This window comes from Phascolarctos cinereus, unplaced genomic scaffold (assembly GCF_003287225.1).
Source record: "Phascolarctos cinereus isolate Bilbo 61053 unplaced genomic scaffold, phaCin_HiC Scaffold_726;HRSCAF=1367, whole genome shotgun sequence".
Classification (NCBI taxonomy): Eukaryota; Metazoa; Chordata; class Mammalia; order Diprotodontia; family Phascolarctidae; genus Phascolarctos; species Phascolarctos cinereus.
In genome coordinates, this window is record NW_027556098.1 from 376623513 (window position 1) to 376695601 (window position 72089).

The 72089-nt window shown below is 44.0% G+C and overlaps 1 protein-coding gene and 1 long non-coding RNA gene across 2 annotated transcripts in view; one reads left to right on the top strand and one right to left on the bottom strand.

The window, feature by feature from the left end:
* Nucleotides 1–17438: 17438 nt before the first annotated feature.
* Nucleotides 17439–48684, bottom strand: LOC144454200 (uncharacterized). The gene is made up of 4 exons (XR_013482519.1): nt 48356–48684; nt 45057–45167; nt 18136–18209; nt 17439–17573 (listed from the first exon to the last, which is right to left on the bottom strand). It is a non-coding gene; the product is annotated as an uncharacterized LOC144454200 (long non-coding RNA).
* Nucleotides 48685–70241: 21557 nt separating this feature from the next.
* ID3 (inhibitor of DNA binding 3) overlaps nt 70242–72089 on the top strand; it is a 2003-nt gene continuing 155 nt past the window's right edge. Inside the window, exons 1-3 of the mRNA XM_020983067.2 lie at nt 70242–70646; nt 71212–71284; nt 71659–72089. The exon at nt 71659–72089 is cut by the window's right edge and continues 155 nt beyond it. Of these exons, the coding sequence (XP_020838726.1) occupies nt 70347–70646; nt 71212–71268 (357 nt within the window). The 5' untranslated portion in view covers nt 70242–70346 and the 3' untranslated portion in view covers nt 71269–71284; nt 71659–72089. The remainder of the gene's footprint in view (nt 70647–71211; nt 71285–71658) is intronic.

The following is a 72089-nucleotide window of genomic DNA, read 5'->3' on the forward strand; positions in this document are numbered from 1 at the left end:
AGAACACAGGAGGTCAGAGCTGGGAGGGCCCTTAGGACACAAAAGGTCAGAGCTGGGAGGGCCCTTAGGATACAAAAGGTCAGATCTGGGAGGGCCCTTAGAACAGAGAATGTCAGAGCTGGGAGGGCCCTTAGGACACAGAAGGTCAGAGCTGGGAGGGCCCTTAGGACACAGAAGGTCAGAGCTGGGAGGGCCCTTAGAACAGAGAAGGTCAGAGCTGGGAGGGCCCTTAGGACACAGAAGGTCAGAGCTGGGAGGGCCCTTAGGACACAGAAGGTCAGAGCTGGGAGGGCCCTTAGGACACAGAAGGTCAGAGCTGGGAGGGCCCTTAGGACATGGAATGTTAGAAAGCAGAATGTTATAGCTGAAAGGAACCTTAGAGAACAGTGAAGAAAGATGAGGCTAATTAGGAGCAAAGGCGGCACTTTTTGCTCCCATTTCAATGTTCTTTTCAAATATCCCCTTTGCTCCAGTTCTCCTACTTGTCAATAGAAGCAGTCACAGTTGTAGCCCTTGAGGCAGCAGATGTCCCTCTTGGATAGAGCACTAGACCTGGAATGAGCAGCCCTGAGCTCCAATCCGGCATCAGACACTAACTAGCTGTGTGACTCTGGGCAAGTTTCCTTATCTGTAAAATGGGCACGATCATCACACCTTCCCCTCCATCTTGTGAGGATAAACGGAGATGAAATTTGTGAAACCCTTTGCAAATGTTAAAGTTCTATAGAAATGCTACCTATTATTATTGTCTACTTCACAGAAATGTGAGCTGTTAGATACCAGCAGTACTGCCTCTTTTAGCCCTGAGCAAGGACCACAGAGTCAGAGTAAAGACAAATTTCTCTAACAAAGTCCCACCCGAGGACATCTTGTGCTAAAATTAGACACAGTGGTTCAGCAGTCTCCCAAGAATCAGTATATGCTGGTCCTCAAACAATTTCTACCAGTTAGGGAAAGACCTGAGTAACAGTAGACCACAAGTCAAATATCTTTAATACCAGCTGGTGTGCTATGCCTAAGATTCTGAAGACCCATAAGCCTTGAGAGACATCTAAGATGCTAGAACTGAGTTATTCTAGAAGGAAGCAAGCATTTATTAAGTACCTACAGTAGGCATCTAGGTGGCCTGGTGGGTAGAACACTGAGCCGGTCGCCTGCAAGTCTAGCCTCAGATACTTATTAGCTGTGTGACCTTGGGAAAGTCACTTAACCTTGTTTGCCTCCGTTTCCTCATCTGTAAAATGAGCTAGAGAAGGAAATGGCAAACCATTCTAAAATCTGTGCCAAGAAAACCCCAAATGGGGTCATGAAGAGTTGGACACAACTGAAAAATGACTCAACAACAAACAGGTTACTATATTCTAAGGCAAATGTCATCAATGCAATAGGGGGAGTGTAAAAAAAAAAACAAAAACAAGGAGCAGCTAGGTGGTGCAGTGGATAGATCACCAGCCCTGGATTCAGGAGGACCTGAGTTCAAATCCAGCCTCAGCCTCAGACACATAGCACTTACTAGCTTGTGTGACCCTGGGCAAGTCACTTAACCCCATTGCCTAGCCAAAACAAACAAACAAACAAACAAAAACAATAAAATAACACCATGGGTATAGAGAGGAGAGAAAGGCCGGTGCTGGCCAGAGTAATTAGAGACTGCAACCTGGAGTTGACATCTGAGCTGAGCCTTGATGTGTGGGTAGGATTTCAATGGGCCAAAGTGGATAGAAGGGCATAAGGCTCTTGAGGACATTTCAGAGGGAGAAGATTCTGAGCAAATGTGGTAATGTAGGGGGTAGAACCTCATCTCTCCTCCTTGACACCTAGCCTCACGAAGGCAGCTGTAAAACAGGGATCACCATAGTTCCTAGCTCCCAGAATCGTCATTAGGATAAGATGAGATAATGCATGTATGTCGAGGGCTGACAGCAGTGCCTGGCACATCTTGACCTCGGTTTCCTCAACGGGGATCGTAATCATTCATCTCTTCACCCATCGGCCCCCTCCACCTGAGGAAGGGCTCTTCATAAACTAAGTCAAACAAATGAAAATTTTCCTTTACTTTAGGAGCAAAAGCTAGGAGATCTGAGTTCTACCATTAAATTATCGAATAGCTTTGGGCAATTGGATTGTCTTAAACTCTTTGAGACTTGGTTTTCTTATCTGCAGAACAAAAACACCTGTTGGACCGACCTTACCAGACTGGTGGGAGGATCTGATGACATGAGTGATTAAAAAAAAAAAAGCTATGGTAACAAAGATAAGCTTTAAATGGATACATCATTTAGACCTAAAAATGCTAGCTATTACTGTTATAAAAGGTCACATTATCTTCAAATTAGGGGAAGGAGAAAGAAATTACCTTTCTGATTTGTGGATAAAGTAAGAGTTCATGACCCCACAAGGGTTAGAGAGGATTCCAGAAGATAAAACAGACAATTTTGATCATGTAAAATTAAAAAGTGTTTGCAGGAACAAAACCAATGTAGTCAAACTTAGAAGAGAAACAGGTAACTGGAGGTGGGGCGGGGAGGGCAGATCAGACAGCAAATTTCTGTGATATAAGTCTTATTTCCAAGATGTGTAAGGAACTGATTCAATTTTACAAGAGCAAGAGCCATTCCTCAATAGATAAATGGTCAAAGGATTTGAAAACAAGCAGGTTTTCTTTCTTTTTCATTTAATAGTACTTTATTTTTTTTCCAATCATGTAAAGATAGTTTTCAACATTCACTTTTATAAGATTTTGAGGTCCAAATTTTTTATCCCTCCCTCCCTCCCCTCCCCCTCCGTAAGATGAGAAACAGGCAGTCTTTGATGGAAGAAGTCCAAGCAACCATATGATAAAAAATTATCCAAATCACTAATATTAAGAGGAATGCAAATTAAAATGACTCTGACATTCCATCTCATACCCTCAGGTTGGCAAAGATGGCAAAAGAGGAAAATGATTATTGGAGGGGCAGCAGGAAAGCAGGCATATTGATGTACTCTTGGTCCAGCCATTTGGGAAAGCAGTTTGGCACTGGGCCCCAAAGTCATGAAACTGCCCATCTAGCCTTTGACCCAGCAGTCCTGTACTAGGCCTATCCCCCAAAGAGATCAAAGAAAGAAGACAAGGACCCATGGGTACAAGGCTATTTACAGTAGCTCTTATCGTAGTGGCAAAGAACTGGAACTGAATGGAATGGAGTGCCTATGCATGGTGCAATGTCCAAATGGAATGGAATCTGATTGTACTGTAAGCAATGATGAAATAGATGGTTTCCTAGAAAACTGGGAAGCCCTGTATAAATAGCTGCAGAGTAAAGAGAACAAAGCCAGAACCAATTATGCAATAATCACAATGCGGTAAAAACAAACAACTTGGAAACACTTCGAGAACTCTGACCAATACAATGGCCAACCCTGAGTCCATAAGACTGAAGATAAAGTAGGATGCCCACCGCCCATCATAGAGGGGTTGGGCTCAAGGAGCAGAAAGGGACACTGTTTATGGATGCCAATGCAAGAATTTACTTTACTTGATTAAGCATGTTTCTCATAAGAGTTTTCTTTTTCTGTTTCAATTGGAGGTTTATTTTTTTTAATTGGGGTTTAATACATATATGTGTGTATATATATATATATATATATATATATGTGTGTGTGTGTGTGTGTGTGTATTTACATATATGCATATATATAATATATATTTTAAGAGCTATTATCCTGGGAACATGTAAAAGCATTAAACTGGGAGGCAAGAGCTAGTAAGCAGCAGAGCTAAAACTCAAACCTGCATCTTCTGACTCTAAGTCCAGCAATCAGTCCATTGCACCAATCAGCCTTTCCCTCCCTCTATGTTTCTTTCTTTCTTTCTTTTGTGAGGCAATTGAGGTTAAGTGACTTGCCCAGGGTCACACAGCTAGTAAGTGTTATGTGTCTAAGGCTGGATTCGAACTCAGGTTCTCCTGACTTCAGGGCCGGTGCTCTACTACTGTGCCACCTAGCTGTCCCCCCTCTATGTTTCAAGGTCCCTCCCAGCTCTGACACTATGTGCTCTAAGGTTAATCAATCAATCAACATTTATTAAGTACCTATTATGTGCCAGTCCCTGTACTAAGCTCTGGAGATACAAAAAGAGGCAAAAGATGGTCCCTGCCCTCAGAGAGCTTACAGTCTAATGAGGGAGACAACATGCAAACAAATATATACAAAGCAAGCTATATACAGGATAAATTGGGAATCATTCACAGAGGCAAGGCTCTAGAATTAAGAGGACTTAGGAAAAGTTTCCTGTAGAGAGTGGGATTTTGGGGCAGCTAGGTGGCACAGTGGGTAGAGCACCGGCCCTGGAGTCAGGAGGACCTGAGTTCAAATCCGGCCTCAGACACATAACACTTACTAACTGTGTGACCCTGGCCAAGTCACTTAACCCCATTGCCGACAAAAAAATAAATAAATAAAAATCTAGCCTCAGACACTTACTAGCTGTGTGACCTTGGGCAAGTAATTTAATTCTAATTGCCTAAAAAAAAAAGTGGGGTTTTAGCTGGGACTTGAAGAAAGTCAGGGAAGTCAGTAGGTGGAGTTAAGGAGGGAGAAGTTATAGGTATGAAGAACAGAAAAAATGCCTAGAACTGAGAGACAGAGTGTCTAGTTCACCAAACAGCCAGGAGGCAAGTATCACTGGACTGAAGATTAAGTAGCAAAGAGTAAGGTCTAAGAAACCCAGAAAGGTAGAAGGGAGCTAGGTTACAAAGGGCTTTGAATGCCGACCAGAGCATTATTTTGGTGAGCAATCAGGGTCAAATGACTTGCCCAAGATCACACAGCTAGTGAATATCATGTGTCTGAGGCCAGATTTGAACTCAGGTCCTCCTGACTCCAGGGCTGGTGCTCTACCTGCTGTGCCACCTAGCTGCCTTTTGTATTTGATCCTGGAGGCAATAGGGAGCCATTGAAGTTTACCGAGTAGAGGGATGATACAGCCAGACCCTCTCATCTCTGCCCTTCTACATCCTAAGGTCCATTTCAGCCTTGCCATTTTTAATTCTACAGAGATAAATGAATTGTCAGGTTTTAATTCATGATTATAATGAGCACCTCTTGAATGCAAAATATATGCAAACACCATGCAAAGCAGGGTCTCTAGGATGACGCTGACAAAACTAGTGATTTGTCTGCCTGATATTTAAGGCTCCCCCTAATCTGATGCCACTTTGCTCTTCCTGCTTTGTCCCCAGTTACTCCCCACATACTTTCAACTTCAGATAAACTAGTCTACTCTCTGCCCTCTGATTCATCTTTCTGTTGCAAAGTATCTGGATTTGGAATCAGAAGACCTGAGTTCGAATTCAAAGCTTGGGGAAGCATTTACCCATTCTGGACCTTTGCTTCCCTGTCTGTAAAATAAAGGTCCAGCACTCAGTGATGTTTTAGATTCCTACCAGCTCTCATTCTAAAGTCAAACTGCTCCTGGACCCACAGGACGAGGAGTACTGAATTTACCCCCTATTTTGGATTAGTCCTAGGGAATCTGGCTTCCAATGAGAGGGTAGCTAGGCTCTCTTTTCTTATATTATTTGGTTCATTAACTTCCTTTCAGGTACAACAGAGACAAATTTAATTATAGCTTCAATTTTGGCTCATACCTAGGGTTTGCCAAAAAGTAAAAAAAGGTATATGACACATGACATGAAACAGATAAGGGATGGGTAACTTATTCTCATGGGGCAGCTAGGTAACAGAGTGGATAGAGCACAGGGCCTAGAGTCCGGAAGACTCATCTTCCTGAGTTCAAATCCAGCCTCAGACACTAGCTGTGTGACCCTGGGCAAGTAATTTAATCCCAATTGCCTAAAAAAAAGGCCAGACTTCCCACAAGAATTAGGGACCTGGGATGGACCGGAACCTCTCGTCCTTAAGTGAGAAATCAAACTTTCCCAGGGGAACATTCTTCCAAAATCATTCTGTGTGAGATGTCACTTGTTAAACTATGATTTTTCTCTGTGCTTTGGCTCAAGGTATAAGTTACTTCTGGATTATTTTTCATTTCTTGCTTTACTTGTTAAATTTTTGTTCTTCAGTCATGTCTGATTCTTCTTGACCCCTACGGGGGTTTTCTTGGCAGAGATACTGGATAGGTTTGCCATTTCCTTCTCCAGCTCATTTTATAGAGGAGGAAACTGAAGCAAACAGGGTGAAGTGACTTGCCCAGGATCACACAGCTAGTAAGTGTCTAAGGCCAGATTTGAACTCAGGTCTTCCTGACTCCAGGCCCAGCACTTACTCCACTACACTACCTACCTGTCCGATAACAACAGCATCAGTAGCAGCAACAACAAAATAGATACAGGTGATTTTGGTAGCGAGGAACTAGCAGCTGGGGGAAATCAAGAAAGCCTTCATGTAGCTTGAGCTGCATGAGCTTCCTCGAAGGAAACTAGGATTCTGAGATGGAGGAGAGGAGGGAATGCGTTTCAGTCGCAGGAAACAGATGGTGCAAAGTCAGTCAGTCAGTCAATATACACTTATTAAGCCCCTACTATGTGCCAGACACTGTGTGAACTAGGGATGCAAAAAAGAAGCAAAATACAGTGCCTGCCCTCCAGGAGCTTATGACATTATGGGGAAGACAACAAACAAATATGTACAAACTAGCTATGACAGGGGACAAATAGGAAAAGAGGGGTTGGGAAAGACTTCCCGCAGAATGTGGGATTTTAGTTGGGACTAAAGGAAGTTAGGGAGGTCCGTAGGTGGAGAATAAGAAGTTGCACATTCCAGGTATGGGGGACAACCAGAGAGAAAGCTGGAGCCAAGAGATGGAGTATCTTGTTCGAGGACAGCCAGGAGGCCAGCGTCACCAGAGTCACTGGCTCAAAGGGCGTCCAGGGGGAAGTAAGGGGCAAGAAGACTGGAAAAGCATAGAACATTGTAGCATGGAGAGTCCTTAGAACACAGAATGTCTGAGCCGGGAGGGGCCTCAGAACGTAAGTATTGGGAAATACCATTTCATGGGATCTTTGGTTATCCCTCGTTGCAATGCTCATGATAAGTATATGCTAAAAGAAAATTGATTCCAGCCTATGCCTCCATTGCAAAGGATGAAGAGAGGGAAAAATTCTATAGACAACTGGTAAGACCTTCCAAATAAAATCACTATATGAGTACTCAGTGACTTCAGTACAAAGGTGGAAACAGGTGAGGGTGGCAAGAAATATTTTGGAAAATGCAGATCAAGAATAAAGAACAAGATGGGCCAAAGACCTGGAAACTCGACAGAAACCTCATACCTATATGTCATGAGTACTTTCTTAGAGGAAAAAATCAGCAGGCTCTGGGCACACTTGGCATCAAAGAGCAATACAAAAGTGAAAACAGAGTGTATTTTAACAGACAGGAAATGACTTGTTAACTGAGGTGGGAGTCATTCCTAGATCAACTACTGTGTACAGTCAAACCATCAACTTATTAAAGTTTAAAATTAGTATGAAACTAGATAAAAATGAGAAAAAGATTTGGAATAATTAAGACAGCTCAATTAAAGAAGTTATTGATGGTAAAATTGGGATATGCATAGAAGAAGGGACATAGACACAGACTACAATAACTTCATGTGCAAGTTTAACCTATGTATATCAGTTGTCATAACAAGGAGACCAAAAGAGCTAAAAAGCAAGTACTTGGCTTCCGTTCCAAGCAGAGATTTGGCAGTCAAAGCAACACCACTTTAAAATATAAGCTTATTTGCAAAATCTTACAGAGAAGAATGATGGAAGGTTATGATCAGTATCACTTCATAAAAAACAAAGAAAGAAGTAGAGAGTAAAACCAATGTAAAGGAAGTTTGGCTAGAGACCCGACTAAACAGTCACCCCAAGGACATTTAAGTATGAAAAAGAAAAGACAACAAAGAGAAGAAAAATGGAAAAGATTCGCAAAGGCTTTTACTATGCATTTTATTTACCATCAAGGACATTAGCAGCACTCTGGGCGCTAACATCCCAGTCCCTGATGTACTTAGAGAAGAGGTAGAAATGGCGCTAGGAAGAACAAAGATGATGGGGCAGCTAGGTGGCACAGTGGATACAGCACTGGACCTGGAGTCAGGAGGACCTGAGTTCAAATCTGTCCTCAGACCAAACACTTGACCAAACTGTGTGACCCTGGGCAAGTCACTTAACCCCAATTGTCTAAAAAAAAAAAAGAAGAAGAAGAACAAAGATGGGAAAAGCAGAGGGATAAAGCCAAGCGCCCATAGAGTTCTATGCTGCAGGTGATGCAGTTGTCAGGGCACTAAAGGATCACTTCACAAGGAACCTTTGAGGAGAGGAAGATACCAAAGGTGTGGAAAAAAGACTTTTTTAATACTAAAAAAGTGACTGAGTGAAGAGCAATAACTGATAACCTACAATTCTACCTTCTCATCTATATATAACTCTTATGAGACCCACCTGCATAGGCACCAAGGATGTTGGATGAGCATCTTTGTAGGAAAATGGCAGGTTTTTCTAAATGATTATCTACAGTAAAATGCATCTTTGACATTGTACAATTGACAAAAAGATGTAGAAATACTAAATCCCACTGGCCTTATTATTCATCGATCATAAAAAAGCATTTGATTCAACGGCAGAAAATGCCACCTCTGAGTCTCTCTTCCAACAAAGTGGTTGTTACCCATATATCAAAATGAATCAAGAGTCCTTGAAAGCTACAATAACAGAGATGACCTTTTCAAAGTCCCTCTGATCATCAGTATCTGGTTTGGCATAAGACGTGCTCACCAAAGGCGCTTGCCACAGTAAAGGTAGAGATTCAGTACAGAGCCCAAATTGGAAAGGGATAACCTAGGGATGGTAAGGTCCTTCAGATGTTTCTGTTTCCAGCTGACACTGAGCTGGCTGCATCTACCAGCACATTGCAGAATTTCCTGGAACAGATCCACCACCGTTCAAAATCAAATGGATAAAGAACATCTATTGTCCACACGCTAACGTGAGGTTGAATGGACAATCTCATCCATCCATATATCTTTGACAAAAAGACAGATGGACAATAAGATAGACCCACAATGAAACAGGAGGACAGGCTGGAGTGACTGCAGGAAACACGACTTTCTCATGACTTCATATCTCCCCAACCTTCTACTTGGGTTGTACAGTTGCAAGGCATGGAATATTACCATTTGCAAAGAAGTTAAAGTGACATAAGTATAACACAGAGGGTAATGGAGAGAGACATATGGTGGGGAGGAAGGAACAAGGCTGCAGCATGAAACTAACAAGAGGCTTAGAATAGGAACCAGAGAAATGGATGTATGGAAATGGATGGGCAAAAAATGTGATGGGTCGTCATGTGGCAAAGGGCAGGGATGAGCAGCAGGGAGCTTTGATGTTTCTGTGATGTTGAGAGAAAGCAATAAAGGCCCTACGCACGTGGGACAACCTCCCTGGGGCAAACTGAAGTGGAGACATGGACAAGAGTTGCACAACATAGGCCGGTGTAGATAGGCTGCAATTTGACCCCAAGGCTAGCCCTCTCTCCTCTTTGCCACACCATCTCTCTGTGGTTGTCATCATCAAAATAAATGATAACGGTCATTATAAAAATAATAGAACTGGATAAATTGTAGAATCTCCATTCCTAAAGATGTCTTTTGGGAATCACCGACCAGAAAACTGAGGACCAGACACATTAATAATGCAATAACAAATAACAGATAGCATTTATATATTATAGTGCTTTGAGGTTTGCAAAGCGTTATCTTATTTGAGCTCAACAGCTCTGGGAGGTAGGTGCTACTATTATTCTCCTCATTTGACAGAGGAGGAAATAGAGTCAAGCAGAGGTAAAGTGACTTGCCCAGGGTCACACAGCCTGTATGTGTTAAAGTCAGGACTTGAATCTAGGTTTTCCTGACTGTAAAGCCAATCACTCTGACTATTCTGCCATATTTCCTCTCCAAAGCACTGTTTTTGTAGGGAGAAAATGAAGGCCCAGAACAGTTAAAGGACTAACCATTCATGCCGTCATGTCCAACTCTCCGTAACCCTACTCTTGGCAAAGATACCAGAGGGGTTCGCCATTTCCTTCTCCAGCTCATTTTACAGATGAGGAAACTGAGACAAACAAGGTGAAGTGCCTTGCCCAGGGTCACACAGCTAATGTCTTGAAGCCAGATTTAAACTCAGGACCTCCTGACTCCAGGCCTGATGCTCGACCTATATGTGATCTCATTGATGTGGGTACGTCCTCCAGTTATGGGTTTTAGTCTCTTCATCTGTACAATGAGGAGGTTGGACAAAATGATGTCTAAGGGCCCTTCTAATTCTAAGCCAATGAGCCTATGATCAAAATAGCAATGCTTGGTGAGTTCAAAGACCCCTTGCACTCACTCCTAGGTCCATGTGTTGGCCTGGGTGCTCTCTGAGGCCAATCACTCTATCTAGTCCGCCATATTGCCTCTCCAGGGCAACCTTAAGCTCTGACATTCTGTGATTCAAGATCTTCAAGCTCTGATAGGCTATTATCGGATGCGATAATATTTGTAGCGTTCAGCATAGTGCCTAGCACACAGTAGGTGCTTAATAAATGCTTGTTCCCTTCCCTTGTTTTTAAGGCCCTTTCTACCTTTAACATTCCAGGATTCTGTAAGTGACTTGCCCCAACTCATAAAGGGAGTAATTAATACAGTTATTGGTGTGAAATAAACCCAGGTGTTACAAGAGTCGGAGCTAGTAGGGAGACTTTGGGGAGATCTAGTCCACCCCTCTCATCTGTGAGAGCCAAAAGACCAAGTGGAGTGACTTACCCAGAGTCATACCATTAGTGAGTAGCAGAGCTGGTATTTTAACCTGGGGCTTCCCAACTCTGTTCCTTCTACCATCTTGTTTTCCTCAGTGCTTAGTTCCAGATTCCCTCTGCAGCAGGAGCCAAGGGGTGAATAGGTCAGCCCCCAGGTGAGGTTTTTTTGTTGTTGTTTTTGTTTTTCTAAAGGTCCTTCTCTAACCCCCAGAATAACACTGTAGGTTGGTTTGGGGCCTGTGAAACCACCACAGGAAACCAAAAACTTAGACACAGATGGGAGCGGAAAACAGTGTCAGAGATGGTAGAATATTGGCTGCCACCTTAGCTAAAAATACAGCAGCTTATTAGAGGCTGATGAGTGCCCAGATAGGCCAGAAGGTATCCACTGGGGTGGGTAAGGGGTCATGACCAACTTTTAACTTCAACAGAAATAGAGGCAGGGGAATGTCACAGGGGACTCCCTGAGTGGGTTGGACCCAATAGAAGACCTAAAAATAATCACACTCCCCCTTTTAGAGTTTTAGTCCCTCTCTCAAATTCAGATGCTGTCTCCTTCATAAAGCCTTCTCTAATTCCCCTTCTAGTTAATAGCTAGGCAAGTTGTTCATACCCTCAGGGTCTCAGTTTCCCCATCTGTAAAAATATAATATGAGACTAAATCAGGGATCCTTAACCTTTTTTGTATCCTGTTTCTATCACCCCCTACCCTTGACCTTGACAGGCTGGTGAAGCTTATCGGCCCCTTCTCAGAATAATATTTTAATACATAAAATATAATACAAAGGATTGCAAAGGAAACCAATTGTAATGGAATACAAATTTATGGACCACACATTAAGAACCCTTGGATTAAACGATCCCTATCTGGCAGGTAGGTGGTTCAGTGGACAGAGCGTGGAGCCTGGAGTCTGGAAGACTGGAATTCAAATCCAGCCTCAGAAACGTACTAGTCGTGTGACCCTAGGCAAGTCACTTAAACTCTGCCTCAGTTTCTTCAACTGTAAAATGGGGATGATAATAGCATCTCCCTCCCAGGATTGTTGTGAAGATCAAACGAGATGTTGATTGTAAAATTCTTGGTATATAGTAGGCACTAAATAAATGCTTATTCTCTTCCCCCTCCTCCCTAACATATCCTTCATCTCTAAACCCTAGGATCCTGTGCTGTCCCTTGGTGAAAGAGGTCTCTTCAAATTTGCCCTAAATCATGCCTCAGCCTCTTCTTTGTACATGTTTCAATCTCCCTTGTATCAATTCCTTGGGTACATGCCATTAACCCTCCTTCCCCCATTAGATTGTAAATTATTTGAAAAAGTCACATGGCATATCTAGCTTTGTATCCATAGTATGGAACACAAGGCCTGGAATACAGTAGGTGCTTAATAAGTGTTTGTAGAAGAAAGGAAAGAAGGCAAGAAGGAAGGAAAGAAGAAAGGGAAGGGAGGAAAGAAGGAAGAAAGGGTGCCTTAGGGTTTATAAGCCACTTTTCTCTCAACGTTCCTAAAGGATGGGCAAAGCAAGCTTTGTCCCCATTTTGCAGATGCTAAAGCTGAGGCTCAGAGAAGTTCATTTCCCAGGTTCGGTGGCCTGATGCAGCACAAAGAAAGTGCTTTGGAGTCACAAGGTCTGAATCTTTACCCTGTCTCCCACGGCAACCTCATCTTCTGACAGGGCTTTACCTGCCGCTTCTGTACCGATGATTCTCAGGCTTCTATTTCCAGCCCTGACCTCTCTCCAGAATTTCAGACTAGCATTTCCAGCTGCTTATGAGGCAGCTCTCCACCTCGATTTACTCCAACAACTCAAACTCCTCTTGCAACAATGTACTCACATTATTTCATCACCTGAAAAGCTGCTTTACCGTCTGACTTCACTGTTTCCGGCAGTCGTACCTCATCTCCTCACCCTCATCTCCTCTGTTCAAATTCTCCCCTTCGCTCTCCTATCCAAGCGGTGACCAAGGCCTACTTGTTCTATTCCTGCCACATCTTCCTCTTCTGGCCCCTCCTCTCTATTCCCACTCCCACCACCCTAACACAGGTACTCAGCACCACTGCCAAGCCATAGGGTTAGCGGGAAAAGGACTAGATTTGGAATCCGGGTGCTGGGTTGGAATATGGCTCCGCTACTCTTCCCAAGGTACCTGGGTGACCTTTAGGAAGTCTATTTCTCTGAGCCTCTGTAAAACAAGAAGGGAAATGGTTAGATTATCTCTATTCAGGGCTTTCTGCTCTAAAACTTGTGATTTTCCTTGAGAGGGATAGGGATTGGACTGGATTTCATTGGCATGGGGAAACTTCCAGATGAGGGTGTTCTCTCCATCAGTGAAGGTTAGCACCTTCTCTGTATCTTAGTCTGACAGAAGTGTGCAAAGCGCTAATTATATATAAATATCATATATAAATATAAAGCATTAAATAATTTGCCCAGGATCACGCCGCAACATGTGTCAGAGGAAAGCCTGGAAGTCGGGTCTTCCTCACTTTGAGGCCAGTTCTCAGTTTACTACACCATTCCCCCTCTCAACATCACCTCATGTTAAGGCTCCTAGAATGTACATGGGACAAGGATTTTTGCCCTCCCTTCCTCCCATCCCCTCCTCCCTCTCTTAGAAGTATAGAGAACAAGGAGAATTTCCTAGTGGCCTTTTAAGACTGCATTATGTTTGTGTTTCTGCTGGTGCCAAGTCATGGTTTTACATGAAGAAAGTGCAGGATGGTCTGGTCCCATGAAAGAGAGAGAAATGTCATTTCTCCATTCTCCAGGTTATCAGGGAAAATTAAACCTTCCTGGAAAGAATGAAAGTATTTCAAGGTAAAAAAAAAAGGAGAAAAGCATCTGAAGACGGAAATCCTGGCCTGTGTCAGGAGATTGGAGAGTAGAAGAATGTGACCCAGAGGAAGGGGTGGAGAATCACCAATGCTAGCAGCTGAGGTCTGGGGATAGCATTTCTTCCTATAGAGAAGGGAGCTGGGCCTTCTCAGGAGGAAGCAGCTGTTTGTTCTCGGATGTGGATCCAAAGGTGGCCTTAGGAAAGGTCATCTAGCGAGGATCAGAGAAAGAAGAGACAAAAAGGGATTCCCTGGGGAAGAGGGGGCCCATTCAGCCATGTGTCAAGGTGTGCCTCTGTCAGAGGCCAGCAAATGTTCAGGTCACAGGAGATGAGAAGGAAGGGTGTGTCCCACCCTGACGGTGCTTGCCCTTTGCGGTGGGTGGGCACCTCTCCAGAAGTAAGTGGATCATTCTGTGTCCCCCTCAGCCTGCATCTGCACCCAGTACAGGGTGAGAGCCTTTCAAATGTGAGTGGCTCGTGCTACATTGAATAAAAGAGGTGACGCTTTGAGGAGCACTTTTGTACAGGAAAACGCCAGCAGAAACACAATGAACTTGCCCCAGGGCTTAGGTTTTCTCTCTGTATACCTCTTCTCCAAAGACTATTTGTATAAACCAGTGGTTCTCAAGCTGTGACGTGGGGACAAAGTCTCTTTTGGGATTTCGGAAAAGCCCAAACTATTTTCATCATACTAATATGTTTTAATTTCTAAAATGGTGAATATTGATAGGTATAACCCACATTAGCAAAAGCTCTTTGGGAGATCCTCAATAATTTTTTTGGGGGGGCTAGACAATGGGGTTAAATGACTTGCCCAGGGTCACACAGGAATTTAGAAAGCATTGACAGAGCTCTAGGAGTACCATCAGTTAGGGAAGGACAAGCAAGTTATGGTATATGAATTTGTTGGAATACTATTTTGCTGTATGAAATGATGAAAGGGATGGGGAAAACCTAAGAAGACTTGCATGAACTGATGCAGAGTGAAGTGAATAGAACCAGGAGAATAATTTATATAATAACAACAATTTTGTGATGACAACCAACTTTGAAAGGCTTAGGAACTCTTTTCAACAATTACCCACCGAGATCCCAGAGGACTCATGATGAAACATGCTACTCACATACTGTCATAGTAGTGATGGACACAGAGTGCCAATTAAGACTTTTTTCTTTTTGGTCATGGCCAATGCAAGAATATGTTTTGTTTGACTATAAGCACATGTTTGTAAAGGGGGTTTTGTTTTTCTTTCTTTATCAATGGAGATGAGAGGAGGTGAGAGAAAGAGAAGGTTGATTTTTGTCAATTAAAATTTAATTTAATCACAAAAAAAAGGGGTAGGGAATAAATGTCTACATGGTATCTACTCTGTGCCAGGTACTGTGCTAAGCACTTTACAAATATTATCTCATTTGATCCTCACCACAAGGTGCTGTTATTATCCCCATGTTAAAATTGAGGAAATTGAGGCTTACATGAAACAAAGGTTAAGTACTTGCCGAGGGTCACACAGCTAGTAGGTGTCAGAGGCCAGATTCAAAAGCAGGTTTTCATGAATCCAGGCTCAGCACTCTGTCCATTTTGCTACCTAATTGCCTTAGGAAAGTCATTGCCAGGTATTATAAAGTCTGAGCAAGAAAGAAGACTTTTAGGACACAGATAGTATTATCATCACTACTATCAGTTAAAAGTAGGAGCTTCAAAAGAGAAGGGTATATTTGAGGAGTTAAGAGCAGAATAAGAAGATAGTATCTGAAAAGAGAATTTAGACTTCCATCCCATGGTTTAAAATATAGGAATAATAGGCTTTTGGTCAGAGATAGAGTGTATCTAATGAGGACTGGTAAAAAAAAATGTTTGCCTGGAGACTTGCAATTTCGGTCAACAAGGCTTTAAACTGAAAAGGGAGGAGGACAATGAGGGGAGAAAGCTGACCACATATATCTGCCAAGCTAGATATCATAAAGAATACAAAACACAAAAAGAATATCAGTAGAGATTAATTCATAGAGAAAAATATCCAAGAAGGAAACTAACTCTCCCCCCAAAATCACCTGGCCTCAGATATCTATAGAAATGTAACCTGATCCTCAGGACCCATTGGTATGGCACCCTCTGTTCATTGGTGGGGACCGATTGCACAGCGCTCTGCATTCACATGAAGTTGCTTCATTCAACCGGTGAAGGCTTAAGAGAAGAGAGATCTTGATCTGGTTTCCAGCTCTGAAGAAGAAAATGTGCTAGTCTATCCTCTCTTCAAGTTCCTAGAAGGGGAGAAAGACTCTGGGAAGAAACCAATATGTAGAGGAGACAATCCTTCAATCATGTCCTTCCTTATTCCAAGCTTACTGCACTAGATACTTTGGGGAATTGCCCCTTGGGCAAGTTCTTGGACTCCATCTCTCAGTTGAGCTGAATTATCTCACTCCCAATGGGAAAGTTCATTCTTTTTTGTGTATTATCTGGTATATATTCTCAAATGTATTCTTTTTCTGATTAATGTTTGCTATCTGTTTGGATAAATAGGTTTATTTGATATTTGTATGTGTGTTCACTGTGGAAACGACATCTGTGGGAAGGTAGTCAAGCCTTAGATATGTAGTTTGGGACACTTCTTCCCCATCAAGGGATAGTGATCTGGACTACAGCTTGAACAAGAATATTGCTTCCTTTAGACTAAGAACATTTAAAGGAGCAGAGAGATATAATTCTAGCCCAATATCTCCTCTCTATGAGGAGAGCCAAGTGGCTAGCCTCTGGTCTCAACCTTCTCCTCCCCTTCCTGGCAGAAATCAAAGTCTCTCTTGGAGAAGGGTGGAGGAAAAGAGATATCTTTCTTTCTTTCTTCCCTATGAGCCACATCCATACAGACCCTTATGGACATACATAACTTAGATGAAAAAACCAACACAGCACAATGCACACACCCCTACATTTTAAAAAATGCACAAAATATGGGAAATAAATAGGATAATCCTAATACAATGAAGTAAATTTGACTTCAAAGCTCCCAGGAAGGCTTGGTGGGATGACATGAATAAGGATTTGCTTCATTCAACAGAGAACAGAATATGTAGATAAAAGCAGAGGTCCAGTGACCTTATATATCAAAAAGATAAATCCTTGAGAGGAAATCCAAAAATTAGAGAGGGGAAGCATGGTGGAAAGCATTTGAGTGAGGGTCAACAGAGGGAAAAACAGAAGCAACGCTGTTGCAGTAGTATGCCATAGACCACCTGGACAGAGAAGGAAATAGGCGAGTAGTTCAGGAAACACATCTCCAAACTGGCATGCAGAAGACATAATGTAGTAGTGATAGGGGTGTGGGGAGAGGACTTCATTATTTGGACATCTGTTGGAGTGCTTTCTCTGCCAAAAGCGGAGCAGCTGATAAATTCCTAATGAAAATGGCGTTCTTCAAAACGTGAAGGAAGCAACAAGGGGACCTGATGTTCTGGACCTCATTCTGACCAACAAGGGGGAACGGGCTGTTGAAATAAGAAACAATGCCAAGTTTTAGCTCTATCTTAGAACCTGTGACAGAGAAGAAAAGTAAAGTCAGCCTCAGCTGGACATGCATCCCAATTTTTGGAAGAGTGGGTTACAAAAGATTTGGGAAAAGGATAGGTAGGATCCCCATAAACTAAAATTCTGTGATGCCCCCAGATTCCCCCTTTGACCCAGCTGTACCTCAAATACGCCTATTCCCAAAAGAAATTGAAGAAAGAAGAAAAGGACCCATATGTACAAAAATATTTATAGTAGTTCTTATCGTAGTGTCGAAGAACTGGAAACTAAGGAGATACCCATCCATTGAGAAAACAGCTGAGCAAATCATGATATATGAATGTGATGGAATACATCATACCATAAGAAGTGGTAAAAGAGAAGGTTCCTGAAAAACCTGGGAAGACTTGTGATAACTGATGCAGAATGAAGTGAGCAGACCTGGAAAAAGACAAACAGCTTTAAAAGACTTCAAAATTGTGATCAATGCAAATGGTTAAACACGATTCCAGAGAACTGGTACACTACCCATCTCCTGACCGAGAAGTGATCTATTCTGGGGGAAGGAGCCATATTTTTTGGACGTGGTCAATGTTGGAATTTGTTCTGTTTGACTATGTAAACTATTTATTACAAGAATTTGCTTTTGCTTTTTTCTTTCGATGAGTGAGAGAGTGGAAGGGATACAAAATAAATATTTGTCCAATGAAAAAAATTAAATTAAAATTTTAAAAATTCCATAAAAGAAATCAGTCCAAGAAGGATAAGAAGCTCTCACCAATGAAACTCATCAAATGTTAATTATCTGCCACATGCAAAGTGTGTGAGGATTATCATCACGTAAAAAGATCAAAAAACAGTATAAGGAAAAATGAGTTTAGAACAAGCGTGGTAAGGGACCCAACTAAGGAAATCATCCCAGGCATTTGTGGATGAAACTTAGGAAGGAGAATAACAAACAAATGAAAAGTTCAATAAAGATTTTATAACAAACTCTTCTTACCATCAAGACTAGTGAAGCCACCACATTTGGACTCTGCTGTCGCAGACTCACACGTGCAGCAGGAGGAAGTGCCCCTGAAGAACATAAAAATGGGAAAAGCTGCTAAGGAAGACCAAGTAGAAACAGAAGTCTGTGCTGGAGATTAGCGAGTCAGTCAGTCAGCCAGGCATGTATTAAGCACTGATTATGTCCCAAGCACTGTTCCAAGAAAGGCAAAAAACAGTCCCTGTATTTGTTTCTTCTTTCTCTTGGTTTTCCCTCTTTGGTTCTAATTCTTCTTTACAACATGACTAATGTGGAAATATGTTTAATATGGCTATACATGGATAGCTCAAGGAGCTCACAGTCTAAGGAGGGAGATGACATGTACATACCTATGTACAAGCAAGCTATACATAGAATAAATAGGAAATAATGAACAGAAGGAAAGTCACCAAGATTAAGGAGGTCTGGGGAAGGCTTCTAGCAGAAAATAGGACTTTAGCGGAAACTTGAAGGGAACCAGAGAGTGCAGGACACAGAGATGAGAAGGGAGAGCTTTTCAGGCACGGGGCAAGTGAAAATTTATGGAGCTGTGAAATGAAAGTCTTGTGAGAGGAACAGTGAAGAGGCCAGTATAGAGACAGAGTATGTAGTGGCGGAATAAGGTGTAAAAAAAAAAAACTGGAAGGGTCTGAGGGGGCCAAGTTATAAAGCACTTTGTATACCAAACAGAAGATTTTGTATTTGGTCATGGAGGTGATAGGGAGCCATTGAAGTCTGAATGGGGAGGGAGGGTGATATCTGCAGACCTATGCTTTAGGAAGATTAATATAGGGGCAGCTAGGTGGTGCAGTGAATAGAGCACTGGCCCTGAAGTCAGGAGGACCTGAGTTCAAATCCAGCCTCGGACCAAACACTTGTCACTTAATAGCTGTGTGACCCTGGGCAAGCCACTTAACCCCAATTGCCTAAAAAAAAAAAAAAGGAAGATTAATATGAGCAGTGAGTGGAGGATAGACTGGAATGGGGAGAGCTTTGAGGCAGGAAGACCAACCCACAGGCTGTTGTAATAGTCCAGGCAGGAGGTGATGAGGGCCTGGACTCCAGTGGTAGCATTATCAGAGGGCGATGGTGGGGTATACACAAGATGTTTTGAAGGAAAAAACAGCAGGACTTGGCAACTGATTGGATGTGGGGAGTGGAAGAAAGTGAGTTGTCAAGGATGACCCCAAGGGCTGGGAGTTGGTCGCAATCTTGAGAATGCTGATTCTCAAGGTGGCTAAAGAAAGGAGAGGATTCCAAAGGCATAGAGAAAAAAGTGTTGGACCTTATGATTATGGAAAACAAGTGGCTGAGAGAGCATCCCTATCTATCAATGCATAAGCCCATTTTCCAATATCTGCAAAATTTTTATGAAAACAATCTTCAAGGGTCCCTTTGAAGAAGCAATCAGACAGGTTCGCACAAATGATCTTTTACCGCAAACCCTATCTTCGTAAGAATACAATTGCCTGGAAAATGTAGAGAATACAAGATATCATTGTGTTTATTGACTATCCAAAAAATGATTCCATTAGAGCCAAATGCTGCCTTTAATGCTCTTCTCTGACAAAGCGCTGCACGCGCCAAGATCATACAAGACTCCTTGAGAGCCGTAACCAAGATGTCACCAAAGAGGACCTTCCTTGTATCAATCAAGCAAGACAGCACAGCAGGGCAATACATGGTCCTCAGAGGCGTTTACCATTGTCAGGGAGGAGACACAGGGCCCCAGGAGCAGGGATCACAAACGTGCATCACCAAATATGATATTGGGACCTAGAGGCAGACCAAAGAAGGCATGAGACCGCCATTCGGGGTAGACAGAATGATGACAATGGACGATGGGAGAGAAGACAAGACTGTTTGATTCTTGCTTCTCTTTTCTCAATCAAGGGGAATAGACTGGGAGGGATGAATGGCTAACTGATGAGTGAGGAAGGAAACAAGCTCCTACTATGTGCCAGGCACTGTGCTAAGCAGTTTGCGATTACGATCTCAACTGATCCTCACAACAACCCTCTGAGGTGAGTGCTGTTGTTATCGTTGTTCAGTCATATTCAGTCATGTCAGACTCTTCCTAAGCCCATCCGGGATTTTCTTGGCCAAGACACTGGAGTGGCTTGCCATTCCCTTCTCCAGCTCATTTTACTGATAAGCAAACTGGGGTGGACAGGGTTAAGTGACTTGCCCAGGGTCACACAGCCAGTAAATGTTTGAAATTGAATTCAAACTCAGGTCTCGCTGACCCCAGACCCCCTGCTCTATCCATTGCACCACCTAGCTACCTCAGGTGTGGTAAATGGTAAGGTAGCACTTAGTGGTTCCTAATGGGTTCGGGTCACTCGACCCAGAATAGCTACATCCCAAGGTATCGAAAGACCTGGATTGCCAAGCTGCTGTCAGTGGCTCATCTTTAAAAGATGGCGGAATTTGGGAGAGGTGCCACAAGTCTAAAGAAGGGAACATACTGTCCAATGTTAAAAAAAAAAGAGGTCAGAATTTGCAGACTACACACCATAGGACAATGAAATTGACTTTGCTTCCTGGCAAAAATCTAGAATGCATTATTCAAAGGATGGTTTATGAATATTTAGAAAGAGAACCAGTGATCACAAAGGTGGCTTTATCAGGAAGAAACCATGCCAGACGAACCCCATTTCCTTTTGTGACTGAGTGACTAGACTGACAGGGGCAGCTAGGTGGCACAGCGGATAGAATAGTGGTCCTGAAGTCAGGGAGACCTGAGTTCAAATCCAATCTCAGACACTAGCTTGCGACCCTGGGCAAGGCACTTAACCCTGTTTGCCTCAGTTTCCTCATCTGTAAAATAAGCTGGAGAAGGAAATGATAAACCATCGCAGTATCTTGGCCAAGAAAACCCCAAATGGGGTCACAAAGAGTTGGACCCGACTGAAACAACTGAGCAACAGCTAGACTGATAAATCAGATGCAATATCATCCCATCAATGTAATATACCATCATTTCAGCAAAACATTTAATGAAGTCTTTTATGCTCTCTCTCTGGATGGAAAGGTAAGGGCCAGAACATGACAGTAGAGTTAGGTAGATTCAGAGCTGGTTGAATAGCTAGACTCCATGAGTTGTCATTAGTGGGCTGATCTCAGTTTTGAGGGAGGTCTATACTGAAGTTCCCCAGGGAGGAAGTCTTGTCTCATTCAACATTTGTATCAGTAACTTGGATAAAGGCATGGACAGCATATTTATGAAGCTTGCACATAACCTGAACCTGGAGAATATAACTGGCACCTTGGCAGAGACAGTCAAGATTCAAAAAAATCTTTACAGGGTAGATTAATGGGGACAAATCTAATTGGAGCCACTTCAGTGGTGATCAATGGAAAGTCACACACTTTGGTTCAAAAGCTCAACTTGATAAGTAAAAAATGGTAAGTCTATCTAGACAACAGCACACCTGTAGAAAATCTAGGAATTTTATTGGGTAATATTCATTCAAATACAGCTTTAGCTACTGACTGCCACTTTCCAAGGCTGCTTGGTGACTCAGACAGTAGAGTCCTGGCCCTGGAGTCAGGAGGAGTTCAAATCCAGCCTCACATACTTACTAGCTGTACGTCTCTGAGCAAGTCACTTAACCCATTACCTCAGTTTCCCCAACGGTAAAATAGGGACAATAACAGCACCTACCTCACGGGTTCTTGTGATGGTCAAATAATATACTGTCAGAAAGTGTTTAGTACAGTACCTAGCACGTAGTAGATGCAACATAAATGGTTATTCCCTCCCCTTCCCCTTCCAGCCCTCGGATCCCAGGCAAGTCATAATCTCTCCTATGTAAGACAGAGAAGTACTTTGCCAGCCTTGAAGCATTACATAAATGTGAATTATCATTACAAGGTGAAGTTCAAACTCTTCTCTCTGTCATGCTACCCTTCCAATCTTCTCGCATATTATTCCCAGGATCGCACTCTATAATACAATTCAAACTGGATCATTCTTTCATCTCTGAATGTGCCCCTTGCTTTCCAGCCTTAGTGACATGGCTCATGCTGCTCTCTGTGCCTAAAATTCCCTCCCTCTTCCTCCTCACCATTTGAATTCCTATCCATATTTTAAAGTGTAACTGAAGTACTGACTTTCCTCCCGTTTGTCTTTGTTCTTAGAATTCTCTCCTGGTGTTTGGCAGTTAATGCTTCGTTCATTCATTCCCGAATATAAAACATCTTTGTAATTAACTTAGAATTCTGGAATTCTGGCCTTAGAAGATGTTTGGCAGTCATCAAGTCCAACGGACATGATATTACTAATAAGCAGCCATCCAATCTTTCCTTAAACACTAGCAGTGATGAGGAACTTGAAACCTTGGGAGGCTGGCTTTTCCATTGCTGGGTAGTGCTAGTCATTAGGAAGTTCTTCCTTATTTTGAGTTGAAATCTATACCCTTAAAATGTTCACCCATTAATCTTAGTTCTAAGAAGTCCAGCCCCAGGGCAGCTAGGTGGCACAGTGAATAGAATACTGGCCCTGAGTCAGGAGGACCTGAGTTCAAATCTGGCCTCGGACCAAACACTTGACACTTACTAGCTGTGTGACCCTGGGCAAGTCACTTAACTCCAATTGCCTAAAAAAAAAAAAGTCTAACCACTCATCTCCACATTCTGCACTCTCACGTGGCGATCTCGTCCCACCTAAATCTTCTCTTCTCCAGGCTAAAACATTCCCAGTTTTCTCTATTGGTCCCTTTTTTTTTTCTGGACCTCTTTTTGTACCAGGCACTTAGTAGATGTTCATTGACTGACTGACTAGAAAGTCAGCTTGAGGGACTGGTAAGACTATCACATTTAGAACCAGAGAATGCGGGTCCAAATCCCAATAGCTTCTTACTACCAGTTCAACCCTTGGGAAGTTCCTTCATCTCTTTGGGCCTCAGTTTCCTCATCTGTAAAATGAGGAGGTTGTCTCTAGCTTCAAATTCTAGGAGTCAGGAGAACTGGTATGAGTAGTTATTGGTTCTGTGACCTTAAGTGAGTGAGTGAACCTTAATTTCCTCATCTGAAAAATGGGACATAAAGGTGATCAGGCCCTTTGGCTTTGCTCTAGGAATTTGGGCTTCTATTATTATAATCTTCAATCCCTCCCCAGAGCATCTGCATCCTCTCCAGCTCTCCACCCCCATTCTCTTGCGTTCAATGTAAATGCCTGTTTATATATGTAAATCATAATGGCCCCTCCAGCCGCCTGGAGATTGATGGGCCGGAAACACTGACAATGGATGAAAGACGAGTTGTACCCAGGTGTGTAGGGGGAAGGGATGAGTCAGGCATGGAGAGAAAAACCAGGACTGAAGTAGTTAAGGAGCTGGGATGAATCAGAGGCCAGAATACTGTATAGCCAACAGGACTCTGCATTGTTGAAGTGGAAAAGGACTTTCAGAGCTCTTCTCATACAACCTCTTTTTGTTTTACTGGTGAGGAAACTAAAATTAGAAATGACCTAGCATGGTGGATTTAGAGCTAGAGAAACCTCAGAGGTCATCTGATCCACTCCTCCCCCATTCTACAGATGAGGAAACTGAGGTCCAAAGGGTTGAAGTGACTTGCCCTGGGCCACCAGGTGCCATACCAGCAGATCTGAGACTTGAACACAAGTCTACAAATTCCACATCCAATGACCTCTCTACAAAATCATTGAACCACAGAATTCACTTTAATAAACATTTATTAAGCATCTACTATGTGCAGCGTACTGTAATTAGAGCTGGGGATACAAAGACCAGAGGAAAACCAATCCCTGCCCTCACGGAGCTTACATTCAACCAAGAGCATGCAACATTTACACAGATGCGTGAATGCAAGATAATTTGAGGAAGGAGAGAATGCTAGCAACTAGAAGGGTCAGGCACAAAGGATTCCTTTAGGAGATCAAAAGAAACCCTGAAGAGGCAGCCAGGTGATGCAGTTCATAGAGCACCAGCCCTGCAGTCAGGAGGACTTGAGATCAAATCTGACCTCAGATACTTAGTAGCTGTGTGACCCTGGGCAAGTCACTTAACATCAATTGCCTTAAAAGAGAGAGAGAGAGAGAAAGAAAGAAAGAAAGAAAAGAAATGCTGAAAGAAGTTAAGGATTCTGAGAGACACAGAAAGACAGCAATCTAGGAATAGTCTGTGCATGGCAAAGGAGATGGAATGCTAAATCTGGAGAACATCTAACCGGCCAGACTAGAAGGGACCTTAGAAATCATCTACTTTAAACCATATGTTTGGAAGAGAATGAATGAAACAAAGAATCTGAGAGCTTTGGTTGGGTCTGTGTCCCCCAGGAATCTTTCTTACCCGAGCACATTCACCAGATGCCCAGGATTTAAAGGACCTCAAAGGCCCACTAGTTCCACGTCAGCATGCACAAGAATAAAACATTCTAAAACCTTCCTGACAAATGGTTGTCTAGCTTCTTCTTTTTTTTAATTTAATTTTTTTTAGGCAATTGGGGTTAAGTGACTTGCCCAGGGTCACACAGCTAGTAAGCGTCAAGTGTTTGGTCTGAGGCCAGAGTTGAACTCAGGTCCTCCTGGCTTCAGGGCCAGTGCTCTATCCACTGTGCCACCTAGCTGCCCCAGTCCAGCTTCTTCTTGAAGACCCATCTCCTCAGGTAAATTTCTTCCTTTATAGCAAGCAAAAAAACTGGCTCTTTTGCAACTTTCTTCACGCACTGATCCTTGTTCTGTTCTGCAGGGCCAAGCAGAAATAATCTAATCTCTCTTGTACAGAATGGCCCTTTAGAAAGAGCCCTGTTGAAGAATTTATGACCAAATAAGAGATAGAGAGCTTCAAATTAAAAAGGTTTTTTGTGCAGCCAAGATTAGAAGGGAAGCAGGAAACTGAGGGAAAATTTTTATAGCCAATTTTTCTGATAAAGGCTTCATTTCTCAAATGTATGGAAAACTGAGCCAAATTTATAAAAATGTGATTCATTCCCCAATTGATAAATGGTTAAAGGATATGAGCAGGCAGTTTTCAGAAGAAGAAAATCCAACTATAATCATATGAAAAATGTTCTAAATCACTATTAATTAGAAAAATGCAAATTAAGACAACTCTGAGGTACCACCTCACACCTATTGATTGACTAATATGACAGAAAAAGAAAATGACAAATGTTGGAGTGGAGGTGGGGAAAATTGGGATATTAATACACTATTGGTGGAGTTTTGAACTGATCCAGCCATTCTGGAGAGCACTTTGGAACTATGCCCAAAGGGCTATAAAACTGTGCATGCCTTTCAACCTAGCAATAACAATAATAGGTCTGTATCCCAAAGAGATTTTTGAAGAAGGAAAAAAAGGAAAAGGACCTATATGTACAAAATATTTATAGCAGTTCTTTTTGTGGTGGCAAAGAATTGGGAATTGAGGGGACGCCATCCATTGGGAAATGACTAAACAAGCTGTGACATAGTGTTGAATTATTATCGTGCTGTAAGAAATTACAAACAATGCTTTCAGAAAAACCTGAGAAGACTTACGTGAACTGATGCAAAATGAAGTGAGCAGAACTAGGAGAACACTATACCCAGTAATAGCAATACTGTAGAATGATCAGTCGTGAATGACTTAGCTTACAATGATCCAAGACCACACTAAAGAACTTGTAATGAAAAATGCTATCCAACTACAAAGAAAGAACCGATGGAGTCTGGATGCAGATGGAAGCGTGCTTTTTTTACCTTTCTTTATCATTCTTGGGGTTTGTTTGGGGTTTTTTGTCTGCATTTTCTCTCGCAACATGGCTAATATGGAAATGTTTTGCACAATGATATATGTATAATCTATATCAAATTGCTTGCCTTCTTGGGGGGAGGGGAGGGGGGAAAGAGGAAGGGAGAGAATTCAGAACTCAAAATTTTAAAAGACAAATGTTAAAAATGTTTGTCTGCATGTAATTGAAAGAAACAATAAAAGAAAATAAAGAAAAAAAGAGGGGAAAAGAGCCCTGTTCTCTCTAACCTAAACATCCTAGTCTTCAGTCCTTCACTATTGCAATTATCTTCCTTCAGACTAAGAGTTCTTAACCTGGGATCCATGGACCCCTAAAGGGTCTACGGATAGATTTCAGGGGTGTCGGTGAATTTTTTTTAAATAGCTCAGTTTCCTTTGTAATCCTAAGGATTTTATTTAATACATTTAAAAACATCCTGAGAATGGGATCTATAGGCTTCACTAGACTGCCAAAGGAGAACAAGAAAAAGAAAAAGGTAAATGAGAACACTTGCTCACGGTAGGGCATTCTGGTTAATCCCTATTGTTGAAGAGGCTGGGGCTGATTGCTCTCTTGAGCCCTGGAGTTTTCAGCTATAATAAAGAGAAAGTTGATTGGGTGCCCACACTAAGACTGGCACCGATATTGTAAGTTTCCTGGAGTAGAAGGCCACCCCCCCATACCTAAAGGAGGGTCAAAATCTGCCTAGGTTATTAATCACCTACTTTGTGTCAGGCATTGTGCTAAGCTCCAGGGATACAGAAAGAGGTGAAAGACAGAGTGGCCACTGCCTTGCCTGTCTGGGCAAATTAGGGAGACTCGGTCTCAAAAAAAAAAAGTAGGGCAAAGAAATAAAAGGGAGAGAGAAAGACCTAATCTGAATAATTTTAAATGTATCATTATCTTTCTTAGAATATTGGGCCCGAAACTGAAAGGAAAACAAGATAACCAGATATGAGTGCTATGCAATCATAATGACCAAGCTTGGCCCCCAAAAAGGGGCATGACACAACACCACCCCCTGCTTCTTTGTAGAGGTGGGGGACAATGGGTGTGAATAGATGTCAGACTTCTTTGATATGTTGGTTTTTAGGTCTGCATTCCAAGGATGATGGGGTCTTATACACTGGTAAACGTAAATCATATAAACACAAAAAATATTAATATAACTTATTTTTAAACCAAATTATATTTACTTTAAAAAAAATGTCCAAATAATTTCCCAATAGATAACCCCCAATTGAATCCTGCTGGTAACAAAAATTTGAGAAAAAATAATCAATTAAGTGACCACAATTAATGATATGTATAACATTCTACACCCACACCCATGACCTCCCATCTCTACCATAGACAGAGAAGAAGAAGATGTGTTTCCTCTTCAGTTCTTTGAGACCATGATTGGTCATTGAAATGAATCTGAGTAGAGCAGGACTTTAGGGTTGTCTTATTTGTTACTGCAGCCGTGGTACATATTGTTCTCTTGGTTCCAGTCTCTTAACTCTGCATCACTTCTAGGAAGTCTTTGGATATGTCTCTGAACTGAAGGGCAGGTTTTTGAGGGAATTTGGTTTCAATTAAACCAACATTTCTGATGAGTTAAGTTTTGGACATGTTGAGATTGAGGCATTAGCGAAAGTTCATGTGACAGTTTGGAAACCACGGGCCTGCAGCACAGCAAAGAAGCCAGATAGATATATAGATCGGTGAGTCATGTGAATAGGGGCGGACTAGATGAGATACCTAAGGGTGAGGAGAGAGTGACAGAAACAAAGAGAGAGACAGAGAGACAGAGACAGAGAGAGACAGAGAGACAGAGAAGCAAGACAGAAGAGAGAGACAGAGACAACAGAAAGAGAGAAGAGAGAGAAAAGATAAAGAGACAGAGAGAGACAGAAACACAGAGACAGAGAGAGAGGAGAGAGAGAGAAGATATATAGAGAGGAGACAGACAGAGATAAAGGAGAGAGAAAAGACAGGGAGAAAGAGGAGATCAAGAGAGGCAGAGAAAAGAGACAAACACAGAGAGAGACAGAGAGAAGAAAGACAAGAGAGAGAAGAGTAAGAGACAAAGAAAAGAGAGAAAAGAGAAACAGAGAGAAACAGAGAAGAGAGACAAAAGAGAGAGAGAAGAGGGAGAGGGAGAGATAGACAGAGACAGAGAAGAGACACAGAAGAGAGAGAGCAAGAAAAGATGAAGAGAGAGACAGACAGAGAGGAGAGAAGAGAGAAAGAGAGAGAGAGAGAGAGAGAGAGAGAGAGAGAGAGAGAGAGAGAGAGAGAGAGAGAGAGGAGGAGAAGAAGGAGGAGAAGGAATAGGACTGGGAACAGAATCTTGGAGGACACCCACAATTAAAGATTGAAGATAGTTTAAAAAAACTGGGGACTTGGAGAGTTCAAAAGAACTGGAGACCAAGAGTTCTGGGGCTCCTCGACTCACAGCATTTCACCGTAATAGCAGAGTCTACAGTCTACACTGGGAGTTGGGAGATCTGAGGTCTAGCCCCAGCTCTGCTCACAGTGTGACCTGAATTGATCCCTCACTTTCTTTGGGTCTCAGTTTCCTCATCGATGCCATGAAGGAGTTGGGTTCTATGGTCTCCAAAATTCCTTTCTGTTCTACCAGCTTAGGTTTCAAGGTCTAACATTCCATATTCTAAGGTCCCCTTCAATTCTGACATTCGACATGCTAAGTCCCACCCTGAGTTCTGCGGTTCAAACTCCTAACCTCTCTCTTCCTGGCCCCTCAGGGAGATTATATCCTAACCTGACATATCCAGAGCGGCTGTGCTGGCGCCATAAGAAAAATTACAGCTCCTCTCTTTACCCTCCCCCCACCATCACTTTGTGGCTGTGGCAGGTGTCCCTCGCGGGGATGAGCTCTTTGCTTGGGGGCAGGGCAGCGATGGGTGAGTAAGAGCTCCCCTCCCCCACTTGTCATTTGGGGTGGGACATGAGTCACGAAAGATGAGCAGGCATGGATGGACTGTGACCTAGATGGAAGATCTCCTCACATGGCCTTTTCCTCCCCAAACCCACCCATCTTCCAGGCAGTATTACTGGGATTGCCATCCTTCCAGGCTCCCAGTTTCTCACAACCTGGTATTATTAGCACCTTTGACTCTTCACTCTTCCTCAACCCTTATCTGAATATCCAATCAGTTTCCAAATTTCATCAGTTCCACTTTGACATCTCTCAGATCTGTCTGCTTCTATTTACACACCCACTGTCCCAGCCAAGACCCTCATGACCTCTGGCCTGAGTTATTGCAACCACCTCCTAATCGGTTTCTCTCCTAGCTAATCTCTCCTCCACACAGCTGCCAAAACCATCTTCCTAAGTGCAAATCTGACTGGGTCATTCTCCTTCTCTATAAACTCCAGTGGCTCCCTATTGACTCTGGGATCAAGTGTTAGCTCATCTTTATCTCATCCTTTTTTAAATGGAATTTTTGTAAATTTTACATTATACATAATTACTAGCACAGCACAGGTGAATGATAAACAACCACTAGCACTCAAAAAATGTACTCTTGTCACACTTTTAAGTTTAATCAATATTATTAACATTTGCTCCATGACTAACTTACATCTAGACAAGAAGCAAATAATACAATAAATAATAAATCAACAACCTTATTCTATAATGTTGGTCATTTCTTTTTTTTTTTTAGGCAGCTGGGGTTAAATGACTTGCCCAGGGTCACACAGCTAGTAAGTGTCTGAGACCAGATTTGAACTCAGGTCCTCCTGACTCCAGGGCTGGTGCGCTATCCACTGCACCACCCAGCTGCCCCAAGTTGGTAATTTCTGAGGTGTAAATGCTCACAACAAAAATTTAACACTCAGCTCAAAAGCTAGTTTCCAGCACTCTAGTATAGGGAAGAGGACAGAGACTTGTCACTGGAGCTGGAATTTCATTGGTTTGGGCTAGTTTCTGAAGAGGAAACTCCTTCTACTGATGCAGGCCAGCACCATCTGGCAACTTAGTCCCGAAGTCCTGAGACATTACAGGATTTGTCCAAGATCACCCTGCCAGTGTATGTCAAAGGGAAGGATTGGAACCCAGGGCTTACTTCCTCGGAGGCCAGCTCTTATCCATGGTGACTCTCTAATACACATTTCACATTGAAGGGTCTACAGGGTATTTAAGAGGACCAGTGCCTCTGGTGTGAGGGCTGCTGAGCCCTTTTCAGGGCTACTCATCTACCTTCGATGTCCACCTCTCACCCAACTCTCACCTATCGCTCCAAGAAGCCGTAGCACCTGCAGCAGCCACACCCCAGTAAACCATCATGGGCTAAAGCAGGTTGAAGGTAACTGACAGGCCTCAACCTATCGGTGAGTTATGGGGTTGTCTACCCCAAGCATGTGAAGACTCACCCCCACTGGAATGGGTGGATGAGAACAATTTGTTCCAACTGCCTTAAAGGCGGCTGAAACAGGCATGGTGGAGGCTTAGAGCTTGGTCAAACTCTGAAGATGCCAAGTTCACTACTGCATTCCTGGCCATCGCCAGTCGTCCTGACTTTTGTCTTGTCACTGGACATCAATGACTCTGGAGGAGAGAGTGAGGCTGACAACTTTGTGCAATCACTTAAATACACTTTGCCCAAGAGGCAAGACATCATCGCGATGGCATCCATCCTCTTCAAAGACGCAGGTCGTTAGGGTTGATAGAGTAGAGGTATACCCTAATTCATAAATAAATGAATCTGTACATATTAGGGAATATATTCTAAAAATCGTTTTTTACTGATAGGAGTGAACAATCCGAAAAGCTTGTAGGCCACGGAATAAAGGATGGGGAGCAAGCAAAGGAGAAGAGGTTGGAGAGGTAGGAGGAGAATCAGAAAAGTGAGATGTCTCTGGAAGGCAAGAGGCAAGAAGACTGTCCAGGAGGAGGGTGTAGTCAGTATTCATAATGTACTTTTTTGGCCTGGACCTGAGACTTCATTGGTCCAGGCAACTCTTGGGTGCCCCCCTCCCCGGGGAGCTCTGCAACTATTCTGCAACATATAAGGTGCCCCAAAAGTCTCCATGTGGTTTGAAGCCACTAAAAGCTATTACACAAGGCACAGCTAGGTGGTACAGTGGATAGAGCCCTAAAATCAGGAGGACCTGAGTTCAAAACCAGCCTCAGACCAAACACTTGACACTTACTAGCTGTATGACCCTGGGCAAGTCACTTAACCCCAATTGCCTTTTTTAAAAAAAGCTATTACACTACTGTTAATAGCTTATAATTGTAAAAAGACTTTTGGGACACTCCATGCTGTCCTTTAAAACATGACCTACAAAGCCAGAGACAAGACGACTCCAAGCCTGGGTCTCCACCTACTATGCCTCATGGTCTCTCATTAACATGAATATTAAATGATACATTTATATAGTATTTTAATGTTTACAAAGCCCTTTCCCCATAGCTATGCTGAGCTAGGTAACTTAAGCAATGCTATGTCCATTTTATAGATGAGAAGGTAAAGGGCAGGAGGCAGGTAGGTGGTGCAGAGGCCCTGGAGTCTGGAAGAACCTAAGTTCAAATCCAGCCTCAGACACTTATCAGCTGTGTGACCCTGGGCAAGTCACTTAACACCCCTCACCCCCCAAAAAGAAGGTGAATGGCCTCATCCAAGCTAGTAAGTGGCAGAGCATGGATTACGAATCTTCTGACCCCAGTGCCCTTGGTTCTGCACCACCAAAAGCATCTCAAACACCACAGGGAGGGTGAGAGGTGGGAAGTGAGCAAGTGAGATGGCTGGACCAGACACCAACTCAGTGTGAGATGCTGCGATCCCTGGCATCTCAGGTGCCCCGGGAGGGATCAGCTTCAGTAGAAAAGCCAGCCGCTCTGGCAAGGATAAGAGGCAGTTTCAAGAAGGAGAGGATGGAGGTCAGGGCTGGAGGCGACTGAAAACTCCAGTCATCCGGTGGGGGAGATTGAGAACAGCTGTCCCAGAATCCCTTTGAAGATGAGCCCAGTTATTGTGTACCTCTCTAGCTCTCTCTTCTTTCCTTCACTTTTTTCAGCAAGGAGGTCTAGGGATGTGGACTCTGAAGGGAAGCAATGTAGGTCTCTGCCCTGAATGCCCCATCTCTTCTTCTCAGCGGCCTCTCTGCCCCTCACCCCCCCCAACTCGGCCAGAACCGCCTCTTTCTGCCTCCGATGTGAGTCACCCGCCCCACACCTGTGCCTGACCTCAGGCTTCAGAGCTGGAAATAGACGCAGGAGGCCCTGAGCCCGAGAAGCCAGCACCTGCAGGCCTGGGCTGCAGCTCTCATCCAGGAGGAGAAGGCACATTTTAAAGGTGCTCGACAGTTTATCTGAAGTGCCCAGCTTGTGAAAACTTCTCCTGGGGAAAGAAGGCTCACCTGGACTGTGGGAACACAATGTCACCCCCCACCCCAACGCTCCCATCTCTCCCGTGTCCCACACTCCAGTGCTCCCACCCCAGAATTTGCACAGGGACCCTCTGGGCCTCCCCGCAGCGCCTCTTCCCAAATGAGGCCCCTCCCTTTCCAGGCATGTCACCCTACACACTCTGAAAGCCGGATATCCGATAATGGGCTTAATGAAAAACACTAGGCTGCCTGTCAGGAGATCTGAGATCTGGTCACAGTGCTTTCATTAACTTTCTGCTAATTAAAGTGCAAACTGACCTTGGGCCAGCTTCTTTCTCTGGACTTCAGTTTTCTCCACTGTACATAACAAAGGGGTTGGACAGGGGTGGGGAACCTGAGGCCTCAAGGCCACCTGTGGCCCTCTAGGTCCTCGAGTATGGCCTTTAGTTTGGGTTCAGTCAAGGGGCCACACTTGAGGACCTGGAGGGCCACAGGTGGCCTCGAGGCTACAGGTTCCCCATCCCTAGACCAGTTTCTAAGATTGCTTCTAGCTTTAATAATCTACATGCTATATTCCTTCCAAATTATTAGAGCATTACATGTTCTGGCATTACATGTCTCCCCACTTTGACATCCTCTTTTTTTTGTCCCTTCCAGCTCTGACACTCTATGTTCTAACATTCAGTATTATAAGGTCCCTTCCCAGTTTTCTCATTGTATGTTCTTAAAGATGTTCTGACATTCTGTATTCCAAGTTCTCTTCTGACTGACATTCTGTGTTCTAAAATTCTAACATTCTAATGTCCCCTCCCAGCTCGGACATCCTGTGTCCTAAGGGCCCTCCCAGCTCTGACATCCTGTGTTCTAAGGGCCCTCCCAGCCCTGACATCCTGTGTCCTAAGGGCCCTCCCAGCTCTGACATCCTGTGTCCTAAGGGCCCTCCCAGCCCTGACATCCTGTGTCCTAAGGGCCCTCCCAGCTCAGACATCCTGTGTTCTAAGGGCCCTCCCAGCTCTGACATCCTGTGTTCTAAGGACCCTCCCAGCTCTGACATCCTGTGTTCTAAGGGCCCTCCCAGCTCTGACATCCTGTGTTCTAAGGCTCTTTGGCCTCATTTTATTTTCCAATGTTCCTTCTAGCTCCTAGCATTTAACATTTAAGATTCTTCTCATCACTGACATCAAAGATGCTGTGATTCCATGAATTTGGGGAGAAATACCAGAGAAAGATAAGTCCCCATGCTTATCCTCACTTTCTCAGTCTGATCAGGGAGCCAGTAACATATTAACACACATCAACTAGCTCACATCGTGAGACTGCACATGCTGAAGTCCTAAATGGTGTATGGGCGACTGCAGAGGCCGTAGGGAATCAGGGTGGGCTCCAGTGGTCTGGGAGAGGCTTCACTGAGTCAGGCCTTAAAGGATGAGTAGAATTCTGTTAGAGAGGGGTCAAGGGGAGCAGCAGGTCACATGTGGGGGACAGTTTGAGTGAAGCTTCAGACAAAGGAATGAGCCTAAAACGGTGAGGAGACTGGCCCAGCTAGAGTGGAAGACTCTTGATGGAGTGTTCTGGGAAGCAGGATAGTCTGTGGAGAGCCTTGAATGACAGGCTAAAGAATGTAGACAGGACAGTCTGCAATGAGAATATGATAATAGACATAGTCTTTGTTGTTTAGTCGTGTCTTTGTGACCCCATTTTTTTTTAGGCAATTAGGGTGAAGTGACTTGCCCAGGGTCACACAGCTAGTAAGTGTCTGAGGCCAGATTTGAACTCAGGTCCTCCTGACTCCAGGGGTGGTGCTCTATCCACTGCACCATCTAGCTGCCCCAATTTGGGGTTTTCTTGGCAAAGATACTAGAATGGTTCGCCATTTCTTTCTCTAGCTTACTTTATAGATGAGGAAACTGAGGCAAACAGGGTGAAGTGACTTACCCAAGGTCACACTGCCAGGAAGTATTTGAGGCCACATTTGAACTCAGGTCTTCCTGACTCCAGGCCTAGCACTCTATCCACTGTGCCACCTAGCTGTCTGATAATCATTGACACTTAACGCTCTCAGGTTTGCCAAGCCCTTCACCCACATTGTTCCAATTTAATCTCACAATAGCCTGGGAGGTAGGTACTGCTATCAGCCTTTTTTACAGATGAGAAAACTGAGTTTCACTTGAGTAAAGTGACCTGCCCATAGCATCTGGTCCGTCTGAGATGAGGTGAGATTTGAACCTAGATCCTTCTGACTCTGAGTAACCCTCTATCCACTCTACGACATGAAGGGCTGGGCCCACGACCCTGAGCCAAAGGTCTCTCTGTCCATCCTGACAGGCCAAGCCCGTGGCAGGTCAGGGAGTGCCTGAGTCAGTCCTGGGCCAGCTGTAGGGGCCCCAGGCCTGTTCCTCTGGCCTCTGGCCTCCAGGCTTAGGGTGGAGCTGAAGAGCATCCCAGCTGGGATGTCAACAAGCCCTTCCTTCCTCACACATCTGTCTGCAAAGGTCACCTATTTTAAACTCTCTCTCACCCCACCCCACAAAAGGGCGCATTTTTTTAAAGTGTGTCAGAAGCTTAGTTCAGCCCAACATTCAAGCAGTTCTGACAAACTCCCTGAGCCTCCCCACTCGCCCCAGACTCTCAGCCCTCTCCTCTCCTCCCCCTAAATTCACCCTCCAGCCTCTCATCCCCTCCACACCACCAGTTCCACCCCACCTTCCCACGCCTACACAAGTCTCTCTAGTGCCACTTCTCAGCTCTTCATCACCCCATTTTCCCTTCAAAACTCCCTTTTCCGGGGCCAGCGAGGTGGCGCAGTGGATAGAGCACCAGCCCTGAAGTCAGGAGGACCTGAGTTCAAATCCGGCCTCAGACCAAACACTTGACACTCACTAGCCGTGTGACACTGGGCAAGTCACTTAACCCCAATTGCCTAAAAAACAAAAAAACCCCAAACCCCCCTTTCCACTCCATGTGTCAGGTCCCACCTCAGTTCACACCCCTCAGCCCAAGCCCACATCCCTTGTTCCCCTCAATTACAGACCATTAGCATCCTCATCTTCCCTCCTTTCCCCATACCTGCCCATCTTCCTCATCCTAACCCACTTTTCACTTCTCCATCACCCTGTTGGCCCCATCCTACACCACTTCTCAGTACCTCAGCTCTCTCTGTTTCCCTCAATACCTCAAAGTCTCTACCCCTTCAATCCTTCAGGTCCCCATCATTTCCCAGCCTTTTACTTCACCCCATATCCCTAGTTCTCCCACTTCCAGATCACCTAACATTCCACAATTCACCCAATCTTCTATCCTCAGCCCCTCCCTTATCTACTCTGTCCCATGGCACGTCCTGCACCAAGCCCTGTCTCCCTAATGCCACCCAACTTCCAAACCCCTCATCACTTACAGTTTCCCTAAACTTACCCAACTTCAAGCACCCATATGTACCCCTCTTCCCAGTCCCAGCCACATCCCAGTCAGTCTGGCCAACCAACTCTTCAGCCTCTCAATCTTCTAAGAACCCCAGCCCCACCTTCCCCCCTTTCAGGCAGACCCCAACCCCAACAAGAGGAAAAACCAGTGACCGGCTACTTCAGAAGCCCGAGGTTTAGATTAGGATAATGATTTGGGTAAGTGGAAAGAAAATTATAGTAGTGATAAAACTGTGAGGATTTGGTAACTGATGGGGGATGGGGGATGAGGAACGAGGGGCAGTAAAGATGATTCTGCGGTTTCCAGCCTGAATGGTTCAGAATAAGATGAATTCAGCAGAAATTGAGAAATTAGGGAAAGGGCCAGGTTTAGGTGGCTAAGATGATAAGCCCTCCCTTGTGACCAAGAAACACAGCTAAGCAAAACCAGTGGATGTAGACACTTAGCCTGACATTATATGTCACATTCTGCATCTTTGGCTTCCCACCCCCTACTGAAAGAGGCAAGGGCTTTCTCATCTCTTTTCTAGAGTTGAGTGTCATTATAATCTGCCCCCCTCCCCAGCTTAGGCTCCATTTTGACATCCTTTTCATTGATATTATTGTATATGTTAAATTATTCTCCTGTACCTGGTATGCAGTAAGAGCTTAATAAATGCCTTTCCTTTCATTCACTCATCCTAGCTTCAGTTTATATATCTGCCCGTTGTTCACCAAATTCCTCTTCATCATTCCTAATCCAGCAATAATATTCCATTCCATCCATATGCCACAAATGACTGCCATTCCCTCCTCAATGGGCAGCTGCCTTGTTTCTAGGCCTCTGCTTCCACCAAAAGTGCTGCTATGAATATTTTTGCTGTGTATGGGGCCTTTCTTTTTATCATTGACTTCCCTTGCATTCCTTCAATGGAGATGATTAATTTAGTCACTTTTCTTATATAATTCCAAATTCTTTCCAGAACAGTTGGCCCAGTTCACAGCTCCACCATGACATTCCATTACAGTACAGTACATTAGGGTGCCTCTCTTCCCACAGCCCCTCCAACTCTATTTCCGTCTTTTGTCGTCTTTGGCAATTTGCTTCAACCCCCTCATTTTACAGATGAGAAAACTGAGGCCCAGGGAGGGGAAGGGATTTACTCAAGGTCACACAGGAAACATCTTGCAAGGAACTACTGAAGGATGGGAGGCCTGCTCCATCTATCTCCCTGGATCGTAGGTTGGATAGCATCTCAAACTTCCGAGATGCAGCTGCCTCTCCACAGGGTCATGAGAAAGGAGGCAAGGGCAGGCTCTGGGCACAGGAAGCAGGGCCAGCCGGGAGGCAGTGTCAGCCTCTGGTACCCACAGACTCCAGGATGAGCTGGTGAGATCACAGCTCCAGGAAGCAGCTGCTGGAGAGGCCCTGGGTCCGACTCTGGGAAAATCAGGCCCCAGCTGGCTGGATCTGCGGCTCACTCTCTGCCTGCTGGATTCCCCTGCTGCTGTGCCTTCTATCTCCAATCCACAATTGCACTGAGAGAAGCCTTTTGGGAAACTGTCTGTCACAGAGAAAGATCTAGTGGGCTGTTATAGGATCTGCCTTCCGCTGCCATTTCATCTCCGAAAGTGAATTGTGGGTACTTCTTGTGTGTTCTTTCCTCTCTCTGAGCCTCAGTTTCCTCATCTGTAAAATGAAGGGACCGGACCAGACTCGGTCTGATTCAGTGTATAGAGAAAGAGTCAAGACCTGCATTTGGATTGTGGCGCTGGAGTCAGAGGAAACCGAGTTCAGGTCTCAGCTTCACCATTGGCTGACTATAGGCAAACCACTTCATCTCTTCTGGGCCTCAGTTTCCTCATCTGTAAAATGAAGGGCTAAACATCTCCAGAGGACCTTGATGAAGCATATCTCCCACCTCCCGACAGAATGGACACAAAGTACAGAAAGAAACCTATATTTTTAGACACGGACACTGAGTAGATCTGTTTACTTGACTAGGTTTATTTGCTACAAGGATTTTTTTTTCTTTCTTTCTCCCACTTTTTAATTGGGGTGGGGATAGGTGAAAGGGGGAGGTATCATTGGTAGTATAAAAAAAAGAGGGCTACTGCAGCATTTCAAAAAGTGCATGGAAGGGCAGCTAGGTGGTGCAATGGATAGAGCACTGGTCCTGGATTCAGGAGTTCAAATCTGGCCTCAGACACATAATACTTACTAGCTGTGTGACCCTAGGCAAGTCACTTAACCCACTGCCCAGCCAAAAAAAAAAGTGCATGGAAGAGAAAAAAAGAAACATGGACAAACAGGATAGTTTTGAAAGTAACCTATAGAATATATGATATACTTTTTAAGAAAAAAAGGGCAAGTAGTAAGAAGTGGAAATTCATGATTTCATATAGAACCCACTTTTTGTGTTCTACTTTGTATATGGAAATTCATTCTCTCTCTCTCTCTCTCTCTCTCTCTCTCTCTCTCTCTCTCTCTCTCTCTCTCTCTCTCCACTGTGTCTATCTCTGTCTCCATCTCCTTTTGTCTCTCCCTCCTTCCCTCTATCTCTCCCTCTTCCTCCCTTCCCCTCTCTCTCCATCTCTCTTTCTCTGTTTCTCTCTTTTCTCCTCTCTCCCTCCCTCTCCCTATTTTTCCCTCATGTTCCCTCTGCCTCTTTTCCTGTCTTTCTATCTCTGTCTCTCTCTCTCTCCCTCCTTCTCTCTGTGTCTCTCTATGTCTTCTCTCTCTCTCTGCGTCTCTGTCTCTCTGCCTCTCCCTCCCTCCCTCTCTCTCTCTCTCTCTCCTCCCTCTCTCTCTCTCTCTCTCTCTCTCTCTCTTCTCTCTCTCTCTCTCTCTCTCTCTCTCTCTCTCTCTCTCTCTCCCCCTCTCTCTCTCTCGGGAGGGTTGTTTAAGTTCAGAATTTTTAAAAGAATTAAAATGAAGGGGTTGGATTAGATGATCTGTAAGGCTCCTTCCAGGTCTCAGTCCATGATCCTATGGGCCTACTGTGTAACATTAAGCAAAGAAACTTCCTCTCTCTGCCTCAATTTTCTCATTTCTAGGGGTATAATTATACAATTTCAAGAGTGCTGGTTATTAAAATTTCAGTGTGAGCATTTATGCCTGGGAAAATTAGCTACAAACCAGAGCTCAATTTATTGCTTTGTTGATTGTCTAGACTTAAGAAGTATATCAGTAATGTGGATTAAACTTAAAAGTGTGTATTTCTTCCTTTTTCCCCCCCAGAAAGCCAGTTATTTCATGTTTATCAGCACACCCCTGGGAATAGCCAATGCCTAAGGTTTTCACTTCTAAATCCTGTAATCTATTGATTTAGCTTAGCTCAATGAATATTTATCAAGTGTTAATTATATATTGGGAAAGTCCTACGCTCAGCAGTAGCAGACAGAAAGAAGACAGTCCTCCAGAAGCTCACAACAAGCAGAACAAAGGACAGGCATGAGGAAGGACTTTCTGATAGTGAGGGTGATGAGAGACCGGAAGGGGTGCTTAAAGCAGCAAGTGATCTTAGAATCAATCTAGTCCAATCCCCAGAGAAGAAGGAAATAAGGAGCAAACTGCCCACTCTCCTTGACATAAAGATACATTAAAAGTTAAATAAAAACAGGAGATAAGACAGGACAGTGCATGCTTCATTGACAGATTCAAAGCAACAGACATTAATTAAGCAAGGAAATGCCAGGCACTGTCCAGGTGCTGGGCACATAAGGAGAAAAATGACAGTCTCTGCCTTCAAGAAGCTTATGTTCTAAAAAACAAGAAAAGAAAAGAAATGCTCACGTTCTATGAGGGGAGAAGTAAATTAAAATTCCCACTTTCTCTCAGTTATTACTGACAAAATTCATGTACTCATTCTCCCAATTATGAATAAGAGACAATTATCATGTATTTAAGTATTAAGTATTTAACTCAGTAAAGTGTAGGCTCTGTTCAAGGCTCTTCTTCAACAAGGTGACTCCCATGCCTATGTTAGGATCACACAAGAGTCCTCAACATAGGTGAGTTCACTCAGGGACACACATTTAGAATTGGACAGGACCTTGGAGACCGTCCCTTCCAACTCCCTCATTTGGGAGAGGAGGAGCCTGAAAGCTGGAGATGCGAAATAACTTGCCCATGGTTTCATAGGTAGTAAGTAGCACAATTGACTTGTCTTCTCCATTTGTCTTCTTGCCAGTAGCCTTCTCACCCTAGAGATGTCTGTTCCCTAGAGCTCTTTCCTCTGATCTCAGACCACAGTTTGTGAGCTTCTCAGGATTCCTGCCTTTACTCCTCACTCGCCAGACTTTTCCATCTCCTTGCCTTATCATGTGTACATGGGCCAGGTGAGTCACACATACTTGGATCTACCAGGCATACAGGAGTCAGATTCATTCATTCATTTTACCACTATTTTTAAAAGGACCCTAGCCATGCTTAACTTCACTCATTCCTGGACTCTCCTCTCAAAGTCTCCCTCCTTCTCCTTCCCCAGTGCATGTCACTCAAGAGAACCCTCCTGAGGTCCTCCTCTCATGATTGATGATTTCCTCCTCAGGACCACCATTTGAGGAAGGACCTCAGCCATGCTTCATCTTACTCATGCCTGGATTCTCTTTCCTTCTCCTTTCCTGCCACATTGCCCCTGTGTGGGTACCCTTCCCCCAACCCTTCCCAGTTCCCTTTTAGGCATTGTCTTCTCCTATTAGAACATGAGTTCCTTGAGGGTTGGAACCTCCTCTTTTTGCTTGTATTTGTATTTCTAGCACTTCACACAGTACCTGGTATATAACAAATTCAACCCTCAATAAATTCTCTATCTACTATCGAACAAAACAATCAACAAGACTTTATTAAGCACCTACTATGTGCCAGGTGCTGTGTGCAGCTGAAAGACTGGCCTCAAACCCATGCCAACAGCCTGACCTGAGACTTACTTTATAGATCATTTTACATCTAGAAGGAACTTCCTACATAATTTAATCCAATCTCTTTATTTTACAGATGAGCACATGTAGGACAAATACAAAATAAATATATCAACATAAATTCCCAATAAGTGACATCTTCCATTTAGCTTTTAAAGCCTTTTCATAACCCTGCTCTCTTCTGCCTTTCTAGGCTTGTTATACCTTATTCCCCAACATGTACTCTTCAGTGCAGTGATGCTATCTGCTCCACAAACAACATACTCTATCTCTCAGCTCCAGGCATTTTCTCTGGCTGTGTCCTGTGCCTGGAACACTCTCCCTCCTTATCTTTGCCTCCTGGCTTCCCTGGCTTCCTTCAAGGCTCAGCTAAAATTTTACCTTTTACAAGAAGCCTTTCCTGATCCTCCGTAATGCTTTCCTCTGGTGATTTTCTCCAATTTACCACATTCGTATCGTGTATGTACATGGCTGTTTACATGTTGTCTCCCATTAGACTGATCCTTGGGGGCAGGGACTGTCTTTTGTTTTTCTTTGTATAGCTAGGCACTTAGCATAGTGCCTGGCGCAGAATAGGCATTTATTAAATAATTTCTGACTGACTGACAGACTGACCTATCTTTATCCCCATACCTGTTTCATGGGGTTGCTGAGAAAGAGAAGAAGAAGAAGAAGAAGAAGAAGAAGAAGAAGAAGAAGAAGAAGAAGAAGAAGAAGAAGAAGAAGAAGAAGAAGAAGAAGAAGAAGAAGGAAGGAGGAGGAGAGGAGGAGGAGGAGGAGGAGGAGGAGGAGGAGGAGGAGGAGGAGGAGGAGGAGGAGGAGGAGAGAGGAGGAGGGGAGGAGGAGGAGGAGGAGAGGAGGAGGAGGAGGAAAGAAAAAGAAAGAGAAAAGAAAAGAGAGGAGAGGAGAGGGAGAGAGAAAGGAAAAAGAGAGAAAGAAAGGAGAGAGGGAGGGAGGGAGGGAAGGAGGGAGGGAGAGAGAGAGAAAGAGAGAGAGAGAACGAGAATATACATGAAAAAAGAGGGTTGGATAGGTTTCCTTTAAAAAGTTTTTTAACTAGTCCTTTCATGAAAAAAAATATAAAATAACATTTTCTCAACCCTGTACATTAAGAATACTTCTGAAAGAACCCACATGTACAAAAATATTTATAGCAGCTCTTTCTGTGTTGGCAAAGAATTGAAAATTGAGGAGCTGCCCATCAGTTGGGGAATGGCTGAATAAGTTGTGGTATGTGAACGTAATGGAATGCTATTGTTCCATAAGAAATGATGAGCAGGCGGATTTCAGAAAATCCTGGAAAGACTTGCATGAACTGATGCTGAGTGAAGTGAGCAGATCTAGGAGAACATTGTACACAGTAACAGCCACATTGTGTGATGACCAACTTTAATAGACTTAGCTCTTCTCACTAATGCAATGTTTGAAGACAATTACAAAAGACTTATGATGGAAAATGCTGTCTATATCCAGAGAAAGAACTATGGAGTCTGAATGCAGATAGAGGCATACTATTTTCTCTCTTTTCTGCTTTTTTTCTTTCTTGTGGTTTTCCCTTTTGTTCTGATTCTTCTTTCACACCATAACTAATGTGGAAATATGTTTAATATGATTGTACATGTATAGCCTATATAAGATTGCATGTTGTACTGGGGAGAGAGGAGGAAAATTAGAACTCAAAATCTTATAAAAGTGAGTGTTAAAAGCTAAAAATTAATTAATTAATTAATTTTTAAAAAGAATACTTCTGAATGGAAATCAGATCATAATTTCTGAATTTTCCTTATGATACTTTGGAGCCCCAGATCTGAAGGTGGCTCTGATCTGAATTAATGAAAACAAAACATGGAATAACAATGCTGATCTCTGTACTCTTCAAATTTGAACATATGTGCTGCCAAATCAAGCACTCGGGTGGTTTTCAATCGGCGCCAGAGAAAGGGGAGTCTAGAAGGTTAAGAACATGGATTCACAAAGGCATCCTGACACGGGAATGGCCAGGACCATGTGCCTACAATCAACCTTTGATAGAGACTCTTCAGATCATCTTCAGATCTCAATAGAAGAGGCTATAATGCAGACTTTTTATTTTATAAAGAGAGCCTGTAACTTATCCAAGATTTCAGAGGTTGTAGTCACAGAATCAGAGAATTTAAGAGTAGGAAGACACCTCAATGGTCATCTATAACCAAAAGGAATCCCCAATACAATATGTCCAATAAATGGTCTTCCAACCTGTATTTGGGACCTCCAAGGACAGGGAGTTCCCCACCCCTGAGGCCAGAGAGAAGCAGGATCTGAAGCCTTGGCCTCTGACTATAAAAACTAGGGCCAGGTTGGACAATATGATCTTGTAAAGTTACAATTCACAGTGAGGCTCAGCTCCCTTACTAACATGGCAGCAAACATAAGAGGCTTCATGGTAGCAAATGACTGGCTTTGGAAATTGTGGAGAAAACCAAAAGGTGAGGCATGATAATAATGAGAACTCACATTTAGGAAGCTTTTTAAAGCCTTTGTTCAGTGGTTTTTCAGTTGTATCTGACTCTTCATGACCCCATTTGGGGTTTTCTTGGTAGAGATTTTGGAGTGATTTGCCATTTCCTTTTCCAGATTAGGAAACTGAGGCAAACAGAGTTAAGTGACTTGTCTGAGGTCACCTAACTAGTAAGTGTCTGAGACCAGATTTGAACTCAGGAAGATGAGTACTGGACCTGTCAGGCCCAGCCCTCTACCCACTGGGCCACCAAAGTACTAACTTCACCAAAGTACAAGCATTATTGGGACAGCCTAGCTGTAGTCTCATGTAGTACATGGAGTGCTAGATTTAGAATCAGAAAGACCTGGGTTCAAATCCTACCTTAGATACTTACTGCTGTGTAACCCTGGGTAATTCATTCAACCTCTCTGACCTGGTTTCCTCATGGGTAAAATGACTAAGCATATCTACTTCAAAAGACTTGTGAGGCTCTAAGGAGATATACGTATGTATGTATATTACTACTTTGCAAACTTTTAAATGCTTTATAATAGGAGCAGCTAGGTGGTTCAGTGGATAGAGCACCAGCCCCGGAGTCAGGAGGACCTGAGTTCAAATTTGGCCTCAGACACTTACTAGCTGTGTGACCCTGGATGAGTCACTTAATCTCAATTGTGTCAAAAAATAAATGAATGAAAAAACAAATGAATAAATAAACACTGTATAATACCTAACATCTACCTAGTATTTTATAGCTTGTCAAGCTCTTTACATATGTTATTTAATTTGATCCTCACAATGACCTTTGGATGTAGGTACTATTATTTCCCATTTTACAGATGAGGAAACTAAGGCACACAAAAGTTAAGAAGTGCCTGGAATCACACAGCTAATGTCTGAGGTAGAAAGTGATGGACTCCAAGTCCACAGACTTTATCCCCAATATCACCTTTATATAAGGCTCAATCAATCAACAACCATTTATTAAATGATTACTATATATTATATATATAATATATACATATGTGTATATATAGACATAGATGCAAACACACACACACACACACACACACACACCCACACACATATACATGCACCAGGCACTGTGCTAAGAAATGGGGCTACAAAGAAGGATTAAGTAACTTGCTACCCAAGGTCACATACCTAGGAAGTATTAGAGCTAAGCCTTTGAATCCAGTCCTCCTAACACCAAGCTAGTAGATAGGTGGTCCGGAGCCAGGAAGACTTGAGTTCAAACGTGCTTCAGACACTTCCTAGCTTGACCTCTGTCTCAGTTTCCTCAACTGTAAAATGGGGATCACAATGGCACCTTCCTCCCAGGATTATTGTGAGGATCAAATGAGGTAAGATTTGCAAAGCACTTAGCACAATGCCTGGCACATAGCAAGTGCTTAATAAATGTTTCCTTCCTTCCTTCCTTCCTTCCTTCCTTCCTTCCTTCCTTCCTTCCTTCCTTCCTTCCTTCCTTCCTTCCTTCCTTCCTTCCTTCCTTCCTTCCTTCCTTCCTTTTTTTCTTGCCTTCTTAAAGCATGCTTTGCAATGTACCAGTGCCTCTACTTCTTCATTCATTCAATAAGTATTAACCTTCATTATTTATTTAATAATCTTAATTTGATAAGCATTAATTAAGTGCTAATTATATGCCTGGGCCTGTCCTGGGAGTCAAAAGATAAGGAGACAGAAAGGAAAGACAGTCCCTGCCTTCAAAGAGCTCACATTCTCCTGAGCCAATATCCGCTAGTCAATATTTGCTCTTCCTGCTTCAAGCCCCAGCCCCTCTGGTCCTTAGTTCAAACCGCCATTGGAGACCAGCAGACCTATCAGCTTCCTTGGCTGGGCCACCAAATTGGTAACTGCAGCTCTGTTAACAATTTTCCCCCTTCCAGAGCCACAAGTTTCAGTGGGTGGATGAGGCCCTGAAATAGAAAGTCTTGGAAGATCCAGTGACTCATCTCCCAACACCAGCGCCCTGTTTTATATCCTGTTCAACTGCTTACCTTGGTGCATACATTATTTTGTCTTATTTCCTTGGAATTTAGTTGTGAAACTTTTACTTTCTTTTAATAGCTTTCTGTATGTTGTTTGGTAGTGATGGATTTTTCATTTTCCTGGAAGAACAAAAAAATGGTAGACCAGAAGGAGAATTAACTCTGGGATGGTTCGTTCTTTTGGATGATTTTTATTTTGCTATGGGAAATTTGCTTTTATTTGGTATGACTCATAGACTCAAAGAGTGTTACAACTGGAAAGGGAGCTGGGACTAGAGTCAAGCAAGGTGGGCAGTGGTTGGTGGGCAGTAACTGGAGGGTGCTGTTTTTTCAGAAACAGAGACATCATTTATCGGAAATAGTCACAAAAAACAAGAAAGTTGAACAGGTCTATTCAGTTTGGGGCATGATGTTCAAACCTTGATGGGGATGGAGACAGGCCTGGTTCTGGGGGCTTTGGTGGGAATCGTAGAATATAGGCTGTCAGAGCTGGAAGAGATCTTAGGATGAAGACTATTAAAGTTGGAGAAGAATTTTAAAGTTAGAAAAGATCAATGGGACAGCTAGATGGCGCAGCGGACAGAGCACCGGCCTGGAGTCAGGAGGACCTGAGTTCAAATCTGACCTCATATACTTGACACTTACTAGCTGTGTGACCCTGGGCAAGTCACTCAGCCCCACTGCCTAGTTTGAAAAAAAAGAAAAGAAAAGAAAAGATCAATGGAAAGAGTAGTGACTTTGGAGTTGGAGGAGTTGTGTTTACTGCCAGCACGATCTTGATCAAGTCACTGGACCTAGTGTCTTCAGATGTAAAATGAGGATAATCAGAATAAATCAGAATAAAAAACAATAGTCAGAACATAGAGAGTTAACTCTGAAAAGCACCTTAGAGCATAGAGCATAGCCAAAGCTGAAAGAGATCTTAGAAAACAGAATATTAGAACACAGGCTGTTGGTGATACGAGTTACAACTGAAAAGGACCTTGGAACATAAACTGTTAGAACACAGAGCTGGAAAGGACCCTAGAACCTAGAATGTTATAATAACATCAGCTCTACTGGGAAAATTGGAGGATATTTGTTCCATCCCCCTCACCTTACAAATGAGGAAACTGAAGTCCATAGAACGGAGGTGACTTGCCTAAGGTTACACAGTAAGGGATGGAAATGAAAAGATTGAAAATTTCAAAACAATCTTTATTGGGAAACACAAAAGCATAGACACAGAGAGGTTTAGAGAACCCAGGATTCTTCACTAATCTTTTTTTTTAAGCAATAGGGTTAAGTGACTTGCCCAGGGTCACCCAGCTAGTAAGTGTCTGAAAGCCAGATTTTAACTCAGTCACACAGTAAGTGTCTGCGAATCACATTTGAACTCAGGTCTTCCTAACTTCAGGGCCAGTGCGCTATCCACTGCACCATCTAGCTGCCCCATTCTTCACCAACCTTGAACTTGACTAGACCCAGCCTGGAGAAGTGAATGAGCCCTGGCTGGGAGGTAAGAAACTTAGGTTACAGTCTGGCTTTTGCTATTATCTATGTGACCTTGGGCAAGTCACTGCTCACTTTCTCCAGTTTGCTTATCAAGAATATGAGGAATGAGAACCATGTCTAACTATTGACAATTCAGTGTGTCTGGCCTGGCTGGCGGCATGGGTTTGAGGTCAGTTCCCCAGTTGCTAGGTAAGCTGGTGCTTTCTCATCCATATAGAGGGACCCGGGAAAGGGGCCTTCGCTGGCCTGTAAAGTCCATCCTTGTCCCCCCAGACAGCTTACCCCTGAGTCTCCAGCTCTGAGGTTATGCTAACCCTCTTCTCTCTCCTCTCCCCATTGCTCCATGTCCCTTCCCCTCCCCACATTAAAGCTGCTCTCAGGGGAAAAAGTGTAGAGGGTGATAGAGGGGCCCCATTTCCCACAAGAGAGCAGACTCTACCATCACATCTGGTCTCCAGCCAGGAATCCCTGGTAGAGACAAAATTAGCCTGAACTGAAAATAAAGTCCCCATCCTTGGAGGACACCAGGAGTTCCCACTCCCCCTGCTTCAGAGCCCAGCCTGGCCTTCAGAAGACCCCTCCCTACTCTATTTCTGGCCTCTCCTGCGATTTCCCCTGCCTCACTCCCAGCTTGAGGCAGCAATGGAGGAGAATAGATGGGGCTACTTAGCCTGACTTTCCAAAGCCAGGTTTCCTCTCTCTAAAGAGGTTAAGAAAACAGAGGCTACAGCACCTCAATTAAAATCTTAGCCTGACTTCTTACTTGTCATGTGACCCTGGGCAAATCACTTCACTTCAATGCTTTCTGAGTTGCAGCTTCCCCATCTGTAAAATGGGCATAACAAGAGCGCTTCAGAAATAGAAAGTCCTTCTAACCACAAAATGTAAGAACACCAGATATCAGAACTGGGGGGGTACTTAGAACACAGAATGTCCCAGCTGGGAGAGACGTTAAACCAAGAAGGTCAAAGCTGGAAGCAATCCTAGAATATCAAATATTAGAATCAGGAAGTATTTTAGAACATCAAATGCTACTGCTGGGAGGCCTTTAGAATACAGAACATCAAACCTGGAAGGGACAATAAAACAACATCTGAACTGAAGAGGATCTCTGGGCATAGTGTCAGAACTGGGAGGGCCCTTAGAATACAGAATGTCAGAGCTGGCAGGGCCCTTAGAACACAGAATGACAGAGCTTGGGGGGCCCTTAGAACACAGAATGTCAGAGCTGGGAGGGACCTTAGAACACAGAATGTCAGAGCCTAGGGGGCCCTTAGAACACAGAATGTCAGAGCCTGGGGGGCCCTTAGAACACAGAATGTCGGATTGGTAGAACAACAACTGTCAGAACTGGAAGTTAGAAGGACTTCAGGAAAAAGAATGCCTGGAACCTTAAGAGAGTTGAGCTTAAGAGATTCCCAAATGAGGAAATTGAGACGGAGAGGACCGGGGCTTTTGGGAACCCCAGACTTAAGCACAGTAAGAATGGAGCAGGGAGCAGGCCGAGGCAGAGCAGGGGGAGGCCGCAGGGCGGCCTGGGATCCCCTACGCCCCGTACAGCCAGCCCCCTCTCTCTCCTCCTCCTCCTCCTCTCCCCCACCCCCTCCCGGCGCCTGGCTGCCAGGGTGGTTTGACTAACTACATTCCTTTGGTTTTCCCACACACTCACAATCAAAGAGTCCCCAAACCACTCCAGATCTCCCTCCCTCTCCCCTCCCCACCCCGGCCTCCCTCCCCCCTCAGTAAATGCCTGCAGAAGCTCTTTTCCACCACCAACACCCCCCTCGGCCCCCCCGTCTTTAATCTGTTGTTACCAAAGAAAGCGGCTTTTGTTGGGCAGGGGGTTCCAAGGGCTGGCGGGCGGGGGGAGCGGAGCCCTGTGAAAGGCGCCCCCCTCCCCACGGCTAATTATGCACGGTGGCTGTGGTCGGCCGCCCGATTGTGTGTCCTGCAGCTGCAAGGGCGGCCGGGGAGTGGGGAGGGGACGAAGAAAAAGGCAGCCCGCCTGTCGCCGCCCCGAAACTCTCCTCCCCCCCACTCTCCCGGGCCGCTGGCATTGTCTCCGGCCGCCCGGCCCGCGCACCTGGCTCCGGGGCCCCGCCGGCCAGCGCAGCGGGCACCGGGGACCCCTCGGCCCACTTCAGACACCCCAGCGGCAGCGGGGGGCGGGGGGGGACCAGTGGGGGCTCCCGTAAACTCCGGCCGGAAGGGGCGCTCCGGACTGAGGCAAAGGACCCGGATTCGAGTCTATCCTCAGCTGTGCGCAGACTGCGTGATCGTAGGCCGGTCACGTCCCCCCTCAGGGCCTCCGTTTTTGTTGTTGTTTTTTAATCTGTAAAATGAATGAATGGGGCATAGTAGTGTCTAACTGACGTTGTATGTTCTAAGAGCCCTCTCAGCTCGGACATTCTATAATTCTATGACTCCCCGAGTGGATGCTGACTCAGAAAATGCCTGCCTAAAATCGGTGGCTTTGGAGTGTGTGAAGCTGGATTCAAATCCCACCTCTCCCACTGAATATCTGTGGGACCTTGGACAAGGCACTTCCACTCTCTGGTCCTTTGTCCACTCGTCTGTAAAATGGGGGGACTAGATAGATGACTTCTGAGTTCCCCACTAATTCTAAATCTATGTTTCTAGTATCCTGTGATCTGCAGGTCATGGGGTCTTATAAAGAGCTCAGGTCAAAAGTTGGGGGGAGGGCTGTCAGATGCCACCTATTCAGTCAGTCAGTAAACATTTATTAAACACCTACTATGTGCCAGGCACTGTGCTAAGGGCCTGGAATACAAAGAAAGTCAAAAGGCAGTCCCAGCCCCCAGGGAGCTAGCTCACGGTCCAAAGGGGTTGATGACATGCCAGTAACATTGTACGACTAAGCTACCTGCAGGATAAATTGGAAATAATCAACAGAGTTAAGGCACCTCATTTTACAGTTAAGGAAATAGAGGGAAATTAAGTGATTCCTCCAGGGTCACACAGGTAATAAGCATCAGAAACAGAATTTGAACTCAGATTTATGATCCCATTTTATAGATGAGAAAACTGAGGATCAAAGAAGACGTGATTTGCCCATCATCCCACATTTAGTATTTATGGAGACATTAAAGCCAGAGTTTCCTGACTCCCAGGGCACTTTACAATCTCCTAAACCACCATGGTTCTAGGGGCAGCTAGGTGGTACAGTGGATAGAGTACTGGCCCTGAAGTCAGGAGGACCTGAGTTCAAATCTTAGACCAAACACTTGACACTTACCAGCTGTGTGACCCTGGGCAAGTCACTTAACCCCAACTGCCTTAAAAAAGAAAAAAATAAACCATTCTTCTGCCACAGGGTTGACCATCAGGTGATAATTTTTTTTTTTGGTCACAGCAGCTTGTGAAGACCATCTACTCAAACATCGAAGGGACTTGAATCACTGGAAGAAGTTTCATCCACTCATTCTTAAAGGACCTGGCCATAGAGAAGGGCCCTTTAAGGGTTACAAAGTCATTTCCTTACAAAGACTCCAAGGAAAAGCCTGAAAGTACTATCTTTGTTTTAGGAAGTGGGGAAACTGAGGCCCAAGGAAATAAAATGACCTTTACCCTTTACCTCTAAGTAAGTGGCAAATCAGGGACTTAATCCTGAAATTTCTGTCTCTAGAGCCAGGATTCTTTCCCAGTTGTAGTGATAGTAATTAATAATTAATAATAACAATATATACAATATAGCTCCTCTTTACACAATGCATTCACACATTTCATCTCACTGGCACAGCCATGTGGCATACAGGAAAGAGCCCAAGCTATCTACAGGCATACAGTGAAAAATAATGCAATTCTAATGGTAGTCAGGATTTCTTTTTTGTCCAGACCTGTGATATCTCTAGTGTAGAAACTAACTCTACTGGCCAAGGTCAGCAATTGCCCAGTGACTTCGAATCTTAGACAGTTGCGTAGGGCATTGCATGGTTAGATGACTTGCCCAAGGGCTCTCAGCCAACAGATGGCAGAGGCTGGATTCAAGTCCCTGATAAAATCCCAGCTCCTAAGAGAAGCTTTTAGGGCAGCTAGGTGGCACCATAGTGGATAGAGCACCAGCCCTGGAGTCAGGAGGACCTGAGTTCAAATCCAGCCTCACTAGCTATATGATCCTGGGCAAGTCACTTAACCCCAATTGCTTCCCTACCAAAAGAGAGAGAGAGAGAAGCCTTTCCTAATTCCCCAAAAACTAGTGCCTTCCCTCAGTGGAGAATCTCCAATTCATCCTATATATATCTTGCTTGTATGTAGTTGTTTGCTTGGTGTCTCCTACTCCTTTCCCTGAACTCCCTATACACACATACCCCTAGACTCGGAGCTCCTTGAGAAAAGAACTGTCTTTCGCCTTTGTTTTCTCAGCCCTTAGCATTGTGCTTGACACATAGTAGGCGCTAAATAAATGCATAGTCCCTCAAAGCACTCACACATCATTTCTATACAAACCAGATTTTTTTTTGGGGGGGGGAGTCATAACTATGCATGCCTTAAGGGAGGGAACAGATTCCCAGAGCTGTGATTTCATTTTGTTTAAAGGGGCCAATTAAATAGAGGGCCAATTTTGGAATCAGAAAGACCTTGGTTAAGATTTGTCTCTGGCAAACCAATCCTAGCTGTGGGATTCCACACTCCTCCCAGCTTCTCCCCCATTTACAGTCTGATGAAAACAACTTGAAGACAAAGAATACTTTGAATCTAAGTACCTAGCACTGTGCTGGTCCATAATAGGTGATTGATAAGTGCATTGGAATGGAACAAAAAAAGGGCAATTTACCCTCTTAGTGCCTCCAGGCCACTATTTAAGATTACACAGACCTGTTGCCTACTTACATCTTTAGAGAGGGTTTCCATACTGGGAGTTCCTTGTACAGGGTGGGGAGGAAACCCTAAAAACTGGGGGAGGGGGAAATTGCACAAGGCTCTCCAGGAGTGCCTGAGCTTTTTTAAACCTTGAAAGGAGCTAGAGGAAGAAGGGAGGACACAGCCTAGGTAAAGGCACAGAGGCAGGAGATAGATTGTCTTGTTAGAGGAATAGCAAATAGGACAGTTTGGCTCAATGGAATTGATGAACCTACTTATCAGCTGAGCAATGGCAGGAAAATCATTTCACCAGATACAGTGCTGTTGCGAAAACAATGTTTGGAGTTAGAGGACCTGGATTCAAATTCAGCCTCTGTTTCTTATTCCTTCTGTAACCTAGGGCAGGTCACCTCACTTCTTTAAAGCCTCAGTTTCCTCATTTGTAAAATAAGACAATTGGGCTTCAATAACTTCTGAGGCTCCTTCCTACTCTAATTCTTATGATCCCAGGACAGCTCTGAGTCTCTGTAAGATAGGAATGATGGTACTACAGCTCTACACCTCATAGAAAACATAAGAATTTATGACTACATGTTGGGCTTACATAGTCAAAATACAGTTGTCAGTTTTATTTCCTCTCAGGCCATGGGGATAGAATCAGGCAAACCCAGTGCAGTGGAAAGAGTCCTGTCTCTGGAGCCAATCAATGGATAAACATTTATTAAGTGTCTACAATGTGCCAAGCACTATGCTGGAAATATAAAAAGAGGCAAAGGACAGGCCCTGTCCTCAAGGAGCTTACAATCTGATGGGGCAAGCAAATATATACAAAGCAAGGTATGTACAGGAGAGATAGGAAATAAATAACAGAGGGAAGGCACTGGAATTAAGAGGGGTTGGGAAAGACTTCCAGTAAAAGATGGGATTTTAGTTGGGACTTAAAGGAAGCCAGGGAGGTCAATAGGAATGGAGGTGGGAGATTGATCCAAGCATGGAGAAACAGCCAGAGAAAACGCCTGGAGCAGGCATTCCAATCCAGAGACCAAGGGTTCCAATCCCCAGCTCTGCCTTTTGCTATGCATATGACTGGGTGAGCCACTTGAACTAGATGGTCTCTAAGACCCCTTTCTTGGCTCTAAATGGAGATCCTAGGCTCTAGCTACAGCAGAAGCCAGATGAACATTCCAGAGGTCAAAGATGTGACCCAGAACTGTTTCAGGATCCTTAATGATATTCCCATTGTGGGCTCAGAAGGGTGAGCTGCCCTGGGGACAGAGCTCAACATAGCAGTGCCAACAGTGTGCAGACCTCTCTCCTGACTGGGCCCTGGCTTTTCTCATCTCCCCACCAACCTTCACTTCTTGCACACCTCTGCTGGCCCCGTGCCCCCGGAGCTCTGGCAGGGGGGATACTCTTGGCCAGCCCTAGCTGTTTCCTGTTTGGCTGGTAAATTATATTCTCTGGCAGGCTCACTTTCCCTGAGCCCTCCCCCACCCAACAGACCCTGGGAGTCTGGAGCCAAGGCAGAATCCCGTCCAAGCCCAGGGAGACGCCAAGCATTGTCTCAGAAGGCCTTTTCGTCCCTTCCCCTGGCTCCAGCTCATCATTACTTGAAGGTTTCCAAAGCATTTGTCTCATAGCAACCCAGTGAGATACCGTGGAGTACAAGTATTATTTTGAACATTTTACAGACGGGGAAATTGAGGCTCAAAGATTTAAAATCACCAAATGATCTCTAGGGCCCCTTCTAATGCTGAATCATATGGTCTTAAAATGTACATAAATAGACTTTAAAATTTTAATGCTAAATTTTTTTCATCACCTTTACACCCCAGTGACTTGCCAGGTAGGCCTGCTGACGACCCTTCTAGACCAGAGACCATACCGCGGGTGACTTAACCAGTTCAGCTCTGGAACTCCCTCAATGGAACCATACTGTTCCGATTGGTGAGTGTCTCACATAGCCTACTATATTTAGCCAGTCCAACCATGCTTCACTTTACACCCAGGCCTTCTTCCAGCCTGCCATTGCTCATGTCCCTCCTGACCCCACTCCATCCCCCTTTCCAGCTCTGGAACCATAAGCAAGTGAATTCTTCCATTCCCACTGGAAAAGATGTGTCAGCCTACTCTCCTGTGGCCCACTCATTTTCCATGCCAAAATACCCCACCCTGACCACCACTGCCCTGTATGTGTTGTCTCTCCCTATTAGAATGACCTTCTTAAGGTCAGAGACTGTCTTGCTTTTGGCTTTTTATTCCCAAGGTATAACACTGTGCTTGGCATATAACAAATCCCTAATAAATGCTTTTTTATTCATTCATTCACTCACTCACTCATTCATCTATACCTACATCTACACCTATCTATCCATATATTCCTTCCCTACCCAGAGAGCCACCTCTTATTATAAAGATTAAAATGGTCAGTCAGTGAGCAAGTGTTAATTAAGCAATTATTATATGCCAGGCACTCTCTTAAGCACTGGGGATGAAAAGAAAAACATCATCACTGCCCTCAAGGGGCTTATAGTCTAAGGGAAGAGACAACATGCAAATAACTCCCTACATGCAAGATATAGACAGGATACTTTGGACTTAATTTCAGAGAGAAGGTGAGAGGTAGAAAAGGAAAGTCCTACAGTAAAAAGTAGGGTTTGAGTTGAGTCTTGAGGGAGGCCAGGAAAACTGGGAGTTGTAGGGGAGGAGGGAAAGCATTCCAGGTATGGGGTGTAGCCTGGTGTTGGAAGAAAGAGTGTCATGTGTGAGGAATCCCAAGGCCAGTGTTGTTGGGTCACAGAATACATGGAGGGCGTAAAATATAAGAAGACTGGAAATATAGAAAAGGTCTAGACCGGGGAAGAAGAACCTGCAGCCTCAAGGCCACATGTGGCCTTCTAGGTCCTCAAGTTCGGCCCTTTGACTGAATCCAAACTTCACAGAATCAATCTTCTTAATAAAAGGATTTGTTCTGTAAAACTTGGACTCTTCAAAAGGCCGTACCCAAGCACTTAGAAGGCCACATGTGGCCTTGAGACCATGGGTTCCCCACCCCTGATCTAGACTTGGAAGTCCCTTAAAAGCCAAATGCTCAAGCTGGCAGTAATAGGGAGCCACTATAGTTTTCTGAATGGGAAAGTGGAATGACATGGTTAGATTTTTCCTTTAGAAAAATCACTTTGGTAGCTCAGTGGAGAATGGATCAATATGGATGGTGACTTTGAGGGAGGGAGACCAACCAGAAGACTTTTATAATAGTCCAAGAGTGAGGTGATGAGGATTCATACCAATATGGCAGCTATGAGTCAAGAGAAGAGTCAGTCAACAACTAGAATTTATTAAGCACTTACTGTGTTCAAGGTATCATGCTGTGAAGATAGAAAAGACCAGATTTGGCAGAGTGAATACATGGGGTGAGGAGGAGTTGAGGGTGACACATAAGTTATCAGCCTGGGTGACTGGGAGAATGTTGGGGTTTTCAACAGTAATGGGAAAGCTGGGAAGAAGGGAGGGTTTAAGTAGAAAGATGATGAGTTCTGCTGTGGACATATTGTGTTTGAGATGCCTGTGGGACATCTAGTTCAAGATATCTAAGAGGCAATTGGTAAGGGGAGATGAGCTCAGGAGAGGGGCTATGGCTGCATATATAGATCTAAGAATCATCTGCAGAGACGTAGTCATTGAATCCATAGAAGTTGTATCATTGAGAGACATAATGTAGAGGGAGAGGAGACGAAGGTCTAGGACAAAGCCCTGGGAGACACCCATGGTTAGCGGGCCAAGCCTGGATGAAGATCCAGCAAAAGAGACTGAGAAAGAACAATCTTTCTCAGGAAAAGTCAAGTCAACAAGTCAATACCAAGTTACTGTCAGGTCAGTTATTAAGCATTTATTTAACATCTCCTACATTCCAGGCACTGTGCTAAGCTCTGGGGATATAAAGAAAGGCGAAACAAACAAACAAACCAAATAAAACCTGGTCCTTGATCCCACTGTCTCATCAGGGAGACAAGATGTAAGCAACCACATCCAAATAAAAGACGGAAAAAATGAATCAGAGATAATCTTAGAGGGAAGAGATTCCTATTGAGAGAGATCCCCAAAGGCTTCCTGCAAAAGATGGGATGTTAGCTGGGATCTGAAGGAAGCCAGGAAAGCCAGGGGGCAGAGATAAAGCCGGGGGTGGGGGGGCGGATATGGAGGACAGTCACTGAAACTCCTGGAGCAGGAGAGGAGACAGAGAGTGTCCTATGAAGAACAGCAAAGGAGCCAGAGTCACTGGATCTCAAAGTAGGTGGAACAGAGAAAGGTAAGAAGACCGGGAACGTAGGAAGGGGCCATGTGAAAAAGGACTTTTGCCCTTCTTAAAGATTTAAGGAGGAGCAGTGTGACCTAGAAAGGAGAGAGGATTCAGGAGGAGAGGTGATTGACATGGCCAAAGGATGAGGATTGAGAAAAGGCTATGAAATTTTGCAGCTAAGATCACTGATAACACTGAAGAGAGCAGCAGTTTAGCAAAATGAGCCAACATATCAATCAGGACTGACATTTATATGTATTTTTCCACATTCGGATTCCTTTTCCTCTGCAAAGAAGGGATGGCTTTTGACTTCCCGTCTTTCTTCTTCTGGGCCAAGCTTGGTCATTATGATTACACAGTAAATGTTATTTTCACATCTTTTATTTTGGGAGCTTCTCACCAAAGCTTTAGGCCAGACACAGGATAAGGACTTCTTTTTTTTTTTTGCTCCATTTTACAGATAAGGAAACTGAGGCCTAGAGAGGAAAAAATGACTTTCAACAGGTTAGTGGCAAAATGTTTAATCAATGCTTGCTGGATTGCTTGGATTGGAAGGAGAATGAGAGTCCCACTTCTCCTGACCTCCTGTCTGGGGATCTTCTCTGATACTTCCTTAGCTTAGAGCAGCTGCTGCTTCCCTTGCTGAAGGGGTCCTTGGAAGGGGATGACAGCAGCACTCATGAGACTTTCCCAGAGGACTTCCGTCCTTCATTGTATTAGTTCTTTCCTGAGATCCCTGAGGGGGAGGCAATTGATTGATCAGCAAGCATTTATTAAGTGCTCACTATGTCCCAGACACTGAGACAATAATAATAACAATAACAATTGTTATTTTCGCTTTTCAGTTGTGTCTGATTATACGCCATTTAGGGTTTTCTTGGCAGAAGTACTGGAGTGGTTTGCCATTTCCTTCTCCAGCTCATTTTACAGAGAAGGAAACTGAGGCAAACAGGGTTTAGTGACTTGCCCAGGGTTTAGTAAGTGTCTGAGGCTGGATTTGAACTCAAGTCTTCCTGACTCCAGGGCTAGCACTCTATCCACTGAGATCTGTCCCCTAATAATTATAATAGCTAACATTTATATAGTCCCTTAAGGTTTATAAATCCCTTTACAAATAATCTCTTTTGAATCTCATAACAATCCTTGGAAATAGGTGCTATTATTATCCCCATTGTACAGATGAGGAAACTGAGGCAGACTGAGGTGAAGTGACTTGCTTCAGGATCATACAAGTTTATGAGGCTGGATTTGGACTCAGGCCTTTCTGACTCTGGGTCCCTGCCTGTATTCACTATGCCATCTGGGTTGGGAATACAAAGAAAGGTAAAAACAGTTCCTGCCCACTAGGATCTTACAGTCAAATGGGAGAGACAACATGTAAATAGGTACATATAAGATACATGAAGAGTACACAGAAGACAACCTTAGGAGGACAAGGCTCTAGCAGCCAGGAACGGACTAAGGTTAAGGAACGGACTCCTGCAGAAGGTGGCATTTGAGCTTAATCTGAAAGGAAGCCCAGGAGGGCAGGTGAACCCACTTCATTCCTTTTTGAACCAGACATTAGATTGCATTGGTAAGAACTTCAAGTGAGGGAATTCCCTTTATCAGTGTAGACTCTAATTATTCTACTACATAAAGTCTTAGAACATAGCCTGCGGTCACACTGAGAAGTTCAGTAAACTATCCAGAATAACCCAGTCCATGTAAACCAGAACCTGAATGGAAACCTGACCTCCAATCTTCCTGCTTCCTGGCTGGCTCTCTCTGCCACTCCACAGGTTGTTATCATTGTGCAGAAGAGGCAGCTGATCCATTACTCAATCAACAGGCATTGATCATTAAATTCCATTTTATTTTATTTCCAGATATTCATTCTCTACTTTCTCCTCCTCCCCCAGCCCCAACGAGAAAAAAAACAAAACAAAACATGTAGAGTCAAGCAAAACAAATTACCATATATTGGCCATGTCCTGAAAAAATTAGGACTCGATCTGTCTTTTGAGACCATCTGCTCTTCGTCAGAAGGTGCAAGACGTGTTTGATCCTCCAGAATTGTGGTTGGTGATTGTTTGATAAACACCAAGGCTTATTAAACCATCTGCTATGTCAGGCATCATGCTAAGAGAAAAATGAAATAGTGCCTGCCTTCAAGGAGCTTATATTTGATGTTATAGATAAACAAATAAATAGAAAATACATAAATAAGACCTATAGATTTAGATAAATAAATATACAATATGCATGGAGTAAATACAATGTGATTAGAGTGGAGGGAGGTACAAGTAACCAAGGTTTTTACAAGACACTAGAGATTCTAAGAGGCAAAGGTAAGGTGGGAGTGTATTCCAGGCATGAGGAACAGCTCATTCAAAGGCTTGGAGACAGTAGATGGAAGGAGGATGGAAGCAGACAGGAGAAGGAGACAGCAGACGGAAGAAGACAGTGATGGGTGAGGAAGGCTAATACAGCCAGTTTGGCTGGACTCTAGAGTACAAGAGGAAGAACAATATAAAATAGGTATGAGAAGGGCTTTAAATGCCAAACACAGGATTTTGTATTTTAGCCCAGAGGCAAGAGGGAGCCACAGAAGCTTCTTGAGCATTAGGAGCACATTAGATCTCTTCTAGCTGTGACATTCTAGGTTCTAAGATCCTTCCCAACTTTGCCATTCAATATGCCAAAGTCACACTCCACAACCCCAGCTCCAACACCCAATGTTCTAAGGCTTCTTTCTGTCCTGACATTCTAGGTTCTGAGGTTACTTGCAGTTCCAACACTTTGTGATTCTGTGATTTCAAGATGCAACAAAAAATAATTCTTAAGACTGAATTCACAGAGAATGAACAGAGAAAGGAAGAGTGTTTGAGGAACACGAGGAGATGGGAGGGTGAGAAGGAGAGATGGAAAGGAGGATCATAGAAGCGAGCACATCTCTGAAGCTGAAAACAACACTGGGCACCATCTAAGCCAACCCTGCCATTTTACAGATGAACTACCTGAGACCCAGAGAGGTTAAGGGACTTGCCCAAAGACACACGGGCAGAGGCAGGATTTAACCCCATCCCCTCTGACTGCAAAGCCATTGCCTTTTTTATTATATCAGGGTGAAGGAAAGAGGGAGAAGAGGAAGAAAGGGAAGAGAAAAGGAAGGTAAGAAAAAGATAAGAAGGGAAAGAAGGAGAGAGCAGCAGGGAGGGAGAAGATGTAGGAAGGAGGGAGAGGGAAGTCACTAGAGATTGGGTGAGAAACTCTGGAGCATAAGGTTTAGTAGGGGAGCTGTCCTTGTCTTCATCCAAATACAAATTTCCCCAACACAGACCTGGGGCAGAAGGAACATTGGGGCCACTGAAGTTGTAAGTTTAGAGGGGAAATCTTCACTGGATCAGAGGGGAAATTCTCTTGTTCCCTACTTAGGAACTGATTTTTTTTTTTACCATAAAGCTCTCCAGAGCAAAAGTTACACACATGAAAACCCCCAAATCTCACCTTTTATCCTGTGGCCTCCTGTCTAATGGATTTCAATTAAATTGGGAGCGATTTCTGTCTTTCCTGGCCTTCTCTCCATGGTTTAATTCTTTGAAATGTGAGCTTCTTTCAGTGGACGTACTGTGAGGAAGAGAATTAGGTGATGGCACTCCAGGGATGTTCAAGGACAGTATTCTGCACTATCCAGATGGCCTGTTTACAATCCTCACCTTTCCCAAAAATATTTGGGGAATATTTGTGCTGCCAGCCATGAAGCCGCCTGCTTGCTCTATTTTCAGAATCTCCTCTGACACAGCCACCACCTTGATACAGGCAGGCCCTCGTCACTTCATGTCTAGACTATTTGCAATAGCCTGCTAATCGGTTTCCCTGCCACCAGTCCTTCTACCCTCCGTTAAAGCGATCTTGCTAAAATGTAGGTCTGACCTTACCACCCCTATCCAATAAACACCAAAGGCTCCCTATCACCTCCCAGATCAAACATAAAATCCTCCCTTTGGCATTCATAATCTAGCCCCCTCCTCCCTTTCCAGTTTTCTTCCACCTGCCTCTCCCCCACATATACCATGAACCGTTGCCACTGGCTTCCTTGCTGTTGTTCAAACAACACTTTCCATCTCCCTACTGAGAGTGTTCACAGGCTGACCTCCATGCCTGGCTCTCCCTCCTTCCTCCTCTCCATCTCCTGACTTCCCTGACTTCCTTCAAGTCTCCCCTAAAGTCTTCCCTTCTGCAGGAAGACTTTCTCCATTCCCCTCCATGCTGGTGCCTTCCCTCTTGATCATCTGCTTATCCTGTCTATAGCTTGTCTGATGTCATCTCCCCCATTACATTGTGGGCTTTTAGAGAGCAGGGGCTGTGTTTTTGCCCAGTGCCTGACACATAGTAGGTACTTACTGAATGCTAATTGACTGACTGAATCACAGGAGTTGCAAGAGATTTCAGAAGCCGTGTAACCAAAGCTATGCCTGTACACAAATCTTGTCCTCCACATAGACAATGGGAGAGGCAATGTGGCTCAGTGGTCCCAAAACCTAGGAACTAGAGTCAGAAAGATGGTGTTCCAATCTGGACTTGGACATTTATTAGTGTGGGGACTCTGGACAAGTTTCTTAATTTCTCTGAACCTCAGTTTCATCATCTATAAAATGAAGGGGTTTAGGCTCAATGACCTCCACATTCCCATCCAGCTCCAAATCTAGGGTTATCTAGCCTTGATCTGAAACTTTCTAGTGAAGGACTCCCCACTAGCTCATCCCACTTTTGGACAGCTCCTGTCTCCTTCCATGAAGCCTAACCCTGCCTTTATACAGCTTCCACTGACCTCTGGGCTTTTTGTCCCTTTTTTTTTTTTGGTATCCCCAACACTTAGCACAGGGCCTGGCACACAGCAGACACTTATTAAATGCTTGTTGACTTGGGTCTGGGGCCAAGAACAGAAAAACCCTCTTTGACATGGCAGGCTTTGAAATACTTAAAGACAACTACCATGTCCTACCAATTAAAAATGTCTCTCATCCAACTTCCAGTCAAAACAAGCCAACTGACCCTAGGTGGGCAGGTATCTCCAACCATGACTAGGTTAGAGAAATCCTTCTCTTCTCTCTTGATCCCGAAATAGCCTCAGCATGAAATCTCCAACCCTCCTGATGATATCTACACTGTTCTACCTTGTAGCAGTTTGAAAACTCACATTGTTATCTGGGGCTGTTTTTGATACAGTACATGTAAATCACACCAAAAATTTCAATACTATATAACCCTCGGTTGGGACCCTGGAACACACATTGGCAAAGCTGGGAGGGACTCTATATAACTAAGAATAAAGTGTTAAAGCTGAAAGGAACCTTAGAACACAAAATGTCAGAGTTGGGAGGACTCAGAACACAGGATGTCAGAGCTGGGAGGGCCCTTAGAACATAAGATATCAGAACCGAGAGGGGCCTTAAGATACAGATCACTGGAGTTAGGAAACATGGGAGAGGTCACGGAGTCCAAACTCATTTTATATAAAAGAGAGCTAAAGATTAGAAAGGCAAGTACTGATAAGTACTTCGATAGAAATAGAATCTAGGTCTCCAAGCCTCTGTTCATTCTGCCTTATCTAGCAAAGAAGTAATATTTTAAGCCTACTATGTGTTTCTGTTGAAGTGCTATTCGTTTAACACTATTTCCCAAGAGGGGCAACATTTTTCTGAGAGCACTTCATTTCTGTATTCACAGCATAGGACCGTATGGTATGTGGCTCTTCTGGGGAAGAGCTCTAAGCACTTCCCTCCCCCCAAATCCTGTTCTCTCCTGGCCAAATGCTCCTGTCCTTCCTTTGCCCAGTAGATTGGACAGGTCACTTCACTTCTTTGGGGCTAATGGTGTCATCCTTCAGGTTTGACCAAATAGTTTCTCAGGGCCCACATTTTAAGGTCCTTTCTAGCTTTAGACATTCTAGGTTCTAATGTTTGTTCTTTTTAAGGTCCCTCCCAACTCTAGCACTCTGTTTTAAGGCCCATTCTACAGTCTAGTTTGGATTCAGTCAAAGGGCTGCACTTGAGGACCTAGAGGGTCACTTATGGCCTCGAGGCCACAGGTTCTCCACCCTTGCTATAGTCTGTGTTCTGCAAACAGTTCTCTAAAGAATTGCAAACTATTAATAACATATGAAAGAATGCTCTAAATCACTAACAAGAAAAATTCAAATCAAAACAAACCCTGAGGTTTTTTGTCTCAGAATGGCCAATAATAAAAATGACATAATATGGGAATAATTCACATGGGAGGAGTTGGAGAAAGCTTAGCACAATACCTGGCTTGAGTAGATGCTTCATGAGTGCTAGTCAACCAACCCCAAAGCTTTATGGGTAGAGCTGTGAATTGGTACAGCTGTTCTAGAATACTCTTTGGAGTTATGCAACTACAGGGGCTAAGATAATCAGACCCTTTGACTCAGAGATTCCGCTGCTAGGCATGTGCCCCAAAGAGGTCAGCGACACAGAGAAAATCGCCATCTGCTCCAAAATATTCACAGAAGCACTTTATATAGTTTCAAAGAATTGGAAATAAAGAAGACGCCCATAGATTGGGGAATGAATAAACAAATGGTGGAACACGAACGTAATGGACTAGATATGACGATGTGGTAATAAACAATGAATATGATGACGACAGAGAAACATGCGAAGACTTACATGAACTGATGCATAGTGAAGTAAGCTGAGGTAGGAAAACAATATACACTGTGGCTACAATGAAAATGAACAGAACAACCACAGAACAATAGAAAGCGAATATCACAAAATTAGAAGATTAGCACCAAAAGAGAGATATAAGATGACACTTCCTTCCTCCCCCCAGTCCTTTGCAGAGGTGGGGGTGTTCACAAGTGTTCACAATTATGATGTCATAATTTTTCCAACTGTTAATTGTTTTTGCTGTACTTTTTTCCCCTTCTTTTTACAACCCTTTTTTTGTAAGGGATGACTCTCTAGGAAGAGAAAGGAAGAGGGATACAGGAGAAAAAAATATGTGACATGAAAACAAAAGCTATCAATGAAAATATGTTTTAAACTATCCCATAGTATTTAAACTATTCCATTTCTAACAGTCTGTCTTCTTAAGGTTCTCTCTACTTCTGACCATGGTTCTATAATTATCTGTGTTATTGGCCCTTGAGGATGGCTTATCAGATAGATCCTAGATTTAGAGCTGAAGGTGCCTCATCAATCATCTAATGCAACCCTCTCATTTTACAGATTAGGAAACTGAGGCCCAGAGAGGGCACCAATTCTTGTAAGGTGGAATACGTAGTAAGTGTGAAAGCCAGAATTTGAATTCAGGTCCTTTGACCACAAGCCCAACACTCTTTCCACTACTTTGTGCTGTGCGTTCAATGGATAAGGGTCACTATATTGAGGTTAGCTGCAATACAACTCTATCTGTCCAACAGTGATTACCATAGTGTGGATAATATTCAATACGCATTCTTGCATTTTCTGGAATGGATAGTCAACGTGTGTGTGTGGGGGAAATGTGCTCATTTTATTAGTCAGAAATTCAGTTGTGTTTAGTTGAATATTTTTATTGGATGACTATTTCCACCTTTGGGAAGAATAGTAGGTACATCGCAATTGAGTGATCACCCTTTAAAGCTCCCTTATCTTCAAGAGAGATATAGGGCAAAAATTAGACACACACATATAAATTACGTATCAGATCCTTTCAGCCTAGGGGTATAATATTCTTTTGGGGTTCAGGATGAAGGCTACTTGCCCTGGTCATTTTCCTAGCGTAGTTTTGCCCCAGACCAGAAGGGTAGCAGTTAGCTTAATCTCCGTCATTTTATTTCCCTTCTTACAAAACACTTATTATGCAAAAGACAATCACAGATGCTGAGCAAACATATTTGTCAAAACAAGCAGTAAAACAGTAACTGGGGAAGTTATAGAGAATAGTTTAGGAAATAGAATAGATAAGAATTAGAGGCTCTGTGACTTGGGGACAAGATGAAATCTCAGCTTAACCAAATGGGAGAAGGTCTTTCATCCACTCTTAGCAGTCACTTTTGTATAGGTGTTGGGAATCAATGTGTCCGTTGGAGCATGTTCCTTCCCACAAACCTGTGGCTTTGGGGGGCTGATCCTTCTCTCTCTCTCTCTCTCTCTCTCTCTCTCTCTCTCTCTCTCTCTCTCCCTCTCTCTCTCTCTCTCTCTCTCTCTCTCTCTCTCTGTCTCTGTCTCTGTCTCTGTCTTTCTGTCTCTCTATGCCAAACAGAAATCATACCTCCCACATGGACTGAGGAGCCACATTTAAAATTACCAAAATTACCAAAATTATCTCATCACATAGAATACCATTTGAGTTGGAGTCAAGGTAAGGGAGGGCACAAGCACTTATTAAGCACCTACTATGTGCCAGGCAACATGCTAACTATTTCACAAATGCTATCACATTTGATCTTCATGATTCCCATTTTATAGTTGAGGAAACCGAGACTGAGGGAGGTTAAATGACTTGCCTAGGGTCACACAGCTGGTAAGTGTCTGAAGAAGGATTTGAACTCAGTCTTCCCGGCTCCAGGTCCAGTGCTCTATCCATCTTATTCCTACCCCCCCCCCAGTATGTACTAGCTGTATCACCCTGGATAATCACTTACCCTCAATTTCCTCATCTATAAAAGAAAGTTAATAATAGTACCTGCCTCACAGGGCTGGTGAGAGGATCAAGTGAGCTAGCGTATATAAAGTGCTTTGCAAACCGTAAAGTATTATATGTGCACATTATTATTGTTATTTTGACACCAAAACTAGGGGTTACAGGTAGAAATTACAGAGAAGCAGATGTAGGTCTGATGTCAAGAGAAAGTGCTTAACAATTGAAGTTATCTAAAAGTAGCTTGAGCTGCCTTGGGAAGCAGGAAGTTTTCTCTCACTAAAATAATAGTAGTTAGCATTTATATAGCACCTACTGTGTGCCAGATACTTTACAATTATTTTATTATATTATTACAGTTATAATTATTGTGTAATATTATTACATAATTATATAATATTATTACAATTATCATTATTATCACATTTGATTCTCACAACTCTGGGAGGTAGGGGCCATTATGATCCCCATTTTACAGTTGAGGAAACTGATGCGGAGAGTAGCTCAATGACTTGCCCCAGATCACATAGCTGGAGTCAGAGACTGGATTTGAACTCAGGTCTTCCTAACTCCTGACCCAAGGCTCTCTCTAGTGTTGCCTCAAGACTAGAAGTCTTCAAGAGGGGATTCTTGTTCAGGTGCCCACTGAATTCTATGACCTCCAAGGTCTCTTCAAAGCTCAACTCAAGGGTCACCTTACACATAAAGCCTTTCCTGACGCTTCCAGCTAATAGTGCTTTCCATTCAAAATGTGTCTTGTATTCATGTGGCTCAGTTGATAGAGACCTGGGTCAGGAAGACCTGAATTCAAATTTGGCATGGTACTTGACACTTACTAGCTCTGTGATCCTAGACAAGTCACTTAGCCTCCATTTGCCTTAATCCATTGGAGAAGGAAATGGCAAACCAATCCAGTATCTTTGCCAAGAAAACCCCACCGACAGTATATTCGTGCCATAGTCCAAGGGGTCACAAAGCTTCGGATACAACTTAACAATAACAACAACAATGTATTTGTTGCTCCCCCCCAACAAAATATAAACTCTTTCAGGACAGGAAGAGTTTTTCTTTGTCTCTATCCCTCAGTGCCTAGACCAGTGTCTGGCACATAGCAGCTGCTTGATAAAGACTTGTTGATTGATTGATTCCCATTCTGACATTCTGCATTCATATGATCATTACTCCTCTGGCTCAGAACCTATTACCTATTTAAGCAAAGCATTTCCAGAGCATTTCACTTGAGATTTAGAGCTGAAAGGGACGTCAGAGATCATCTAATCCAGCACCCTCATTTTAAAGCTGGGGAGACTGAGGCCTACAGAGGAAAGGCCACATAAAGACAATAAATTTAAAAGTCCAAATTTGAGCCCAGCTCCTCTACTTTTTTTCCTTGCTTTTTAAAAATGTATTTATTTATCAGCTCTTCTTTCTTATCTAGTGCCTTTTCCATCCTACTAAGTGGCAGGATGGGGGAGTGGGGGTGGAAGTGAGTAAGTAGAGGTCACTCAAGCCATTTTACTTCATGGTTTTGTCCCTTACCCCTCCCATAGCCAGTGAGTCAGTGAATCAGTCAGTGTTCATAAAAGTGATTTTAAATTTTGGCAAAGTCAATTCCTTTCCCGGAAAGGCATCCAAAATGATTACTTACAATGCTATGAGATAACGAACCCAAGAGCAACTGGGTTCTGGGTTGTATTTTTTAAATTTTGGAGAAAGAGACAGAGAAAGTGAGAAAGACAGAAAGTAAGAAAGACAGAGAGAAAGGAAGAGAGAAAAAGAAAGTGAGAGAGAGAAAGTGAGAAAGAAAAAGAAAGTGAGAAGGAAAGAAAGTGAGAAGGAAAGAGAGAAAAGAAGGAAAAGGGGAAAGAAAAAGGAAAGAAAGAAAGAAAGAAAGAAAGAAGAAAGAAAGAAAGAAAGAAAGAAAGAAAGAAAGAAAGAAAGAAAGAAAGAGAAAGAAAGAAAGAAAGAAAGAAAGAAAGAAAGAAAGAAAGAAAGAAAGAAAGAAAGAAAGAAAGAAAGAAAGAAAGAAAGAAAGAAAGAAAGAAAGAAAGAAAGAAAGAAAGAAAGAAAACAGCCACTTGGAAGAAATGTTATCAAGTTCTCAGCATCTGCAATTTACAAGGCAGTCCCCCAGTTTCCGCGGCCTCCCAGGCCCCGCCCCCTGCTTGGGCTGTCGAGCCCTCATTGGTGGGGGGCGGCATTTCCAAGCCGGTGCCTGCGCCCGAGGAAAGGTTGCCTCGGACACGCATCCCTGTGTGAATGCATGACGTCCCAGGCTGGCGCCAGGCTGTCTGGAGCTGAGAGTTAGATCAACACAGCTGTGGGACAGGGACACACAGCTGGGCAAAGGAGCGGATTCCTCAACAAAAAATAGGATTGTGAGAAAAGTTCTGAAACAAAAACAGCGCAGACAAAGGCCTTAATGACATCCTTTCATAAAAATAAAAAATGCAAGAGGGAAAAAGCCTGGTAAAAGGAGAACTGGGAACAGAAAGTTCAGAGAAGGGGGTCGGATGCTGTGGGCCTGCAGCAAAAGGAGCCGCAGATGGCATTTGCATCCTTCAGCTGTTTGTGAAAACCTCTAGCTAGGCCCCAGCTCCAGTTCCCCAGCCCTCATTTAACCTGACTCTATTCTGGGTAGTGGAAGGACTGGGAGATCTGGGTTCAAGCTGAGGCTTTCCTTTTAACTGGCTGAGACCTTGGGCAGCTCATTCCCCACTTTCAGGGACTCAAGTATCTTCATCTGTAAAACAAAGGCCTCGGAATTAATGTTCCTTCAAGCTCTAATATTCTGCAGTTCTAACACTAGATATTCTAATGTCCCTTGCTTCTAGCGTTCTTTGTTCTACAGTCCCTTTGAGGCTACCTAGTCCCAGGCAGCTGGCACTCTCCAAGATTCTTCTGATACCTCTCAGGCCGGTAGTGTTCCTTCTCCCTCCTCCAATCCATGTCTCTTCTGACACCAACTTCAGAGTCCCATTCCACCAGACTTGGGTATCGGTCTTATCTCTTGTAAGCAACTTTAGCTGAAGGTTGAGTTCTCATCTTTGTACTCCTCACCGTTAAGAGAAGAGGATAAAGGGATTTTGAACTGAATTCAATTTGAGCCCTGATGATACCAAGTATAGAAAGAGGCTTTGGGAAAGTATAAAGTGGTAAACAGATGTGAGATGGAATTGTGATCATCCTCATTCTCACCATTCATTTCATTAAGCATTTATTAAACCCTAGGATGTAGTAGGCACCGAGTTGGGGAGGGGATGGGGGAAATAACAGACATCATCATTATAAAAAGGTGATTATGGTTTTAATTGAGAACATTATTGGTCTTTAAAGTTCTTCTTAAAATAGAGGGCCCTCTACCTTAGAAGGATTAGGTCCTCTACAGCCTTCAGACTTTAGAACATGAAATAGTGGAAGTGGAACAGAGAATGTCAGAGCTGGAAGGAACTTACTAATCATTAGAGCTGAAAAGGACAAGAGTTGATTGAGAATGAAATCTAGAGCTGATGATTTTATGATGAAATCTAAGCAGGGCTGGATGGAATAAATGCAACTTTAATAAATCTTTCATGGAGGTAGATAACAATAATTAACTAAATGCCATGGTTTTGCCACCAAATGGGGCTTAAGTCTGACCTGAGCTCCCACAAAGACCTTTTCCTAATGGGCAAAAAATGAAGGCCTCATCCCTTAAAACACAGAATAGAAGGATAAGGAAATCTAATGGCTGATAACTTTTTGTTTTATTTATCTCTGGAAGCATGAACAGGGATTGAAAGAGATTTATCTATGACCAGATTTCCAAAGAGGTTTGTATCATGGGACTGGGTCCATTTTGAAGGCTAGTGCTCACAAGAAACCAGAATCTGATCTGGCTCTAGGTGCTGACTTTTTCTGCCACTTGGAATCCTGGGATCCTAGCTCTTGATTTGGAAAAGATCTCAGAGGCCATCTAATCCAATCCCTTCATTGTACAGATGAGAAAACTGAGGCTACCAAGTCTAATCTCCCAAAGGGATAATGTTCCCTAGGCCTAGAATGCCCTCATTTAATTTCATTCTATTTTACTAAGTTCAATAAAAATATATATATATATATATATATATTAAGCACCTACTGTGTGTCATTAGAATACAAATACAAAAATCCCACAACAGACTTACTCCTTACATAGCTTTTTCTTTTTTTTAGGGAGGTGGGGGAGATGACATGTATACAGATACATAAAGACAAAGGTTATTCAAGTAATAATCTCCTCTTGTTGAATTCCTACTCATCTTTCAAAGCCCAATTCAAATGTTACTTCTTCTATCCCAAATCCCCTTGGTCATATACATAAAGTTAGCTGTCCCTTCTCTGTCCTTGCTCATTATTGTGTTTGTAATTGTCTCATGTTTTTATATTGTAACATTACGCATTATCATTATCATTTTGTGCCTTATCCTCTCAGTGAAACTGTAACTTTGTATTCGATTCAAGAAGCATTTATTAAGCCCCTCTGTTATACAGAGGCAACTTGGTCTAGAGATGACAGGGCTGACCTTGGAGTGAGGAAGACCTGTGTTGCCACTTTACTAAGCTGTGTGACCCTAGACAAATCATTTAGCCTCTCACTGTCCCAGTACAACCCTCTGAGTTAAGTAAGTAGTAGAGAGGTAGCCGTTCTACTTGGAAGAGGTAGTCTCCACAAGGGGTGTGTTTCCTCCAAATTGATGAAATCATAGGTCTGGAGGGAGAGCAAGGGAGATGTGCAAATCACATCACCCCTCCAATGCTTCTGTACGTTTTAGATATTTAGCCCATATCTGTTAAATTGAAGTTTTTGTTGTTATAGAATTGAATTTCACAAATGGAGAAACTGAGAGTAGAAAACTGAGAAAACTGAGACTAAGCTAGAAAAAGGCAGGACTAGAGGCCAAGTCTCATGACTCCAGTGCTGCGAAAGGCTCAGTGAGACAAGAGCTAGATTTATGATCAAAGGAGTTGGATTCAGATTCTGATTCTGCCACTTCACTACTTATTGGACCCTGCAGCGGTCATTTCATCCTTGGACCTCATTCCTTATCTGTTAAGGAAAAAAAAAAAGAGGATTGGACTAGATGATCCTCTGAGGTCTACTCCACCAAATCTTAGTGTCCCACCTCTTGAAGATCTCCTTTCCTTGTGGAAGTTCCCAGGTCCCATCTCGTTAGGTTTTTTTGCCTGCCGCAAAAAACCGTACCCCTTTCTTCAAACCGCCCCCCACTCCACGTCCCTCCCCTCTCAGTGGCCAAATTAAATCTGTTTTCTCCATTGTAACCTCAGCTCACCGCCATTCATTTTTTTCCCTCTGGTCACAAGATAATTCCTGACGCCAGAAAGTCTGGAGGTCAGATGAACAACAAATTGAGGAACAAGGCGGCACTAATTCCTTACAAGATTCCCTTGAAAATCTTTTGCCTTTAAAAAAAAAGTTTCCTCCTTGCTGTTTGGGGATTTATGACCTCCGACGGGCCTCCGTCCGAACCAAGGTTGAGGGTGGGGGCTGGGCTGGGAGGAAACCAGACTCAGACTCGGGTCCCAGCAGTTTCTCCAGTGGCTTGGGAAGCAACCTAGAAAAGGGGGCATTTTCTATGTAAATTATTGTAATTGAGTTTTTAAAGACCCAGGGGCGCGCCTCCCTCATTCTCGGAATCCGCGACTGCACCGCATTCGGTGTCAGGCCAAGGCGAGCAAACCTGTTTTGCAATTAAACAGCTTGTAAATGCTCCATCCAACTTTTCCACCGCGCCCCCCCCACCCGCCCCGACGGTCCGCAGAGGCTGAGCCGGAGCCTGGGGCGGAGTGTTATTTGCATAAACGGGCGGGGCAAAACGAAGGATTCCCTAATAAGAGCGTATAGCGGGCGGGTACGGGGTGTGGCTTGCTGGGTGGGCGAGGCCCAGGTCCGAGCCCCACTATAAGAGCGAACGGCGGCAGACTGGCGCGCAGCGTGGATTTGGCCTCTGCTAGTGCCTCTTGTTTTTTTTTCCCTCCGATACTTTTTTCCTTTGCGCCCCCGTCACGCAAACATGAAGGCTCTGAGCCCAGCCCGAGGCTGCTACGAAGCCGTGTGCTGCCTGTCGGAGCGCAGCCTCGCCATCGCGCGTGGCCGTGGAAAGAGTCCCGCAGCCGAGGAGCCGCTGAGCCTGCTTTATGATATGAATGACTGCTATTCGCGCCTGCGGGAGCTGGTGCCGGGCGTCCCGCGGGGCACGGAGCTCAGCCAGGTGGAGATCCTGCAGCGTGTCATAGACTACATCCTGGATCTGCAGGTGGTGCTGGCCGAGCCCGCCCCGGGGGCCCCAAACGGGCCCCATCTCGGCATCCAGGTGGGTGCGCATTGGGGACGGCACCGGACGGGAAGGGGTGGCGGCTGATCCGCTTGAGAGAAGCCTGAGGGCTGAGAACCAGAATTGAGGGTGTGTGGAGGAAAGGAGGATGAGGTGGGAAACCCAGAGAGGAATGTGGAACGAACGGGCGGTGTCGGAGACTTGGCTCCCAGACCGGCAGTCTGGGTTTGGCGGGGTTTGGGTGGCCAGTGATGGGGAGACCGAGTAGGGATTTAAGAGTGGTATGTCGGGAGTGCGGGATACTGAGACCCAGAGTGGGAGATGATTTAGGTTGGATTGTGATCAAGGTGCGGTGGGGGTCTGAAACTCAGAATAGGATGTGCCCGCCTGGATGTGCGTGCAGTGTAGATCCAAAGGTGGGTGCGAGGACATGAATTTGGGTTAGTCGTGATGTGAGGGGGAAGAGAAACAACCTCTGGAACCCAGAGCAGAAGCTGGTCAGGAGTTGACTTTCCTGGGGTGAAGTTGGGGAGGAGCAGAAAGACTGACCCCACTCATCGGGCTAGCAGAGGTTAAGCTCAACTCGATTCTCTTCCCTATCCAGACATCCGAACTGACGTCTGAACTCTACTCAAAAGATGAGAGCAGTCTTTGCCACTGACCCCAGGCATCTTTAGGTGAGCATCCCCTCCTTTTTCGTGAAAACTGGCTGCGGGTTTGGGCTGCGCCTCTACTGTCAACTCCCGGGGAACATTGTCATGAGGGTTGAGGTACCCGAAGTGGCCAAATTTCCTATGTTTCCAATTGCCCCAGATCCCAATTCTCACCCCCCAGAGCCAAGTCCCTGGGTCCGGCTTCATCTGTGAGCTTGGGATTTGCAGTCAGCCAATGGAGATGGGGGTGGGGGGAACTCTAGGCACAGATTTCTTATCAGCTGGAGGGAACAAAGTTTCCTCCCTGGCGCCGACCAGTCTGCAGACCTGCCCCTGCCTGTGATCTGGGAGGAAACTGACCCGTCCCTGAATGTTTCCCTCCCCCTTCCCCCTTCCAGTTCTGTATGCAGGTGTTGTGATCCCGCTGGGACCCCAAGGATCAAGCTTTGACCAGAGCCCCAGGAATGGCCAGGTCCATACTGGCTGCAGCATCTGTTTTTACCACTGTCTCCACCTCGCCTGGTTTAAGGCTGAAAGGAACTCTCAGCAGAGCCCCCTCTTCCCGGGATCTAGGAGAAGCTAAACTGTGGGACTTCTGTAGAAGAAAGAGAAGGCAATTTTCACGTCGCTTTTCCCCAAGTTTAAAAGGATTGGTTTGTTAACCAGGTTGTTGTTTTTTTGGGTTTTTTTTTAGGGGATATTTTGTTATTTCTTTTCCCCACCCCACCCCCAACCAATTTTGTTGAGGCAGCTGGAGACCTTAGATTGTGGTGTCCCCGGAGGGGGGAGACCCTTCAGGAAAAAGACCTGCTTGTTCCTGCCCCCTCCT